At 37.0% G+C, this 72,089-nt stretch overlaps 1 protein-coding gene across 1 annotated transcript; it reads left to right on the forward strand.

The window, feature by feature from the left end:
• The first annotated feature begins 19,656 nt into the window (after nt 1-19,656).
• On the forward strand, nt 19,657-46,905 carry LOC131059863 (ankyrin repeat-containing protein At2g01680). Its single transcript, XM_057992922.2, has 3 exons — nt 19,657-20,651; nt 34,765-35,174; nt 45,794-46,905. The coding sequence occupies exons 1-3, from the start codon at nt 20,270-20,272 to the stop codon at nt 46,664-46,666; spliced, it is 1,665 nt and encodes a 554-aa protein (XP_057848905.2). The 5' UTR covers nt 19,657-20,269; the 3' UTR covers nt 46,667-46,905.
• Nucleotides 46,906-72,089: the final 25,184 nt, after the last annotated feature.

Genomic DNA, 72,089 nt, shown 5'->3' on the forward strand with positions numbered 1-72,089 from the left:
AGAGCAGGTTGCTGACATATTCACCAAATCTTTCTCCTAGAGTAAGTTCCAGCAGTAGCGAGCTCTCTTGAGGGTGCGGGATGTGTCATTAGGGGGGGTCAGTTGACTTCTCCTTCCTCTCTTATGGGGGGGACTTTTTCCTCTTTGAGGTTTTGTCCTTCTTCTTTGAGAGTCTTTTGTACATTCATCTCTCTTTTGGGGGGGAGTTTTTTCCCACTGGGTTTTCTCCCTTTCTCCGTTTGTGAGAGATTGCATTGCATAGTTTTGCTTGCATTTGCATATTGTACATGGGTACCTATCATGGCCTAGTAGCTGGGGCCCATCTTGCATTGTTGAATTGAGTCTTCATTCCCCTAAGTTGCACTTAAGGGGGGGTGTTGGTGTAAATAAATATTCATTTTGGATATTATTACACTTACTTAAGTTAACTTAGGATAATGCATCTCTTCGTAGTTTGGATTTGAGACACTTAGGGAAGTGTGCACATAGGGATAGAGCTTGTAGGAGAAATTCCACCTTTTGTGGTCTTATTTTGCTATTACACTCCACATTCGGTGGGTCATCCACCTCTTGTGGAATATTATATTATTTCTCCTACCTACCCCTAGTATTTCTTACCTACCCTTGTTTCTCATTGAGCCACATGTCATAATTGTGTGCTCGTACATCCATATGGCCTTGCCTATATAAGCAGGCCTATATTCATTGTATTGGTTAATCTAGTTGATCATTTTTGCATATTGATGAGAATACAAGTTGTTCTTGTCATTCTATTGTCTCTTTTTATGCTTTTCATTGTGCCCTTGATCTTGGCAAAATCCTACAGTAGTTTTTCAACATTTGGAAAAATACAAGGTTAGATTAAATCCCAAGAAGTGTGTCTTTGGGGTGACCTCCGGGAAACTCCTTGGATACATTGTTTTACTAAGGGGAATTGAAGCAATTCCACAAAAGTTGGGGCTATATTAGAGATGCCACCACCAAAGAATATTAGTCAACTTCGGTCTCTACAAGGAAGACTCTAATCAATACGCAAATTCATAGCACAACTTGCAGATAAATGTCATCCTTTTCAACATCTACTTCACAAAAACATCAAGTTCAAATGGGATGATAAGTGTCAACATGCTTTTCAAATTCTCAAAGATTATCTTTTGAATCCACTAGTATTGATGTCATCTATTCAAGGGGAAATCCTATTACTTTACATATCAACTATGCAAACAACATTGGGGAAACTTTTGGCGCAACAAGACAATGAAGGCAAAGAAAGAGTTGTATACTATATCAGTCGCACATTGGTTGGTTATGAGCTTAATTACACTTCGATTGAGCATGCATGTCTTTCTGTGGTTTTTGCTTCGCAAAAATTACATCATTACATGCTAACTCATAAAACAAAGCTCGTTGCAAGGATAGACCCACTCAAATACCTTCTCAATAAGGTGACACTTACTGACAGATTAGCTAAATAGGTTATGATCTTGAGCAAGTTTGACATTGAATATGTGGATAAAAAAACAATTAAAGGACAAGCTATTGCAGATCGGCTAGCAGATGCACCTATGATTGATGATGCTCCCATTGTCTCAAAATTCTCGGATGAATCCATTCTTCTGGTGACAAATTCAAAGCCTTGGCAACTATATTTTGATGGTTTATACATGTAGCATGGCGCAGGAGTTGGTATCCTCTTCATCACACCTCAAGGGGACTCTATTCCTAATTCATATCGATTGCCATTCCCTTGCACAAAAACATAGTAAAATATGAAGCATTAACAATAGGTCTACAAATTGCAGTTCAATGGAAGATCCAAGAACTTCATATTTTTGGGGGCTCTCAGCTCATGATTTGTCAAGCAAATGATGATTATCAGACTGAAAGATGAAAAGTTAATGCCATACAAGAAAATGGTGGATGATTTTAAGCAATATTTCACACAGATAATCATTGAACAGATTCCAAGGGATAATAATCGAGCTGCAGATGCCATGGCTACCATTGCTTCTTTGATTGACATGCCTCAAAATGAGACCCGCTACGAGTTCTTGGTGGATAATATTTTGGTTCCCTCATATAAGATCACTCCTGCATAAATGATATGTGTTGTTGGTCCTGATTCTCCTTGGTACAGTACCATTTTTACCTACCTTCGTGGTAATATCCTTCCACCTAACCTTTCGAATAATCAATGTCGTACCTTCATTCGCCAATCCTCTCGTTATGTTATTTTAGCCGATACCCTTTATCATCAGGGTCTAGATGGTACTCTCCTTAGATGTTTAGAAAGTGATGAAGCTCAGATTGTGTTACATGAGGTTCATGAAGGTATATGTGGTGCTCATTCTAGCGGTCCAACCTTAGTCAAGAACTTGATGAGGACTCGATACTATTGGCCTACTATGGAAACAAACTCATATTAGTTTGTCATAAAATATAGTGTCGGATTCATGGAGACCTTATTCACGCGCTAGCACATGAATTGCAGCCAATCGCCACTCCATAGCCCTTTTGTTAGTGGGAACTCAATCTCATAGGCAAGATTCACTCTCCTTCTTCCAATGGTCACAAATTCATTATCACGACCACAAAATATTTTTCAAAATGGATTGAAGTCATTCCTCTCACCCAAGTCACTGGAAAGAAAATTGTAACTATTATCCTTAATTATATCATTTGTCGATACAATGTTCCTCTTTCCATTATCATAAACAACAGACGTCCATTCAAGAATCAGGATGTTCGGGAGCTTTGTGATCGCTTCCATATCCACCATCACTTTTCCACCCCATATTATCCCCAAGGTAATGGTCAAGCTGAGGTGTCTAACAAAACTATCCTAAAAATCCTCAAAAAGACAATTGATGATGTTGGTCATAACTGGCATATCCAACTCAACCCTACACTTTGGGCCTATCACATAAGTGTTCGCACACCTACTGGAGCTACCCCTTATTCACTTGTCTATGGTGCCGAATCTATCTTGCCTATTGAGGTCGAGTTATCATCCCTACGGGTCTCTTTGTGCAATCTAACCAATGATGAAAATTACAGGGTCTCCCGCTTACAAGATTTGGAGTTATTGGATGAGCTTAGACAAACTGCTTTCAATCATCTCAAAGCATATCAACAAAGAATGAGTCGCAACTACAATCATAAGGTAAAGCCTCACACATTTGAGGTGGGTGACTTAGTGCTAAGAGAGAATGCTAAGAACTAGCAAGATAGAGAAAAGAAGGGAAAATTTTAACCAAATTGTCTTGGCCCTTACGTCATCACAACAGTATATGGATCAGGTGCATACAAGCTCTCAACACTAGATGGAGAACCTTTGGAGGATCCTATTAACAACATGCACCTTCATAGGTTTTATAAATAGTTTTTCATAGTATCCCAATATCAAAAATAAAAATTGGAAAAAGTAAAGAGAAATAAATTTGTCCAATGATGAAAACCACTTTGGTGGCGCTCTAGGAAAGTACCATGGTGAAAACCGGGTTACCGGCACCATGTGTAGAGACTTTGCTCCTCCCTCCTTCAGGATTCAATCTCATACTTTCACTTTGCACACACTCACAACCTACTGCCTTATAATAAATTTACCCATTCCCATCATGGTTTATTATTGATCTACCTAAGATTGTGTTAGGGTTTCAAGCAGTTCCGAAGCAAATATGAACTAACAATTATATGCAGATTTAAATACAAAAGATAAAGAAATAAAATAGGACACAGATAACACAAAGATTTAACATGGTTCACCCAGAATGGGTTACGTCCACCATACACAGTCGTCCAATCTTTCTTATTATGCAGCAAAAACAGTACATCAACCTTACAATGCCTTAAGCATCCCAACCGCTTATAACATGCATTTTTAGGGCAACAAACAAAGTCGGCCTTTTTAGGGTTTTATTACAATGTTGGTTTTCATCAACGAAAAATGGCAAAAAAAAAATTCTCGGGGGCGGCAGGGGCTACCGCCCCCAAACCCCTGCCCGGCCCCGGACCCCGGCGAGGATATGTGCTGAGTGTACAGTACTTTGCTGATCAGCCACCACATTTCAACAATCTCCCACTTGGAGACTGATCAGGCTCCACACTGAACAATCTCCCACTTGGACACTGATACTACACGACACCACTGTACATGCAACATCTGCTGAATAAAACACTAGGACTTGACTGGTATAAATTCCACAATTATCAATCAAGAAGACCAACAGAAACTGATGAAGAAATCAGCTTCTCCTGTGGAACTGCCTTTGTGAACATATCGGCAGGATTCTCACTTGTGTGAATCTTCTCAAGCCATAACTGACCCTCCTCCAAAAAAATTCAGATGAAGTGGTACCTGAGCTGAATGTGCTTTGTCCTTGAATGAAAAGAAGAGTTCTTTGCAAGATGAATGGCACTCTGTCTATCAGTATACAATGGGCTATCCTCTTGTGTCTGACCCAATTCCTTCAGAAAACATTGCAACCAAATCATCTCCTTGCTGGCTTCTGTAGCAGCAACATACTCAGCTTCAGTGGTTGAAAGTGCAACAACCTTTTGCAGCCTAGAAATCCAACTGACTGCAGTTCCCCCTATAGTAAAAACATACCCTGTAGTACTCCTCCGTGAATCAATATCACCCGCCAGATCAGAGTCAACAAATCCACTCAGAGCAGCATTAGATCCTTTGAAACATAATGTCTTCGTAGTAGTTCCTTTCAAATACCAAAGAATCCATTTCACATCATTCCAATGTTCCATACCCGGATTACTCATAAACCTGCTCACAACTCCCAATGCATGTGCAATATCTGGCCTTGTGCATACCATTGCATACATCAGACTACCAACAGTTGATGAATACGGGATGTTAGACATTTTATTAACCTCTTCCTGTGCCTTTGGGCACATCTCCTTAGTCAATTTGAAATGACTAGCCAAAGATGTACTAATTGCTTTTGCATCCTGCATGTTAAATCTTTTCAGCACCTTCTTTATATACTCACTTTGAGACAAATTTAAGGTTCTATTTTTCCTGTCCCATGTAATCCTCATACCGAGAATTTGCTTAGCTGCACCCAAATCCTTCATAGAAAATGACCTGACTAATTTTTGTTTAAGATCATTTATATGTTGCATGTTAGACCCAGCAACAAGCATGTCATCAACATAAAGCAATAGGATAATATAACTGCCATTATCAAATCTCTTAAAATATACACAATGATCAGAATGACATCTATGATAACCGTGTTCAGCCATGAAACTATCAAAATTTAAATACCATTGTCGGGGTGTTTGCTTTAGGCCATACAGACTTTTCTTCAACCTGCACACCAAGTTCTCCTTACCTTTGACCTCATATCCCTGTGGTTGCAACATGTAAATTTCCTCCTCCAAATCTCCATGGAGAAAAGCTGTTTTGACATCTAATTGTTCAAGATGTAAATCATCTGCAGCCACAAGACTAAGTACAGTTCTAATTGAAGTCATTTTTACAACTGGAGAAAATATTTCATCATAATCTATACCCTTTTTCTGTGCAAAACCTTTTACTACAAGTCTGACCTTATATCTTTTCTGACCTCCTTCCTCCTCCTTCAGCCGATAAACCCATTTGTTAGGCAAGGCTCTTTTTTCTGTAGGTAAAGGGATTAAGTCCCAAGTCTTATTTTTCATCAAAGAGTCCATCTTCTCTTTCATGCCTAGTTCCCACTGTTGTTTGACATCTACCTGCATTGCTTCTTCATATTCTTTTGGTTCACCAGAATCCGTTAATAAAATAGAATACAAAGAAGGAGAAAATCTTTCAGGGGCTCTACTTGTCCTCGTAGAACGTCTAACACTTGCAGGAGTTTGTGGGACAATCTGTTGTTGTTGAGCATCAGGTACCTGTGGCATTTCATTTTCAGGAATCTCATCCAACACCACATATTCTTTTTTGTCATGTTCATGCTTCTTTTCCTGCATCTGTTCTTTATACATAACCTTCTCATTGAATATAACATCTCTACTTCTAATTATTTTCTTATTTTCAAAATCCCATAATCGATAGCCATATTCATCTATCCCATATCCAATGAAGGTACATTTCTGAGATTTAGCATCAAGCTTGGTTTTGTTTTCTTTATCAACATGGACAAAAGCTTCGCAACCACAAGTTTTTAGAAAAGAATAATTTACCTTTTTACTAGTCCATGCCTCCTTTGGAATACCACCATCCAAAGGGGTTGAAGGTCCTCTATTTATCAAATAGACAGTAGTATGTACAACATCTGCCCAAAAATGTAAGGGCAATCCAGCATGCAATCTCATGCTCCTCGCACGTTCCATAATAGTCCTATTCATTCTCTCTGACACACCATTTTCCTATGGAGTTCCTGGAACTGTCTTCTGCTTTTGAATCCCATTTAAGGAACAGTAATCTTCAAATGCTTTGCTGCAATACTCACCTCCATTATCCGATCTGAGACACTTCAACTTTTTTCCTGTCTCATTCTCAACCAAAGCTTTCCATTTCTTAAAAGTTTCAAAAACATCTGATTTTTGTTTTAGGAAATATACCCATGTTTTTCTGGTTGAGTCATCAATAAAAATAACATGATAACAAGAGCCACCAAGAGATGATACCTGAGCCGGTCCCCATACATCTGAATTTACAAGCTCTAACTTCTCACTCTTCTTCTCTTTCCCAACCTTGAGAAATCTAACTCTTTTCTGTTTACCATAAACACAGTTTTCACAGAACTCTAAATCAATCTTCTTTAGTCCTGGCAATAGATTTTTGGAGTGAAGGATTTTCATCTCTTTCTCACTCATGTGCCCAAGCCTATGGTGCCACATTATCGAATATGTTCTTGCAACATTTATTGTTGTTGTCCCTGCAGTAACTTTATCTGTAGCAGCTAAGGTAGAGTAAGTGTTACCAGTACACAGATATAATGTGCCTACCTTCGCACCTTTAGCTACTACTAATGATCCTTTAGTGACCTTCCACATACTGTCTGAGAAGGTAATTATGCAACCTTCACTACCTAGTTGCCCTGCAGAAATTAAATTTCTTCTTAAATTAGGAACATGTCTTACCTCCTGCAGAAACCAATCATTACCATTCTGCAACTTGATCTTTATCTTTCCTTTTCCAACAATTTGACAGGGCTCATCATCACCCAAATATACCTGTCCAAAATCACCTTGAACATAATCTAGAAAATATTTTCTATGGGGTGTAGCATGAAATGAAGCCCCAAAATCTATTACCCAAGAATCATTAACATTATCCAAACATAAGATTAAAGCATCTTGTAAAGTATTACTTGCAATATTAGCTTCCTTACTATCATTTTCATTTTTGTCTCCTTTTTTGTTTTTCCGAGACCAACAGTCTTTCTTTAGATGACTAGGCTTTCCACAGTACCAGCAATCTTTCTTTCCTCTAGATTGAGAGCGTCCTTTCTTTGACTTCCCTCGTGACTTCTCATTCCCAGGGCCTTTTCCTCTTTCCTTTGATCTTCCTCTATTCTCCACATTCAAAACACTACCTGATGATGTTGAAGTCTCACCTGTGCTTTTCCTTCGCATTTCCTCGCTTAGGATAACACCAACAATATCATCAAATACCAAAGTATTTTTACCAGAGACAGAGTTACTTACAGCCATAACCAAGCTATTCCAGCTTTCTGGCAAAGAACATAAAATCAAGAGAGCCCTAACCTCTTCTGCAAATGTAATTTTTACCAAAGACAATTGACTGGTAATTGTATTAAATTCATTTAAGTGCTCCACTACAGATCCTCCCTCACTCATTTTCAAATTAAACAAACACTTCATAAAAAATACCTTATTCGAAGCTGAGGGTTTCTCATACAACTTAGCCAATGTTGCTATCAAATCTACAGTCGTTTTTGCTTCTGTTATATTGAATGCTACAGATGACGCAAGGCACAATCGAATGGATCCTAATGCCTTTCTATCGAAAATGTCCCACTCTTCATCTGATATTGTTGTCGGTTTCTTTGCCTTTCCTTCCAATGGCTGCCACAAATCCTTTTGATAGAGGTAATCCTCCATCTGCATTTTCCATAACTGATAATTCTGGTCGTTAAACTTTTCAACCTTGAATTTGGAATCCTCCATTGCTCCCATTCAAATTTGAAAGTCCTGCCAATTTATAGAAAACCTCACTTTGATACCAATTGTTAGGGTTTCAAGCAGTTTCGAAGCAAATATGAACTAACAATTATATGCAGATTTAAATACAAAAGATAAAGAAATAAAACAGGACACAGATAACACAAAGATTTAACGTGGTTCACCCAGAATGGGTTACGTCCACCATACATAGCCGTCCAATCTTTCTTATTATCCAGCAAAAATAGTACATCAACCTTACAATGCCTTAAGCATCCCAGCCGCTTATAACATGCATTTTTAGGGCAACAAACAAAGTCGGTCTTTTTAGGGTTTTATTACAATGTCGGTTTTCATCAACGAAAAACGGAAAAAAAAAATTTCTCGGGGGCTACCGCCCCCAAACCCCCGCTTTTCTCAGGGGCTGCTGCCCCCGAACCCCTGCCCAAGGCCCAGCCTGACCTCGGACCCCAACGAGGATACATGCTGAGTGTACAGTACTTTGCTGATTAGTTGCCACATTTCAACAGATTGGTTTGCCTTTCATAATAAACCCTTTTACATCCTTTCCTTCTATAATAAATCAGGTCCAATATGTAACTGGGGCAAAATCCTAAATCTAGTGATGGCAGTGGAACCCTAAGCATCTCATGTTTTTAGGAGCTTCGTCTTTTCATTCCTCCTTTTTGCACATAATCCACAATAAAAGGTCACTTGTATTGTCGATCCACAATAAAGTTTCGTTCTTCTCCGTAATAAAAGTATCGGTTTCATGGATTTAATCTGTTTCAGATGAGACACACTCAATAGTGGGCTTTCAACAAATCGAATCTCTCACTGGTAGACTTTGGCACCAACATGATTTTTCAACATTATCTGTCCTTTATCAAGAAAACAATATTGTGACCAGATCAAACATGTTAACATATATGGTAAGAGACACTAATAACTTGAGGATTTCACTGGATGTTGGTGTCAAGTCTTGGTTTTATTTTGATTTTATCTTTTGGTGACATGTATTTTAGCTTTTCCAAGATGTCTTTGACTAGAGATTCTATCTCCAGGATGCCTTTGACTAGAAAGGTGAGGATGCAGTATGTTCACCTATTTTGCTAGTTGTGGATTGTCTCTTAGTAATACCATGACTTGTCCAAGAAAGGGTACGAGGACACTGTGAGTTTAGTGTGAACTAGGGCATTCCTTGTTTGTGATTGTATGATCTCCATGCAAATAGGTACAATGAATATCTAGGTCGAACCTATACTTGGATGGTCATAACCTATTTGCCATAATAAAACACAATGATGATAAAACACAAGAAGCTCTTTCACCTCCATATCTTCTACCTTCCATCCCCTTTTTTTTCTTTTTTCCTCCATTGTCCCTTCCCGAGTCCATGTAGCTTGATATCACATGATTGAGTATAATGACACACCAAAAATATATGCATCAACATATGTTAGTCCATCTCATTACATGCATATAGAAATCATAATAATATCACAACCTGCACACACCACTTATTAGTACATAATATAAGAATTTTATTCATGCATCCATTGGCATTAGAAAATATACATTTGCATTATACATAATATTAACATAAAAAGTACAAAAAAAATAAGACATCGCATCATCCACATAGATTGTATTGCATGAAAGATTGCATCTCATAATCATCATAATTATAGAATATAAGCATTATAAAATCATAAATGCATCCATAGCATAAATCATCACATAGACACATTGACATATAAGCATCATGAACATCCCATGAATCATATAGAAAGCATACACTGCATCATCTCATCATAAAGCATATAGAAATATCACAATACAACACATGCATATAATCGCCTCAAGGATAGGTCATCTCATATATATATAAACAATATCAGTGTCATGATACAAGGATGTCAAAATATCATATATAGCTATATCATCGATGATGCGCTACCAGTACTCTAACTTCCCAATCCGTGGTTGGGAAGTGATCATGCTATATCAATGGACATATGCTTGCCCATGCCCTCTGAATTTGAAATGAATTGGCCTCATCATTGCAATATGCTCATAGGCCCATACTTGTAATAATGTCACACCACACCCTAACGCACAACCACCGAGATAAACAAACTGATGTAGCTCATGGTACAGATGGGCTAGAACACAGGGACCCCATGCAAATCTCCTCCTCTCAGTGAGTAGGATCTCTAGTGTCCTCCCCCATCCAATGGCTAATCCCTGTGTTACCCTGTTAGGACATAGATACCCGCTGATCATCCCCTCTACCACCACTGTCAATGTTCGTCCGCTGGAATACATGACATCCCAGCTCAAGTGTCCTGGTCTCAGCTTTATCTCTGGGTCTCCAAAGACTCATCGAAGTGCATCTCTATCCCCTCCCAATCATATACTACTAGATCTCTGTGGATCGGTATCTATAGTATCCTGTATACATCCTCTAACGTGAGTGATATCTCGCTAGTCAACAAATGAAATGTGCACATCTTAGAGTGCCACCTCTCGCCAAGAGCAGTCAATAGTCTTGTGTTTGTTTGAATCTCTAGCATGTACATCTCATGTCTCAGTCCCATAGCATCAATCGTGACATGATCATCACCAGTCAAATCTGTCCGTAGCTGTTGAGTCAGAGGAAATCTCTCTCATGACTCAAGTTGTGGTAATTCCTCCTACATCCAATCAAACCAATTGTGTCAATCCTAGTGGTACTCATGTTCATCACAGAGTGCTACATACCTTATCCTATCTTATCCTAATGTTTATGTTTATCACATTGCACTTGATCCTATCTTGCTAGAGAACTCACCAGATTTTATCAATTCAACGACTTATCTTATATTCAGCTTAGCAAACCTACTTGTTTTAGGGCACATGTTGAGTGAGTCCTTTCAACAACTTATCCATTTGGCAATGTATGTTTATCACATAATTGTCAATTCTAGCCTTGTTACCAGTTTATCTTCCCTAGGGCACCTGTTTGAGTGAGGTCTCTCAACAGTTTATTCAATTGACAGTGTATGTCTATCACAAAATTGTCAATTTTTGCATTTTTAGACATAGACGTGTTTCAACAATGCAAACACGGTTTAACCTATCCTATGTGCGATTTTGCAACACATACGTGCTTTTTTAGCATAGACGCTAAACTACTCTACCTAAACACACTTTCCTGCCACATACGTTTATTCATCACACACACACCCATATATTCACATAGACATGATTACATACACAAACATGCACAAAATCTACTCAAACATGTCTGTTTGTCACAAACGCGCTCAGACCTAACCTAGACGCGTTTTTTTACCTAAATACTGATTCCATGTTTTTGTAAAACTACTTCTAAAGTGCATTAAATGCGTAATAAATGCAAAAAATTACTAGGGTGCTTACCAGCTCACCCATGTCATTTGGTCGCTGGAACCGTCAGACGCGATCAAATCGATGGAACCTCTCAACCATCTCTCCTACACTGCTGACTGCTCTCTAGGTGCTCTACGTTGCTCTAATCTCCTAAGTGCTATGAAAGCAAATGAGGATGTTTTTCTTTTAGCTGACATATATAAAACGCTTAACCCTAGTTGTTGTTATCAAGAGATTTCTGGGTTCGATTGTGTCAAAGATTTTTGCATCAATGTTTCGGATCACACTCTGTGATCCATCATCAGGATGAAGAGAGTCAAATGCTTAACCCTAGTTGTTGTGTCAGTCTCCTATTTCCCGCGTCAGTCTTTTTCCTGCATGACCTTGTCACCCTATCTTATTAGTCCTTTCTAGCCTTTCTTTCTTATCGAGAAATTATCTGTGCTCTTTTTCAAAAAAAAAATTCATCCAATCTCTCGAGGGGGCATATCATTCTTGTCTTGGGGCAACTTTGTATCAGTTTATTTTATCTTTTGAGCCAAGACGACACGTTGCATTGTTTCAAAGAGGGGCAAAATGTAGACACCTACAATTGTCCTAGTTTAATTAAATAAATATTTTTATTTATTTAATTATTTTATCCTGTCTTTTATTAATTAAATAAATTCTTTTTATTTAATTAATTCATTTATCCTCTTCTAAGCCTTTCCTCATTTAAATAAATATTTTTATTTATTTAAATTATCTTTTCCCTAAATTAAATAAATATTTTATTTATTTAATTGGTCCCACTTCTTCTATTAATTAAATAAATCTTTATTTATTTAATTAATTCATTAGCTTTTTCTCTTCATGACACATGTCATTTATCTCTTAATTTTCGTCTACCTACCCTCTTCATATTTTATTATTTCTTTTACCTACCCTTAAATCCTAGCTGACCATTTATTTCTTTCACCTCTTAATCTTATCCCTCCATTTTCTAAAGTGTCTTCAATATAAGAGGATTATTTCATCCTTATCAAACCTACCTAATGCGTATATCAAACTCTCTTGCGATCAAGCGACTTCACAACCACAATCTGATCTTTGTTGAACTCTTGTGCATGTACAAAATCTAAGAGCAAATATATCAAATAAGGTCAATGGAGATAGGATACAATGGAGATCAAACCCTACTTGGCATGTGAATGGTATTATTGCTTCAATTTGTTGATTTGCATGTTCTTAGGTATCTTCATTGGTGTATGGTGAATGTTTTATTATAAGACTAGGGTTTGTTGTGGTTGGATCTTTGTGGTTTTAAAATAGTTTGTCATCATTTTTCACCTAACACTGTATAAATAAAGATTTTCTTTAGATAATTAAGGAGAATTGGAGGAAAATAAATAATTATGCAAATTTAGAGCAGAGTCAAGTAGCAGACATTAAGAATAGAAAATAGTTGAACTTATGAATTCTTTATACATAACATGATGGATATTATTTGCTCATTGATGATTAATAATATGTTGTTTCTTATGACTCTTTAATACATGACATAATATAGAATACTATATATATATTGTCTAATTATTCTAACTAACCATGGTAGAGGAACTAAGGTTTGCAAGAGGGGTGTAGTGATGGGGCACTCTCCTAGGTACACCACCTCAAGGTGGGTACTAGATAGTCCCATGAGGCCAAGGGGGTACAGAGGGCACTATCATTGGGCTTAGGAGAGATGGGCTTTTGGGGCACCTTGTTGTAACCTCATCCCCTTATCATTGTGAATCAACACAATAATTCCAATCATAGGGAGAGGAAAATGGTTGGCAAGATGATCTAGGGAACAAAAAGTGGACACCTCAATGGGTAGACAACCTTGTATGATGGCATGGGCCACATGAGGCCAAGAGGGATGATATATATGCTCTTGGGCCTAGAGTAGAGGATTTGAGACACCACATCAAAGTCAGTTTCTCCCATGCTCTCCCATGGTTGAGCCTTCCAAATATATTTAAATGCATTATGATTGAATTGATAATTCTACCATGAATTTAATAATGCTTAATTATGATCATTTGATTACTGAAATTATTGTTGCAAATTGTTTCTAATTTGTTTAAAGGGTTTCAATCAAGTGAAAGGTATTTACCAAAACAAAAGACTCATCCTTTTTATCCTTGTTCCTCCTCCTCACTAATGCCACTTGCATCCCCAACTTCATCCCTTGCATCCATTAGCAAGGAAAAAAAACCACCTTCCATCCCCAACCACAACTTCCTTAACACATCACTTCAAGAAATTGATATTAGGGCCAGATAATGCTCTTTTTTCTACAATGTTCATTCCAATCCCCACACCATGAATTGATCAAGAGGTTCATAATCATTTCTACCTAGTTTTGACCTCAAACGACCATAAGGAATTAGGCCACGTCCCAAAATTTGCATTTGAGGTAACCCTTTAGACCTCCACATCACTGCTTCCAAACTAGTTTTGCCATGAGGGCTACCACCAAACTCCCCACGTCCCGACATCCAAAAGCATGAAACAAAACATCAAGGCATATATGAATTAACCCTATACTTGTCATTCCCATTCAAGTAGTTATCTCCCAATACCATGTGCAGGGCATGGAGGACCACCCCTTGCCCTAGTTTTGAATATCTCCATCATCCTCTTCTAAAAAATGTCTCCATAAAAGATCATTTGGCTTTTCCTCGAAATTAGGCATATTGACGAGTCCATATTTGCTTTCATGGTTTGTTACGTAGTGACATATGTTACTTGATATGTCTATATAGCCCAAGCATATTGATAAATCTACAACTATCACACCCCTCCTTCAATTTTCTTATCATCTCATAATGCTAACTTTCCCTTCCAACATGCCTAATTGGTAATGCGATCTTGAAACTCTATGTTTGTGTTACAAAAAATGTTCTAGTCCGCAATTGGCATGGCCTCAACATCCTCTAGAATCATATCCACTACCACCTTTGTAGTGCCATCTGCCAACTCATTGCCCTCCCAATATACATGCAATACAATAAAATATTTGAATTTCTTAATTTCCCCCTTCACAAGTCTATGCCAATTTCCTAATTTCCAATTTGGAATTTGGCTAGTTCAGATAACATTAACAATAATTTGTGAGTCCCCCTCCAAGTGTATTTTATGATTTTTTCTCTCTACGATCAAACCCAAAAGGTCACCCTAAAACTTCACTTTATTATTCGTAGCCTAACCCATCCACTTTCCTACCATCAATAGGATGCGTCCTTCCACATTTTTGATCACGCCTCCTACCCTAGACATTCCCAAATTGCCCCAAGCTGCCCCATCAAAGTTGACCTTGATTCAACCTCCCTCTAGTGGATTCCACTCCACATCCTTCCCGATACTCTTAGATAGATTAACCTATCCAACCCTATAAATGAAGGGAATCACTCTTTTATGTTATTTGCAATTTGTTTTCTCACTATTCATTGTCCAATTTATGTTTTATAGAAAAATAATTATAACTATTTTAAGTTTACTTTAAAATAATTAATCCTTTCTTTCTTATATACAATTTTTTCCCTCAATATTCATTATATTATTGATGTCATATTGTTAATCTCAAATAAAAATAATATTTTATTATACAACTTATAATTTTTTTTGAAGAAACTGTTATAAATTATTGTTTAATATTTAGGATGGATAAACATTAGTGATGCAAGGCAAAAGGGGCACAAGGCACAAACAAATAAGTTAAAATGTTAGTAGATTAGTTACAACCAAAACGAAATACAAATGAACTTAAAAACCTTAAGATGCATATCAAGAGAGATATAAAGCACACACTAAAGAGCATACATAAATGAAAAAGGGAAAGAAAACCCCCCAAGATGCTCCCAAGAATGCCCATATATATTCCTCCCTTGTTCCTCTCCTCTCCAAGTCCCACATGAGTGTAGCTCTCAGCTTTTAGCACTATCCATGGATGTCATATGAAGATTCAAGATGGTTGTAAAAATGAAAACGAATGCTTATGCAAGTGTGAATGATTTACTATGAGAAAGCTCCTAATTAGTTTATGTGAATTTTAGTATAATAACAATGCAAATGCTTCTTAATTCTCTCTAAAATGACTATAAGTTTGATGCACAAAAGACTTCTGATCTGAAAATGAAGAATAAGAGCTTTATTTATAGGGGAAATAGGGCAATGGATGGTCAAGATTGAATAATCTCAACAAGGGCCAAGATTGAAAGTTAATTAATCCATGTGATGGCTTTCAACCCAATCCCATGATGACAAATGTCAACATGAGATGGCTTGAGAGGAGAGGGAAGAAGCTTTAAATGTTTGAGATAACATGAAGGTTACCCTAGGAGGGTTTGATTAGGCTTGAGTTAATGAATAAAGCTTTTATCCAATGGATAAACTCTTGTGCAAGAGTTAATGGGGATAACCATGGTCAAAGCAATGAATGCTTGAAGAGACCCATGAGTTAAATGAGGGTTGAGTTAGAGGGAAAGCCTCTAACCATGTGGGCAAGTTGACTTAACCATTAAGGGCTATGTAAGAGCCATAAATGGTTTAGAAGACTTTGGGGGTTAATTTGTTGAAGAATAAAAGCCTTTAATGCATTTCAAAGACTTTGGAGGCTTTGAGAAGTGACTTCTCTTTGCTTAGGAATGTGACAGTAATTAGGAGATGAATTAGGCTAAATTGAAATGGATTAGAAGAATCTAGAAGGGGTTTAGGAGGCAAGTGGGTTTGGTGGGTCAGAGAATAGGATTTTAATTAAAATAAAGATTCATTTATTTCAACTAAAATTGTGCAACTTGCATTTGTAGGAGAATGCAAGTGGGAGGGTTTTTAGAGGTTTAAATAAATATTTAAATGAAGAAAGGGGTTAATTTAAACAAATATGCTTTATTCATTTAATTAATTGTTAGAGTATGGTTTAATGAATTAATTTAAATAAATTGAATAATTTATTTAATTAATAGAAGAAGAGGTTTAAGATGAATTAATTAAATATTAATTTAATTAATTGTTGACTGATGGTTAAATAATCAAATGAATACTAAATATTCATTTAATTAAGTGGATAGATTTATGTGTCTACAATTATAATTATATCTCCCATCATCTTTTAAATGGATGCATTTAAAATTGTTTGATGACATAGAAGTATTTATTCCATCATTAAGTTTTTTTTTTATCGATAATAAGTAGTTTTTATTGCTAAAAAAGGGAATTACAATCCTGCCAAAAAGTGGTTTCCCCAACACACCAATCCAGAAATTGCAACCAAAATACCCTCCCCAAATCGCTCATGAACAACATTATACATATAGTATATAGGGCATGCAAAACAAAACCCACCCATACATTATCGAAAGCATCCATAGTCTTAAAGGAGATAACGAACAAAAACTAAAATAGGGAATCATCTCCCGAGCAACAAAACATCATAATTTAAAACTACCCGGCTAACTAGGGTTTGCACTTCTTTCATCTTCTTCTGTCTTGGCCTCAACCGCTGGCACATCAGTTCCCGCTCCTCCGCTTGGGCTTGTCGGATCACCTCCTCCAGCTCCATGATTTGCACAAACATTTTCACTGCGCCTCCTCCCTGTATCTTGCTTTTACATTATCCTATTCCCACCTTACAAAGGGAATATGTTTCACTCTTTGCACCTGATGAAAACCAATTACACCCTCACAAATGTCAAACCCAACACCCGACACTACCCATTCCAAAAGCGACTCCATGTTCTCAAGAACCTCCACGGGGACAATTATCTTCATCACCTTTCGAACCAGCTCTTTGGAAACTTCTAGGTCCAGTCCCCAAGCCATAATGAGCGAATACACATCCATTTTAGTCCGGTATCGATGCTCCACAACCCCTAAATCTTGGCCCAAAATCAACTGCACACACTTAATCAACAATTCATCCTTGGAGTCAAACATATGCTTCAATCTCCTCTCCAAAATTGGTCCTCAGAATGGGCATAAGAGAGTTGAAGTTGGCCTTCATTGCACTCTGAAAACCAACAAGCCACCCTCACACATTCACCACAAAAGCACATAATGTGCTATTCAAAAAAATTGCAGAAGACACTTGAAGTGTCACACAAAGATCGACACCTCCCATAAATGCAAGTCCCATCTAACATTGCCGGTAAATCAGGCTTGATCAACATTAATTGCCATCAACAGGTAGCACCAGCTGAACCAAGAGGAGAAGAGAGCAAGTACCCACATTAATAAAATCACATCCTCAGCGAAGGTACGTACAATTAAATGTCTGACTGAGTTGGCCATTGTACCTCCACGTCATCTCCACCCCACCATCTTGTCATAAAACTATCCAAATCACAGGCCACGTTGGACAAAAAGTTCACCACCCCATTTCCTGCTCTACGAATATGAGATATCCAAAAATCCTGGAAAAAACGAAGCCTTGAACAAATAATCGAAATGAATTTGTTTATTCGCCAACTTGGTGAAGCCCCTTTCGCTATTGCTTCCACCACAACTTTTGAATCCCCTTTTAGGTGTACCTTTGGGAATTTCATATTACTTGCTAATTCCACTGCAAGCAAAGTAACCTGCGCCTTAGCCTCATTATTCATGCCATCTTGCAGTCTCTGTGCCCCTTTGAGCAACACCTTACTTTTTTCATCCTGAGCCACACACCTTGCACCTACCCGGGTTTCCCCTTGAAGCTCCATCAAATTTGATCTTGATCCATCCTTGCCCTGGTTTTGTCCACACCTCATCATTAACTCTTCCACCCTTGGTAGAAGGATTAACCCTAGAGAACCCATGAACGAGATTCCATTCATTAAGAGTTACTTTATTTTATTTTAACGATATTTTATTTAGTACATGTTTAAATTTTTTGATGTCTTTATTTTATTTTACGATAAAACTATTTTATTTACTTTAAAGTTTGGTTTTTAATATTAAAAAAAATGTTTAACTCTAAATATTTTTTTCAACTATTATTTCATTGTCATGACATGATGCTTATTTGTGTTGACACTATTACTTACACTTATGAGCATAATAAAAGTAAAGTATTATTACTTCTTCATTAATATTTTTTTATTTATTTGATAAGGAATTATTATATATAATGAGTAATTTTTTTTTCTCTTGATGTCATCTCTGTCTTTATATAGCAAATATCAACAATTTGAGTAAGCATACATCTAAACTAAAAAATTGCCTTTGAATAAAAAACCATGTACACGAGATTCCAATTGTCAAAGATAAATAAATACTTTCAATAACTACTACCAAATCAAACATTTTATAAAACTAAAAATCATAAATAACTTTATTTTTTATCCACCAAATTAGACAATCTATGAAAACAAAAAAATAAAAAACAACTTTGCTTTCCACATAAACACTCTTTATAATATTTTTAATAACATCTTAGACCAAGTATAGAAATAACTCTACCTTACAAACACTCCTCAATACCTTTAATGACAACTATAAGATTGAAAAATGTATAAAGTAGAAAAATACAAATTTTACCCACATCAATATACCCTTGATCTATTACGAAAATGGAAGATGTTTTAGTCAAAAGTTGACTTCCATATCAAAGAGGGGAGAGGGGTGAATAGTGGTGCAAGCTTTTATTGTGGGAATAGGAGTTGATAGCTTAGTCCACTTGTTAAAAAAATAAAATTTGATACATGTGATCGAATTCAAAGTAACAAAAGACAATCTTATGAATTGTAGAAATCTATTAACATGGAGAATTTCTCAAATGTTTTTAGATAGAGGGATCCACAATACCACTCTTGACTTCTAGACTCGTCTATTCTGGTTCCAAAACGATAGTACGGATTGCCTAATACACATGTTAGTATTGCATTTTATACCATCGATTTTACAATAAACGATTGCGATTGACTAACACATCACTATAATGCTGTACCAAAGATCTGTTTTGGAACCAAACAAAATGATCTTATAAATAATATAATATCCTCCATTAAAAATTTTATAATGCTATTTCCTTGAAAACCACAAAGAAAGATTCAACTGTCAAACAAAAATTTACTTGAAAGGGTGAGTTGACTAAACTGTTCCGGGCCAGCCCACAACCACTGTAGATTTATGAGAAAGTTAAGTTGAGGTTTGGGAAGAAGATATATTAAAAATTTCCTCTCTCTGACGTAGTAAATCGATTTGTAGGCCATGGACGTATAAAGATCAATATGGAAGTAGGTCTAATGGCGATTATCTACGAAAAGTCGAAATATTACACAGCCAACGTATATGCGCATTAGTCCAGCGTCTTCTGTAGAGGAGGGATCTGTAATACTCCTTTTCTGTAAAACATTTTTTATTGATTTCTTGGAAGGAAAGATCTGAAGGCTCTGTATGGTGCTGCAGGAATAATTTATTATTTAAAACCGGGTGCTTTGGAATGTGGAATAATTTTATAATTTTGGCTGCACAGTGCACAGGCGGCGGCTTAATGGCAGTCATGTTACTCGACATGACATAACAAAATATTCTCATTGTGTTATGAGAAATGCCAGCTGCAGAATTCCTTATAATATTTTAATCCCGGCCTTTAATTTGCAAATTCGTCCTGTTTTCTGCAAATCTCGCTTGCCTGTAATGGAATTTGCTCGGCTTTATACCTACGGGGCGGGAAATCGGAGTGCTTTGTTTACTGGGCGGCCGCATTAAGGGAGGGGAAAGGTTTCGGTTTCGAGTCCCGGGAATGGAGCAGGAGGCACTTATTCCCACGAAGAGGTTGTTAAAGCAGGTCACATGGCAGCACAAGGACACGGAGTTGCACGCGGCCGCCAGGGCTGGGAATTTGGAACGAGTAAGGGGGATTTTGAGCGGGCGGTCTTTGGATTCGCCGGAGGCATGTGACCGTGAGGGTGAGGTGATCATGGAGATTGCAGACGGGAAGGCCCAGCGGGACTTGATTGCCGCGCAGAATGACTTGGGAGAGACGGCGCTTTATGTTGCGGCAGGGTGTGGTCATCTGGAGGTCGTCAAGGAGCTTGTCAACTATGTTGATTTGGAAGCCGCCAGTTTGAAGACGCGCAGCGGCTTTGATGCTCTGCATATAGCGGCCAAGCACGGTCATTTGGGTAATCCCACTTGACTCCCCGCTAGAATTTTGTTGTTTTGCAGCAGCTGCATTATGTCCACTGGAAAGATTTTATGGATGTTGAATCCGCTTTAGCGCCAAATAAAATTCAGTCTCTTTATTTCTCGTTTTTTCATTGTATCTCCCCCATATTTTGCCCACTTGTGTAAAATTATCTCGGAGTATAATGGTTTTGTCCTGGTTCGCAAGCCTTTCAGAGGTATCGAGTTCATTTTTTTGTTTTGAATGAAAGAAAAGTGTTTGTACTGATGAAACTTGCGGCCTATGGAATAAGTTCAGGCATGTTACCTTTTATGTTCGTTGGTGGAAGTTCCTGTCCATATTCTGCCCTTTTGCTTTTGCCACTGATGATAGTTTTGCTGGTTGAGTGCACAACTAGAACCTAGAATCATCCTCAGATTATCATCACCTTCCCTGTATTGGTAGCTCTAGACTTATCACTTTCAACTTTAAGACTGAATGGCCCAAATTACACAAAGATCAGCCTAAATTCGTCTCAACAACGCCAACAAATATCAATTCGAATCCTATCCCCAATTTCTTCTCTACCTAGAACATCGGGAAAGTAGCTGCCTGAGCTACTTTTTGGGTTTTGAATTGAACGGGAGAGGACTCCCTGCTCGACCAATCCAACACCCAGAAAGTAATTAGGTCTTGAGATTTCAGGGAAGGACTCTTCCCTCGATCAATCCAACACAAGAGGAGTCCTCGCTCGAGCAATCCAATTGGATAGGACTTCGTAAATCTATCAGCTCAAAGAACGATGACTACCCTGTTCAATCAACGTAAATGGGAGAAAACTCCCAGCTCAACCAACCCAACAGGAGAGAACTACTGCGCTTTATCAATGTCAACGGGAATGGAATCCCCTGATGTGGGGAAGAGAGAGGAGAGGAGCGGGAAAAGGGGTGAGGAGCAGGGAGCAGGAAGAGGGACTCGGATCTGTCAAGGAGGTTATTTATGCTCTTGACCGCTAGTTACCTACCAATGCAAATGACCAATTTGATGCCTGGAGTAGTTCCCAATCCCCACGGAATAATGCAGTTGGTTGGTGATTGGACTATCCACGCTGATTTAATAGTGTGGATGAAGGGTAAATGAATGTCAATTTAACGGAAGAGGACTGCACCGAGGAGATGAAGGACTTGACCATTTCAGCTTTGACATAAATAAAATTAAGTTAAATATAATGCAGCTGTAATGTTCATTTGCAAATTATTCTATTCTATTGAATCCCAGATGGCAGTGTACAAGATGGAGAAATCCAAGGAGGTGGATGGATCTTTTCTCTAGTGTTTTGGATTTGCCTAGCAGGCTAAAACTTAACTGATCCATCTTGTCATTCCCATTCAAATTTGTGGGGTTTGATAATTAGAATAGAATGGATTGTTGCTGTGTACCATGTAGATGGTTGATTTGGAATGCATATATTACAGGAAAAACTAGATTCCTTTTCTTACAAGCATACACGACCACAACAATCAATTTCACATTTTGAAGTAAGCTAGAGTAGTTCTTAAATTACAGTCAACTGTGATTATTACTATGCATAGCTAGTATTTGTGCTTTTGATCGAATATTCTCAATGCCATTTTTTTGCTTCATTTTCATTACCTGTTGTTAGTGTAGTGCTGCATTTTTTATTTGCTCTTGTTCTTCCAATTAGTTTATAAGAGGACTGGTGCAAGACACTGCCAACTTTAGAGACTGTAGTCAAGCAGGTTAGGCATGAAAATCTCCACATTTTTTCTTCCAGCCTAATACATTATTCTTGTACAACTCTGCTGGGCAACTTCTTGTTCACTTTTCAGTATACATCTTATGATATAAAGGGGAAGAAGGAGAGACTGTAAGGAGGGAAAAAGAAGTTTTGCAAAATAAACCATCTTTTTTGAAAGTACCACAGTTTCCCTCAAAGAAACAATTACTCAGCAATATATTTATGCAGAAGAGTTTCTAGGAATGATGATGAGAGATGGCATTGGAAAGAGAGCCTTTTTTGTTGTAGCCACATATCCCATCATTACATCGCAGGGGTATCAGATGATGAAGACTCAAGAAATTGTCCTTAATTAGCTTGCATGCTTGGTTTTCACTAACTAGGTAGACATAGAACAAGAATAGAACATTTCTTGTTCTCTCGATTGGGTAAGTGATAGAATAACTAAAAACATCTAGATAAAAAATGTGAATGCACTTGCCTTTCACACTACCAAAAATTAGCTTACCTATAGCCCAGAAGATCATAAATGGGCACCTACACAATAGATACTTAGGGTAGAATCTATATGATTGGAAAGTAGATTCTTGCATAATGAATATATGCTCAAGAGCAAAGGATAGTGTGTGTATATAATCCAAATATGTTGTTTCTTAAGACGAAAGGCAATGGTACCGGTATTGCACCGAGTTTTAGAAATGGGAATTGAGAAATGTAGAAGATAGTTTGCAGGAGAATAATGATCTTTCTCTGATCCAAAAAGTGGGGTTATTTCCAATGATATGATCATATAGGAAAACACCTAATGAAATGTCAAAATTACTTTCGAGAACATATATATTTGTTCGAACTTAATGAAAAAAATAATTAGATTTCAAGTTCTCACCTAGATGTAAACCCAGATTTGCTTATTCTCCAACATTTCTTGGGAGTGAGTGCGTAATTTGATTTGATCCCTAGGCAAATTTTATTTTCTGTATTAAGTAATATACATGATTATATAATGACACATGAAATGCTTCACATAAGACAACGAAAATGCAATTCATTACATCAATATCCTATATTAAGATGCATTACAACTACCATCAGGCATAAACATTAATCACCACAATGTCAAAATGCCTAATGCCATAGATTCAAAATTTAAATTCAGTCCAAAATAAGAACATGGGAATACAAAATTAAAGAAACAAGCACAAGCTATGTTCCACGGAGTTTCGGGGACGGGGACGGTAGGGGATGCTGGGACGTGTTTCCGGCATAGGGGTACTTTTGGGTCATTTTCAGGGGGACGGCTGTTAAAAAAATAGGGGTTTTTTTTACAAATATAGAGAATTTTCAAATATGCATATCATAACAATGGTAAAGCATTCATCATAGACATTAATACATTGCATTAGACTTGAATTGAGATTTCACAAGAGAATTGACAAACATTTTACCAAAATTCAAATGCTTTTATCAATCATTGCCAACAAACATATGTCATAAACATCCATAATAGACATAAAATGATAAATATTAAATATTAAACATCCATAACTATGAGATGACATAAATTGTAAATAGAAAAGTTAAAACATAGAAGTCCATAATCAGCTTGTCATATTCCCGTGTAGACAACAGGCAATGATTAGAAACATTAAACAATACATGTACATAAATATATATATATATATATTCAATACATAAATTATTTTTACCACTTAAAATACGTTTTATCTTAACTAGTAATAAAAGGATGCGTCCATTCCCAAGCCACCTCCGGAATAGACACCATGTTTCAAAGGGAATCGCGTGGTTTCAAAGAGGTATAAAACCGCACCCCAAGGAAACACAAGAGAGGGGGTGACAAGGAGAGAAGGACAAGGAGAAGCATCCAACAGGTAACTTCGTTACTCAGTAATAATATTTATTTCAATTTTCATAATTTATGATGCCTAGACAACCATGAGGATTGCCCTGGGAATGCATCAGTCAGCAGACGATGTAAAAGGGCTAGTCGCTGGTTCTTCCTAGCGATGAAGAACCAGCACCTAGTAAGCATTCCTTCCCATCACCAGTAGGCTGGTACGTCCCCAGGCCAATCCGCTCAAATGTCGAAATGTTGAAGTATGTTTTGTGCAAGTTGTATTAAATCTGTTTTCATTCCTCATATAACAGTAATTAATATAATTTAACTAGTGACCCAGATTAATTGCTAAATCGGTTCCATGCCTAAAAATGTCTTACCAAATGAACTAAGCACATCTATAATGTACAAAAGGGTAAAATGAACTTAATCTTTACGCTAGCTAGGTAACTTGCAATATCAGGTTTAGAATGCTGCATTAAAATACACTTTAGTGATAGATAAAAGAATAAAAATAATTCATTCATTCTCAGACACAACTAATATGTAGAGAAAAGGAATGCTAATTAATGATAGTCATGTTTTTGCAATTAGGCACAAATATAATGAATTAATCCCTACAAATTTATATATAATGGATAAATGTTAACCAACTAATATAGTCATGAATCTATGTTTTATGTATGCATTTGTTATCTTCCTGATATCCTCTGTTTGTTAGTACATTCAAGATAATGAGTGCAAGCCAGGGGTATGCTGGGCCCATCCTCAGGTGGCCCTATTAGCCCTAAGAGACGGGATGGGTTTGGATGGGTAGCCCAGGCAACCTGGAAAATCCTCAAAATCTAGAATGGGTCGTGTATGTATTTTGTGCTGCAATAATTATGCCACCGATCTAATATTATTGTTGACATATAAAATAAAATATCTAAATGTTGCAGGAAACCATAATTTCCTTTTGTGGCCCTAAATCCAACCTTCGGTGGATAGATCAGGCCCTAATTATCAGAAAGGCAAGGCAGGTACATCAAAGGTTCATTACACAGTTGTCTATCATAATGTCAAGATAAACTAAGAAAATTTATGGCTGTCCATAATCAGCACATGGTAGGTCTAAGACTAAGAGTCTAAATCAAGATCAGAGCTAGAGTCTCTGTCTGAGTCACTATCAGTATGAGGGGCTATCTCCTCAACCAATGGAACCCCAAGCAATCCTAGAGGTGTCTTGTCCTCCTCAACCTGCATAGCATCTTTAGGATTGACATCCCAACGTAAGGCTGGAGTTTGACGATACTCAGGAGTCTGGCGATCCTGTAGCCGCAATGCACTGTGAATAGCCACTAACTTCTCCGATCGTCTAGAGGTAAGGTGGTTCCTCTTGACTGATTGGATGAAGCTATATGTGGACCAATTCCTCTCTGCAGTAGAGGAACTGGCAACCTGTGAAAGAAGATGAACGATAAGTACTCTTAGATCTGGTGCATCTCTACCATGCCATGTCCACCATCCAATAGGGTCGGTTTGAGCTAATGTAGCTCTATCTGATCTCGCCTCAGGTTTGGCAAACGTTGGACCATGAAGATTAACAAAATTAAGCCACTGTGTGCGGAGTTTGGTAGATTCATCTTCATTATCCATTTTTGAAATTGCCTTAAAAGGGCTATCCTTCACCTCTTCATCACTAGATGGAGGCACTCCCCCAAGTCTCGGTGCATACCATTTGGGATTGAGAGCATAGGCTGCCATGTGAAGTGGGTTGTTCATAATGTTCCACCTGTTAGGGTTTCAAGCAGATCCGAAGCAAATATGAACTAACAATTATATGCAGATTTAAATACAAAAGATAAAGAAATAAAACAGGACACAGATAACACAGAGATTTAACGTGGTTCACCCAGAATGGGTTACGTGCACCATACACAGCTGTCCAATCTTTCTTATTATCCAGCAAAAAAACAGTACATCAACCTTACAATGCCTTAAGCATCCCAGCCGCTCCACACCAAACAATCTCCCACTTGGAGACTGATACTACACAACATCACTGTACATGCAACATCCGTTGGATAAAACACTAGGACTCGACTGGTATAAATTCCACAATTATCAATCAAGAAGACCAACAAAAACTGATGAAGAAATCAGCTTCTCCTGTGGAACTGCCTTCGTGAACATATCGGCAAGATTCTCACTTGTGTGAATCTTCTCAAGCCATAACTGACCCTCCTCCAAAACAGTCCGGATGAAGTGGTACATGAGCTGAATGTGCTTTGTCCTTGAATGAAAAACAGAGTTCTTCGCAAGATGAATGGCACTCTGGCTATCAGTATACAATGGACGATCCTCCTGTGTTTGACCCAATTCCTCCAGAAAACATTGTAACCAAATCATCTCCTTGCTGGCTTCTGTAGCAGCAACATACTCAGCTTCAGTGGTTGAAAGTGCAACAACCTTTTGCAGCCTAGAAATCCAACTGACTGCAGTTCCCCCTATAGTAAAAACATACCCTGTAGTACTTCTTTGTGAATCAATATCACCTGCCAGATCAGAGTCACAAATCCACTCAGAGCAACATTAGATCCTTTGAAACATAATGCCTTCGTAGTGGTTCCTTTCAAATACCAAAGGATCCATTTCACAGCATTCCAATGTTCTATATTTGGATTACTCATAAACCTGCTCACAACTCCCACTGCATGTGCAATATCTGACCTTGTGCATACCATTGCATACATCAGACTGCCAACAGCTGATGAATACGGGGTGTTAGACATTTTATTAACCTCTTCCTATGCCTTTGGGCACATCTCCTTAGTCAATTTGAAATGACTAGCCAAAGCTGTACTAACTGCTTTTGCATCCTGCATGTTAAATCTTTTCGACACCTTCTTTATATACTCACTTTGGGACAAATTCAAGGTTCTATTTTTTCTGTCCCGTGTAATCCTCATATCGAGAATTTGCTTAGCTGCACCCAAATCCTTCATAGCAAATGACTTGGCTAATTTCTGTTTAAGATTATTTATATGTTGCATGTTAGACCCAACAACACGCATGTCATCAACATAAAGCAACAAGGTAATATAATTGCCATTATCCAATCTCTTAAAATATACACAATGATCAGAATGACATCTATGATAACCGTGTTCAGCCATAAAACTATCAAATTTTAAATACCATTGTCGGGGTGCTTGCTTTAGGCCATACAAACTTTTCTTCAACCTGCACACCAAGTTCCCTCATATCCCTGTGGTTGCAACATGTAAATTTTCTCCTCCAAATCTCCATGGAGAAAAGCTGTTTTGACATCTAATTGTTTAAGATGTAAATCATCTGCAGCCACAAGACTAAGTACAGTTCTAATTGAAGTCATTTTTACAACTGGAGAAAATATTTCATCATAATCTATACCCTTTTTCTGTGCAAAACCTTTTACCACAAGTCTGGCTTTATATCTTTTCTGACCTCCTTCCTCCTCCTTCAGCCTATAAACCCATTTGTTAGGCAAAGCTCTTTTTTCTGCAGGTAAAGGGACTAAGCCCCAAGTCTTATTTTTCATCAAGGAGTTCATCTCCTCTTTCATGCCTAGCTCCCACTATTGTTTGGCATCCACCTGCATTGCTTCTTCATATTCTTCGGGTTCACCAGAATCAGTTAATAAAATGGAATACAAAGAAGGAGAAAATCTTTCAGGGGGTCTACTTGACCTCGTAGAACTTTTAACACTTGCAGGAGTTTGTGGGACAATCTGTTGTTGCTGAGCATCAGGTACCTGTGGCATTTCATTTTCAGGAATCTCATCCAACACCACATATTCTTGTTTGTCCTGTTCATGCTTCTTTTCCTGCATTTGTTCTTTATACGTAACCTTCTCATTGAATATAACATCTTTACTTCTAATTATTTTCTTATTTTCAAAATCCCATAACCGATAGCCATATTCATCTATCCCATATTCAATGAAGGTACATTTCTGAGATTTAGCATCAAGCTTGGTTCTGTTTTCTTTATCAATATGGACAAAAGCTTCACAACCAAAGGTTTTCAGAAAAGAATAATTTACCTTTTTTACCAGTCCATGTCTCCTCTGGAATACCACCATCTAAAGGGGTTGAAGGTCCTCTATTTATCAAATAGACAACAGTATGTACAACATCTGCCCAAAAATGTAAGGGCAATCCAGCATGCAATCTCGTGCTCCTCGCGCGTTCCATGATAGTCCTATTCATTCTCTCTGACACACCATTTTCCTGTGGAGTTCCTGGAACTGTCTTCTGCTTTCGAATCCCATTTAAGGAGTAGTAATATTCAAATTCTTTGCTGCAATGCTCACCTCCATTATCCGATCTGAGACACTTCAACTTTTTTCCTGTCTCATTCTCAACAAAGCTTTCCATTTCTTAAAAGTTTCAAAAACATTTGATTTTTGTTTTAGGAAATATACCGATGTTTTTTTGGTTGAGTCATCAATAAAAATAACATAATAACAAGAGCCACCAAGAGATGATACTTGAGCCGGTCCCCATACATCTGAATGCACAAGCTGTAACTTCTCACTCTTCTTCTCTTTCCCAACCTTGCGAAATCTGACTCTTTTCTGTTTACCATAAACAAAATTTTCACATAACTCTAAATCAATCTTCTTTAGTCCTGGCAATAGATTTTTGGAATCGAAGGATTTTCATCCCTTTCTCACTCATGCCCAAGCCTATGGTGCCACATTATCGAATCTGTTCTTGCAACATCTATTGTTGTTGTCCCTGTAGTAACTTTATCTGTAGCAGCTAGGGTAGAGTAAGTGTTACCAGTACATAGATATAATGTGCCTACCTTCGCACCTTTAGCTACTACTAATGATCCTTTAGTGACTTTCCACATACTGTCTGAGAAGGTAACTATGCAACCTTCACTACCTAGTTGCCTTGCAGAAATTAAATTTCTTCTTAAATTAGGAACATGTCTTACCTCCTACAGAAACCAGTCATTTCCATTCTGCAACTTGATCTTTATCTTTTCTTTTCCAACAATTTGATAGGGCTCATCATCACCCAAATATACCTATCCAAAATCACCTTGAACATAATCTAGAAAATATTTTCTATGGGGTGTAGCATGAAATGAAGCCCCAAAATCTATTACCCAAGAATCATTAACATTATCCAAACATAAGATTAAAGCATCTTGTAAAGTATTACTTGCAATATTAGCTTCTTTACTGTCATTTTCATTTTTGTCTCCTTTGTTTTTCCGAGACCAACAGTCTTTCTTTAGATGACCAGGCTTTCCGCAGTACTAGCAATTTTTCTTTCCTCTAGATTGAGAGCGTCCTTTCTTTGACTTCCCTTGTGACTTTTCATTCCCAGGGCCTTTTCCTCTTTCTTTTGATCTTCCTCTGTTCTCCACATTCAAAACACTACTCGATGATGTTGGAGTCTCACCTGTGCTTTTCCTTCGCATTTCCTCGCTTAGGATAACACCAACAATATCATCAAATACCAAAGTATTTTTACGAGAGACAGAGTTACTTACAACCATAACCAAGATATTCCAGCTTTCTGGCAAAGAACATAAAATCAAGAGAGCCCTAACCTCTTCTGCAAAGGTAATTTTTACTGAAGACAGTTGACTGGTAATTGTATTAAATTCATTTAAGTGCTCTGCTACAGATCCTCCCTCACTCATTTTCAAATTAAACAAACGCTTCATAAGAAATACCTTATTCGAAGCCGAGGGTTTCTCATACAACTTTGCCAATGTCGCCATCAAATCTACAGTCGTTTTTGCTTCTGTTATATTGAATGCTACAGACGGTGCAAGGCACAATCGAATGGATTCCAGTGCCTTTCTATCTAAAATGTCCCACTCTTCATCTGACATTGTGGTCGCTTTCTTTGCCTTTCCTTCCAATGGCCGCCACAAATCCTTTTGATATAGGTAATCCTCCATCTGCATTTTCCATAACTGATAGTTCTGGCCGTTAAACTTTTCGACCTTGAATTTGGAATCCTCCATTGCTCCCACTCAAATCTGAGAGTCCTGCCAATTTACAGAAAACCTCGCTCTGATACCAATTGTTAGGGTTTCAAGAAGATCCGAAGCAAATATGAACTAACAATTATATGCAGATTTAAATACAAAAGATAAAGAAATAAAACAGGACACAGATAACACAGAGATTTAATGTGGTTCACCCAGAATGGGTTACGTCCACCATACAGAGCCGTCCAATCTTTCTTATTATCCAGCAAAAAAACAGTACATCAACCTTACAATGCCATAAGCATCCCAGCCGCTTATAACATGCGTTTTTAGGACAAAAACAAAGTCGGCCTTTTTAGGGTTTTATTACAATGTCGGTTTTCATCAACAAAAAAAATACCCCAAATTTTTTTTTTTCGGTGGCTGTCGCCCCCGAACCCCTACCCGAGGCCCGGCCCGGCCCCGGACCCCAACAAGGATATGTGCTGAGTGTACAGTACTTTACTGATCAATCACTACATTTCAACACCACCACTACGTCACAATGGGCCTAAGATGCTCCTCATAAAATCCCAAAGTGGGGTCCCTGCTATAAATAGGTTGCTTGATCTGCCCAAGCATGCTATCAAAGGTCTCATATATCTCTCCAAGGTTAGGAGAGTTAGTATCAGCGTATCTAATCAGATGAACAATAGGCTCAATGAAGGAGCAAATGTATCTGCAAGTGCAAACAAGTTACAAGTTAGAAAATTATGACATATGAGGGGCCAACACATATGACAACTTTGAACATTTGTTTATAATATGATGATCGTGAGACATGGAATGGTATACCACGAGCAAAAAGAAATTTGGCAATAGAGGCTTCAACCTTATCTCGTGCTTGTATGTTAAACAAATCAGCAACATTAGTTTCTCTCTTAGTCTTCTTTGCCTTTCCTCTACTAGAAGTGGCACCCTCTCCCCCATGACAAGCGTCATCCATTGAATTTGACACACTAGGTTGCAAAGTGATACTCTCTATTGAAGTCCCTCTACTTAATGCTTCCCCCTCCATATGCAGTCTAGTTGCCTTAATTTTTTTGAGCTTGAGTTATTTTTTTGCAACCCCTCACCCCTTGACCACCTAACCACAAAAGATGGGAATAGACCCTAGTATAGCTGCCCCTATATTGTTTGTGGCACAAATGACACTCACATACTCTGCTACCCCCTGAATTTTTTTACATACTCTGCTACCCCCTGAATTTTTTTTCTTATCTTTGTCAACTCTTGTAGCAAATTGTAATAGAGGTTTTTTGGGGTTGAATGGGCCTTTTGCAAACTCTTTGAGGATTTGGGAAGTACATTCAAATGGGTATGGGGCTGTGGCTGAACTTGCCCCTGCTCCATTCATAGTTCACGAAGTCTCCCCAATGGCTGCCCCACTTCTAGTTCTATGTCTAGTTCTTTGAATTTCTTCAATTTCAACTTCTTCATTCTCACTATCACTACTCTTACTACCACTCCCATAGCTGCTCATGTTTTTGTTTGTATGAGAATGTCAAATAGAGCTGCAAGTTAAAAAATAAACAAAATAAACCCACAATGCCCTCCCTTATTGTTCAAAAAATTGAAAAACACTTGGAAAAAACTTGAAAAAATCTAAAACAAATTACAAAAACAAATGCAAAATGAAAAACATACCTCTAGTGGAGTAGATTTGATGGCCTAAGCTCCTCTTTCACCTGCTGTTCACTCCTTAACCAGCTGCTTCTTCTCTTCTTGCTGCTCTTTTCCTATTTTGCAAATGTCAAAATGAGTGTCTTTTTATTCCTTTAGTTTGTTTTATGCATTAGATTAGGGTTTGTTATATTTTAATATTTATTTGGGGTCTTGGTGGAGCCAGCCGAACTGTCATATTCCCATGTAGACAACAAGCAATGATTAGAAACATTAAACAATACATGTACATAAATATATATATTTTCAATACATAAATTATTTTTACCGCTTAAAATACGTTTTATTTTAACTAGTGGGAGTAATGAAAGGACGCATCCATTCCCAAGCCACCTCCGGAATAGACGCCATGTTTCAAGGGGAATCGCGTGGTTTCAAAGAGGTATAAACCCATACCCCAAGGAAACATGGAAGAGGAGGTGACAAGGAGAGAAGGGCAAGGAGAAGCATCCAGCAGGTAACTTCATTACTCAGTAATAATATTTATTTCAGTTTTCATAATTTATGATGCCTAGACAACCATGAGGACTGCCCTGGGAATGCATCAATCAACAGATGATGTGAAAGGGCTAGGTGCTGGTTCTTCCCAGCGATGAAGGACCAGTGCCTAGTAAGCATCCCTCCCCATCGCCAGTAGGCTGGTATGTCCCCAGGCCAATCCGCTGAAATGTCGAAATGATGAAGTATGTCTTTGTGCAAGTTGTATTAAATCTGCTTTCATTCCTCATATAACAATAATGAATATAATTTAACTAGTGGCCTAGATTAATTGCTAAATCGGTTCCATGCCTAAAAAATGTCTTGCCAAATGAACTAAGCACACTTGTAATGTACAGAAGGGTAAAATGAACTTAATCTTCACACCAGATAGGTGACCTGCAATATCAGGTTTAGTATGCTGCATTAAAATACACTTTAGTGACAGATAGAAGAATAAAAATAATTCATTCATTCTCAGACACAACTAATAAGTAAAGAAAAGGAATGCTAATTAATGATAGTCATGTTTCTGCAACTAGGCACAAATATAATGAATTAATCCCTACAAATTTATATATAATGGATAAATGTTAACCAAGTAATATAGTCATGAATCTATGTTTTCTGTATGCATTTGTTATCTTCCTGATATCCTCTGTTTGTTAGTACATTCAAGATAATGAGTGCAAGCCAGGGGTATGCCGGGCCCATCCTCAGGTGGCCCTATTAGCCCTAAGAGACGGGATGGGTCTGGATGGGTAGCCCAGCCAACCTGGAAAATCCTCGAAATCTAGAATGCGTCGTGTATGTGTTTTGTGCTGCAATAATTATGCCACTGATCTAATATTACTGCTGACATATAAAATAAAATATCTAAATGTTGTAGGAAACCGTAATTTCCTTTTGTGGCCCTAAATCCAACCTTTGGTGGATAGATCAGGCCCTAATTATCAGGAAGTCGAGGCAGGCACAACAAAGGTTCATCACACGAACCTCTTTTATAAATTAAAAATGTGTTTTTTATTTATTTTGGACTTCAAAATTTTCTGGGCCGTAGGGGACATCCAGCTGTCCCGGGGACAGTCGGGGGACGCCTAGGCGTCCCTTGGCTGTCCCGGGGACAGCTGGCCGTCCCCTGCTTCCCAACAGCCATCCCTGAAACGTACCTGGTGAATTTGCCAAAAAGGGGACTCCTAGGAAATGGCAACTTCCTGTCCCCGCATCCCTGTTTCGTCCCCAGTATTGGTACGAGGCAAAAAATGCAGGGGACGCGTCCCCGTGGAACATAGAGCACAGTGGTCACTCCTCTCCTAAGTCACTGCTTCCAACAGCATTACTATTATCATCTATATCAAAATCATCATCATCATCTAGAGCATAAACAATAAGCTGGAAAGTGATAAGTATTCTCCTTTCCTTGAAATTAACTTACTCTCCTTTACTACTCTCGTTCACTTGTTATTTTCTCTATTATTTGCTCTACCATTTGTTGATGTTGCTGTTCTTTTGTTTTACTGTAGTTGGAAATTTTCTGGCCTGGTTAGATGTTTCTGCAGCTTGTAGTTATGGCACAGGAGTTTCCTTGGCGCAATTTCCGTACCTGCTCTCTTTCTGGATGAGAAATGCTGGAAATAATATTCTAGGGTTTATAGGGAGATCTAGAAAAGTCACCACTCTATCCGTTTAATGACTAATTTGTGATTAACTAGGGGTCCTGTTAGTTAAGCCCATTTTAGGTATATATAAGGGAATTTAATCTAAAATGGAACTCACTACGAGGAATAAGCATTTACATAAGGGGTTATCAGGGCCCAATCAAGGTTCTAGGACACTTTTTGAGCCTTTTTACTTATATAGCTATTGGTTTCTATATCCAGATGACTTTCAAAGACCCTTTATATGAAAACCAGTTTTGATAATGACCTTTTTGACCCTAGTACAACTAATGTACTGAACTAAGGAACTTAAAGAGGACATAGTCAGCTAGTGGAGACATTTTAGTCCTTTGTTGTATCAGGAGAGGCTTATGCAGTAAAAACCAATGTAATTGTTTGGTATTTCTGGCAAATGTTCTTATCCGTTTATTTTAATGCAATGCTGATCCAGTAACTCCCCTTTAAATTTCTTGGATGGTTGTGGCCCTGTAGGAACCGTCAAGAAGATAATAAAAATAATGTTATCATTTTTAGTGCTTGATACTTTTCATCTGTGCACTCAACTTGTCTTGATCCAGTTCCTATTCATTTATGTACTGAACTGTTTCAAATTGATAAAATAGAAAGTGAATAGCACATATGCTACAATGTGGACTGCTTATTACTTGCTTATGTGCAGATATTGTTGTGGAGCTTTTGCGTTGCTGCCCTTCTCTTAGTATGACAACTGATTTATCAAATTCAACTCCACTCTATTCAGCTGCTATTCAAGGTCATCTGACTGTTGTTAATGCACTTTTGGAGGCTGATGTGAAATTGATAAAAATTGCAAGAAGCAATGGCAAGACTGCCTTGCATTCTGTTGCTAGGCTTGGCCATCTTGAAGTCATGAAAGTGCTTTTGAACAAGGATCCAGAGCTTGCCACTAGAAAGGATAATAAAGGGCAGACAGCCTTGCATATGGCTGTTAAGGGAAAGAGTGTTGATGTGGTTGAAGAACTAATAAGAGCTGATCATTCTGTTATTAACTTACAGGACAAGAAGGAGAATACAGCTTTGCACATAGCTACTAGAAAGTGGCGGGATCAGGTATTTATTTCATATTGTTTTGTAAGTTATTCAATTCTTTGATTGTAAAATTGATTATGCTTTCTCTATAAAAAATTGATTTGAACTCTAGCAGTAACAAAGGGTTTTACTTTAGCTCTTTTAAGTTTTAACATAATAGCCATAGTCTGCAAACTCAGACTCGACTTGGACTTGGCAGACCAAAACCTTCTGACTTGTATCAAATAAATCTATAAAACATGAAAGAAGTGTTATTAGATTTAAATACAAATAGATCACAAAAATCACAAAATTACATCATCATGCAAATGTATTAGCTAGCTGATAACTAGTATGAAGTCTTTGAAAATCATCATTAATTACATATCCAGGCAAATTACAAATTACAAGATTTTATGATTTTCTTTTTCCTATTTTGGTGAAAAATTAGGGATAGGTTGTAGTCTTATTCCTACTCCTTGCACTCGAGTGCCACTCCTGACTTGGCCTAGAAGGCTATACCTGTGACTCCACCCTAATACTAGATGGCATTGATTCCTCCTTTGCCTCATGTTGGACATTATTTACAATGATGTCCTTTAATCCAAATTCTCTTGCTTTTGTAGCACCTACACCCTCCATGGCTTGTCTCTAGAAATCAGTAATATCATCTTTTGTCAAAATGAGGTTCTCCTCATCTTGCCTATCACTATAGGGATCGATATGATTGAAGTCTATAAGCTCTTGTCCAAATGTGCTCACCTTTCTTATGTGAAACTAAAGGTTGTATTGCGGAAAAATTAAGACACTAAGATGTTGAGTCAACTTATTGCATTTCTTTGTGTAAATAGACTGAAACAAATTCCAAGTGCACTCATATCCAAAAGCCCTACAAGGTTGAGACAAAATTTAGAGGGTTGGCACATGAAGATTTGGGGTATTTCCACCCCAATCTTCCCACCACTAACTTGCAAATAAGATATGCAAAGGTTTGTAAGTTTAGAGGGCTGGCTTTTGCAAATTTGGCTTATTTCCACCCCATTCTTCCCACTACTAACATGCAAATAAGTAATTCAAAGGTTTGTAAGTAAGCAATAATACTAATTGTAAATCTATTCCTATTCCCCTTGTATAGTTTTGGATGGCTTCTTTGGCTCTATCCACGGCCTCAGAAATATTTCATTCAAGTGCAAAACCAAAAGCTTTGACACCTACAGGTACAAACAAATTAAAATATATGCCATTAAAAATTGAAAATAAAGGATTCAATTTGAAATAGTTGAAGTTTGAAGTTGCCTTGATGATCTTTGCAACTCTTTTTGTAAGGTATCATAAAAAAATGTCTTTGCCATTCTTTTTTGCCATCAATCTTTTTTGAATATGTTGAGTCTAGCCATGTTTGACTCACAACCATCCACTTCAATGTTGTTAAGAAACTAGTAGTGCTTTGCAATGTTAGGAAGTTAGTTTCAAACCTTGTGACACTCAGTTGTACAAGTTTTCCCCCCCTGGTGTGACTGTAAATGTATTCTATGATATTTTTGTCATTACCTATAATTAGTCTCACCCAATCAATTGTGCCTTTGTCCAAAAGAAGGTTAAGGAAGTAGGTGGCACACAGGGTCCAAAAGATTGATGAATGTCTCTGCTGAAGCAATCTTCCAACTACCATGTATACTATTGTACTGTCATTTTAACCTGCACCACTTTTTCTATGCTCACCTCTAAGACGACCTCCTCCAAGTTTCCAACATTAAGTTAAAAGTTTCTACTTCTTTTACTTTGTTAGATGCATCAACTGATCTCAAGAAAACCATGTCACTATTTGAAGCTGCTAAAAAATTGACGAGGGTGCAATTCCATCCGTTTATCTATTTGAAAGAATAGTACATCCAAAGTTTTGTCATTGCCTCTTTTGTTATTCTAGAATTGATTTTGCATTTACAACAACATTTTGGAGCAACTTTCTACTTAAGTCTCTTGGAGATGGTGCTTTGTATCCTTTCCCTATAAATATTAATGTTGTCACCGAATTCTCAAGTATGGTCTCTTCACCATGCTGAAGAGGTTGTAAAGCTAGATTTGCACATGCCTTATTTGTTTCTTGGTGCACCTCTTTGTTATATCTTGTACCTTGTTGAAGCAAAAGTTGTGCTCTAGGAACATTTCTAGTTAAAAAAAGCCTTGTGATTGGACTTTGCTTAAACTGGATGAGGTGAATGAACGCTTGTCATATCTACTTCTGTTTTTTGTGGAACATCAGTATTAATGGCTTCTTTTGTCCTCACTCTCTCTAATTTCTTCCCATCCAACAATGCAAGATTGGTTGCTCTCTTGTTTTATTACTTTCATGGATTTTTAATTCAACTTCATGTTGTGGCAATGAATACATGCAATATGATACTTTAGGCAGTTGATACCTCCATTAAGCTTCTTAGAGTGGAAAAGGCAAATTACATTCCTTGATATTGGTTCCACTGTGGCATATTTCAAAGCAGACTCTTGGCTTTCAATAGGATGGCTTCCCCTACCTGATTCTAAGCTTCATGCAAACTAGGATGCCATTGTATGCTATACTCCAACATATTTAAATACCCCCAAAATAGTAATTTGAACATGAAAAATAAAATGAAATTCATATACTATGTATTTCAAACAAAATATGATAATTGAATAGCAACGCCATTAATTAATTTAATGAAAATAACAATTTTTTGACCTTAAAGCATAAAATACTCTGTTAAAGGAAAACACTAGCAATTTCATTCAGAGAAAATAGCATAAATCAACAATAAAATTAATGTAAAATTGTAAATCATATTTACAAACCTAGTATTAACATTCTAGAAAGAATTTACATGCTTGGAAAATAAAAGAAAAAATCTAACTTGGAAACCTGAAATTCCTCAATTTTGCTCTTCAAATCCACTCTAAATTCACTCCAATTTGCTCAAGGATACAATGTTGTGTGAGAAAGATGTGCGCGATTGGGAATTTATAAAGAAGTAAGTACTGTGTTTTTTCTACATACAGGTTGCATCTTTGTGTTTTTTCTTCATCCACAAGTTTTGGTGTCAGACTTGCTCTGGACTCACAGCTACTCACGTGAGTTTGGTGGCAAAACTCCTCAAAAGGTTGTTGCTCAAACCCCTACAAATAAAAATGGTGAAAACTCATTGTGACAACTTTTCTGTGAGTACTTGATGACTCACTAAGGGCTCAATAAATCTATAAACTATGATAATTATAAGAGTATCAAAATGAGGTTTTTCTTTGTCAATTTTAAAACCTTATCCACCCGGCTTTTCCAATTTCTTTGTATCACACATTAATATGTCTTTCGAGCATTTGAACTCAAGTCTTTGCTATGAAAGTCCCATTGATTTGCCTCTTGAACTGCTTCCAAATGGAAGAGAAGTGTTATGGTAAAAACTAGGTTAGAGCTTGTAGAGAACATGGGGTGGGCTTGGGTCCTTACTATGGTTAAACTCAAATTCTAACTCTAGGTGTTCCCATGGGCCTTACCTTCTAGGGATGAGACTTGGGATTATATTGTGAAACTGATCGTTCCCTTTTGCTTGTCTCAAGTGCTTTGATCTTTATCTATCATGTTGCCTATAGATGATCATGTTGAGCTTTATCTCATGATTTGTTGCTTGGAGATAACTGTAAAAGCAAGGTGACTGTTGGTGGAGGAAGCATAAGGGGCCATTCCTGGGGATCAATTGAACCAAGTGCAAGATTCTTATCACGGTTGATCAAGGAATGGATGGAGGCCAATGTGTGGCTTATGACAACCCCAAAGAAGAAGAGTTGGCCAACTGAGTAGAGAAAAGGATCTTCAAGGGAATGATGAGTTGTCTGCACATGGACCAGATGGCAGAGCAACCGGAAGCTAGATCAAGAGGATCAATCCTAACTAAGCATTCTAAGGACAAATATCAGCTGTTGTTTCAAACTTTCAACTTTCAAGATTAAATATTGGCTGTGTAATCTGAGACCAACAGTCTATAAATGAAAGTTAGAACAAGAGAATTATTTTTTATTGATATTTAATTTAATATATTTCTAAATTATAATTATTTAGCTCCAAATGTTAATGTAATCAATTATTTCTTTTTTTAAATTAAAACAATAAATATTAATTGTTAAAATCAAGTGCGCATTTATAATTATCATATCTCGGTGTATCCATATTGGGGGTTTTGAAAAATAGCCATATCTGTATCCGTACCTGTATCTGTGTCCATGCAACCTTGCATTGTGTGGTCTGCACTGCAATGACATTGCTTTGGGGGATGATTTCTATATCTGAAATTGTTCTTGTATCAGAGGTAACTTTGAATTTGATTTTGAACCTCCTTCAATAAAGCAAGATAACTTTGGCTCGTTCACTTGAAGACTTGTTATCTATATCAAAGATTTGAAAATATAAGAAAAGACATCAAGGGTAGGATATAATTTGTTTCGTAGAAGAAGGCCAAGAAGAACATGACTCCCCAATACAATGAATAGACAAAAACCATAGAAATGTCCATTGTGTGGAAGTAGCAACAAGTGCATGTGTGTATGCATGTGCCGTATTTCTTACAAAGTATCTTTTATTCTTTGGTACTTAATTCATCTCAATATCTCATTAGAGATAATGCTTTTATACATCAGATAAATTCTTTGTTAAATAATTCAGACATCTATTTATGCCTTGCTAAAAGTGGCAAGAGACAAAGGAATAGAGTTCAAGAAATCTATAGCCTTCCTTGATGTTGGAGCAAGCATTAATTTTGCAAAAAGGAAACAGTTAAGGATTTTGGCTGCATAATCCCTAACCAAGGCAAATTGAAACCATGAACGGGAAAATCATGTTATATTATTTCATTACAGATATTCTAGTTCTTATAGGCAAGCATACTATATTTACCAATTTTGTTCAGATAAATACAGAAGGAAAAATAGATGTACCAGTCCATATACACTTCAGATGTACCAGTTCACCATTGAAGGCAAACCTTGTATAGTTCCAAGAATTAGCAATTTATTTATTAGAGATTTTGTTAAAGCAAGTTGGGTTGAGCCTAATTGTAATGTCCCTTTTTGGGATATTCTTGATTTTTGCCCTAAAACAATAATTCCAACCTAAGATGAGAATCGCATTATCTTTATAAATACAACTTTGTCAAAAATGATGAAATTTTATTATAATATTCAACTCATAGTTCTATGACTAATTCTGAAAATAGAACTTATCTTGGTTTTCTGTAATAATTCTCCTTCAAACTGTGATGATAATAGCTTTGCCAAATATCATATATCATAATATTTAGATCAATAAATCAGAGCGCGATTCTCAAAATCAATCATATTGTGAATTCTTCGGAAATACTTCAAAATCTGCTGAATTAGAGGCTTTTGTCCCTAACTCAACAGTGACAATACCAAGTGTTTTTGCCCTTAGTTTGCCAAAGAGTGTGAAAGGGTTTCCATCCTTCCAACTCTTAACCCACCTTGGAGGGTTTTTGTCATCCTTGACCCAGATTTGTGTTTTCGTCCAAACTTGACAAGAGCATGTAAGGGTTTTCCTCCTTCCAATTCTTGCGAGCTTGGAAGGGATTTCATCCTTCCTATGTGCAAGACACTTTCTCAAATTCAAAACTGATTGCTTGATGTATTTGCTAGATTATTGCTGATTGCTTGATTTCTATTATTTGATATTTCTTGTTGGATTGATGAGTGAATGTTTGAATGATCCCTTAAATGATTGATGATTGAATGAATTGATGCTTGAATAAATGATGTTTTAATGTTTGCTGTTTGAATAATGTGATGCTTGAGTGGCTGATGCTTGAATAGTTAATGTTTGAATAGTTGATGTTTGAATGATCGATTGATTTGCTTGATTGTTAAATTGTTTTCTTGATCTCAAGTTGAATTGATGATTGATGTGGATTTGATCATTGTTTGCTTGATCTTTTCAAGTCAATTGTTTGCTTAATCTTTTCTGGTTGATTGTTTGCTTGATTTATTGAGGGATTGATGATTGCTGATTGCTTGAATGATGCTTCTTTGATTGATCTCCCCTTGATGCTTTATTGGTGAAAGAGTCACCACCTTTCACAAGAATTGGGTCACCCCCCCTTTGTAAGAATTGAGTCACCACCCTACATTGCTGCCTTTTGAAATAATCATTTATTTCCAAATTGATTGATTGCTTCCTTCATGTCCTCTTCTCATAGAATGATCTCTCCTTTATACCTTAATCATTCAATAGAATTATTTTTTGGTATCCCAAAGGGGTATCTCCCAGCGACCGGTGGGCTTCTCTTAAGTTTCCATTCCGGGCGAGAACTAATCCCCTCTAGGCCACGCGAAGACCAGCATGGGACCCCCCATGTGCGCGGCTGGGTAAACTGGCTTGTTAGTCTGGACAAGGCTTGAACCTGCATTGATCGTCTGTCTATCCAACAGACCGACCAACTGGTCTACACCCCGGGGTCTATTTTAATTTATTATTAAATCCCATTTCAAAAACGGGACATTACACTAATTTGAAAGAACTTGTCAAGCATGAAGAAAGGTTTTATGAAAAAAGAACAAAGCATAAATTTGGCTGCGTCTATTCTGGCTCCAAAACGGACCTTTCGTACAGCGTGTTAGTGACAGGTTAGTCAATCGCAGCCGTTAATTGCAAAATCGACGGTGTAAAACGCGCGACTAACATGCGTGTTAGTAAATCCGTACTGTCGTTTTGGAGCCAGAATAGACTTGTCCCATAAATTCAATCATTACTAATGCAAGCTCCTCCTAGTGTGTAGGAATAAATGCAGCATTGCTAGACTTGATAGATGGAGCATGCATAGATCATCCGCTTGAAAAAAGGTCGCTAGATAGTCCAGAAGCTAACATTCCTATAATTAATAACAGGCCAATTCAAGTAAAATAGATTGAGTTAAATAAAGAATATTGTAAAGAAGTTCAAAATCAAGTTGATGAATTACAAGCAAAAGGTTTGATTAAAAACCTTCTTTTTAATATTCTTGTTATTGCTTAATTGTTAGAATTCACGTAGAAATTAAAAGAGGAAAGACAAGAATGGTAGCCAATAACATACCTTTGAATACTATTAGTGTGGATATCAAATGGCCTATCCCAAATAAAGAACAGTTGATACAAAGTGTGGCTGAAGGCAAACTATTTAACAAGTTCAACTACAAGTTTGGGTATCACAAAATCAAGATCAGAAAAGGAGAGTCACAAAACAACATTCACAACTCCAAAAGGGTTTTATGAATTGTTGGTCATGGTTTTTGGTCTGGAAAAATACTCCAACTCAGTTTCAGCGATGAATGGGTAAGTTTTTTCTTGATTTTATGAATTCATTGCTAACTATATAGGTGCTTTTCTGGTTTTCAAATTCTTTGATAACATAGAAGAACATTGCCAACATCTCCAACAATTTGCAAGACTGGTCCATTGGCATGGCATCAGATTCAGCATTGATTCTAAAAAGAAGCAAATCTTCCAAGATGAAATAGAATTTCTAGGAGTGATTATTGGAAGTGGCAAATAAAAATGCAGTCACAAGCTTCAGAAATTATTCATTTGTTTCTTGACACATTTTGTAGTCTTGAACAGTGTCAATGATTTTTAGGATGTATAAATTATGTACAAATGCTCTTTCCTAACATTTCAAAAGTTTATAAATCAATAAGGGATGTTATAAAAACAAAATCATTCAACTGGACATAAAGCATTTCAGCTGCATTGAAACTAACACCTTGTTTCGTCGGATTATTTATTGTTCAGATAAATGCTTTCCAAAATAATTTTTCTGCAATCTTGTTAAAGGATAATGGAGGTAAAAAATAACTCTTTATGTATAATTCAGTCCACTTCAAGAATCATGAGCTGAATTACTTTTCTTCAGAAAAAGAGATTCTTGCAATCGTTAGAGTAGTTGATAAATGGTGCGATCTTCTCTTGCCAGAATTTATTTTAGCAGGACATGATAATAGAAGTTTTAAGTTTTTTAAGAACAAGGCAATTGGAGCATAACTTTGTCGAGGACACTACTCTTGATGGCAAAGTCTTTTGATGCAATATAATTTTGAAGTCTATTTTATTCCAAGAAAACATTTTTTTCTGTCCGATGCTCTAACATGGGAAATGAAGCATATCAACATGCTTCAAGGAAGAAATCCAAAATAATATATTTCAGATAAAAAATGGGAAGAATTATTTAGCAATCCAATATATCTTCCTCAATGGGCCAATAAAGTACAATTAGTACAAGATCACAAGAGTTGGCTCAGAAATCATCCTTGTACTGACATCAATAATCTTGCATTAGATATTGTAGCTATAATTTTTGTATCCTTCCAAACACTCCCAAATGGAGTACATGAACCGTTGTAATAATAAATAATTAAATATATGTTAGACTATGAGTGGATGAAGCAATCCTCCCTCGGGGATTGTCTCGATCTACACCAACATTCTTCAAAGGCATCAGATGTATCATCGGGCCAGATATTTGGGTTCAAAGTGTATTGTAATTAAATTTCATAGTCAGTCTCTGGTCAGCCTTACTGATTAATGAAGTTGAAATTGATACAGGTTACCGACTTGAAGAAGAATGATCAAAATTCAAATGCAGAAATATTTTATGCACAGCTAATCTCACCCACAAGTCAAGAGATTGATGAAATCTTGAATAACTGTGAAAAAGGACATCCACCTACCAAGAGCATGACACATATTGGTACAAAATAAAAACAAACATCTAAGGGTACAACCCACAGGCAACTGTTGATCCTTGACAACATAGTTGGCTGTTCTGATTGTTATAATGACCTATGCGGAATAGGTAAAGTACACAGGTACTTTGGTAAATAAGTAGCACGTTATGGCATATTAGGAATCTATTGTACAACACTTGATATGTAGATACCAACACCTGGTAAGTAGTAGGACCTATATCATTGTTGGATTAGTCAAATACTGTTTTCTAGAAGCTTCCTTGTGCCTACATAAGGAGCCATTCAGAATAGTGTAAGGGCATCCAAATTTTTGAAAGTAATCTGTATTTTGCAATTAATAGAGAAGCCTCAGACCACCTGTCCTCAGCAGCAATTCTCTGTTTTTTGAAGTTGAGTTTTGTGTAAGTGTTGTCTTGCAGGCGAGTCAGTATTTAAGCGAAGCTTTCCATTGTGCATAGTTACCTCTAAATATGACTTTGTTTGTTAAGTATCCTCTACAATAGTTACAAAGGCACCTGTTACACAAGAACACCAAGCTTCTGGAATTCATATCCCTCCATTTGGTATCCATGTGTGTTCACATATGCTGTGTTTCTCACAATGAATCTTTTTTTTTTTTGGTACTCAATTTGAGCTCCAACTTCTGCATTTTCATTGTTAATGTCCTGCAAAAAAATTCTCTACGTTTAGAAGTTGAGTTTTGGGAAGTGTTTCTTGCAGGAGTGAGTGCTTAAGCAAAGATTTCCCTTATGCATAGGTGCCTCGTAATATGAGTTTGTTAAGTATTCTCTAAAACAGTCACACAGGCAACTGTTACATAAGATCACCAAGCTTCTTGTATTTGGATCCCTCCATTTGGTATCCATGTGTGTGTGCACACATGTTGTATTTATCACAACGAATATTTTCTTTGGTACTCAATTTGATCCAACTTGTGCTGTTTTCATTGTTAATGTCCTGCAACAATTCTCTATATTTTGAAGTGGAGTTTTATGAAGTGTTTTCTTGCAGGCTAGTCAGTACTTCACCAAAACTTTCCATTGAGTGAGTATTTATTATTAATTATTAAATATGACTTTGTTAAGTATCCTCTATAACAGTGACACAGGCACACGTGACACAATAACACCATGCTTCTTGTGTCCGAATCCCTCTATTCAGTATCCATGCGTGTTCACACATGCTGTATTTCTCACAATGAATCTTCTTTTCTTTGCTACTCAATTTGATTTCTAACTTCTGCAGTTTTCATTTTTAATGTCCTCGCAGGCAATTGTTAGGAATAGTAACTTGAGTGTGGAACAGGCAGGCTAGCCAGCACCTATGTTGTGGCACAAACATTTTGTCGTTTTCCCATTGTTCGAGATCACTTTATCATTTTGTATTTTGTTGATATCATGTATCATTGATGCAAGGTTAAATGTCGAAGCTAGTTTCAACTTGGATTACTTAAAGCTGGCCTAAAACTGCTGTTTATTTAACGAGTCCAACTAAGATAGCTGATCTCTTTTTGAGTTGAGGAATCGAAATTTAGATTGCCAGTTTCACCTATATCAATTTTCGGCTAATATGGATGGTCCAAGTCTTGCAAGACAGGTCTCGTTTTTTTTTTAGCATGTCGACAAAGGAACTCTCTGAGTCTCTGTTGATTTAATTAAGCAGCAGAAGGAACAGGATAAGGCAAAATCTCGTTCTCTATGAGATGCTAATTTGTCTTTCTTTTTATAATAAATGTGTATGAACTTAAAATTATTTGAAATTATCTAACTAGGATCATATCCAACTAGATTTCCATTTTTTCTCCTTGACTGAAACTACTGTCTTGAGTCTTGCTTTTATTACATGAACCTTAATTTATATGCAGCATACATACAGGTGTACTGAGAATATACCTTTTCTTTGGTGCAGATTGTAAAAGAGCTATTGTCATGCCCTGGCATCAACGTTAATACTTTGAACAAGTCAAAACAAACGGCTCTTGATATTGCAGAAAAATTGCCATGTACTGAACATGCATCAGAAATAAAAGATGCATTGCGAGAAGCTGGAGCTGAGAGTGCCAGAAATATAAACCAACCAATAGACAGAAGAGAACTAAGGAAATCTGTTAGTGATATAAAGCATGATATGCATACTCAACTAATACAGACTGTGAAAACAGATAAACGAGTCACTGGAATTGCAAAGGAGTTGAAGAAATTGCATAGAAAGGGGCTAAATAATGCCACTAACTCTGTGACAGTTGTTGCTCTTCTTATTGCTGCAATTGCTTTTGCAGCTATATTTGCTGTGCCTGGCCAGTACATGGGTCAGGGCCCTCATGCTGGGGAAGCTATGGTAGTCCGTAAGCTAGCATTCCAAGTATTCTTTGTCTTCGACTCACTGGGCTTGTTTATATCCCTAGCTGTTGTGGTAGTTCAAATAACACTAGTTGCATGGGAAACCAAGGCACAAAGGAAGGTGGTTCTTGTAATTAACAAACTCATGTGGTTGGCATGCGTTTGCATTTCTGTCTCTTTTATTGCATTAGCACATATTGTTGTTGGTCACAAGGCAAGGTGGGCTGCATTCGCTGTAACAGCAATAGGTGCATCATTTATGATAGCAACTTTGGCAACCATGTGCTACTTTGTCTTTAGGCATCAGATTAGAAAGTACAGAGAGCATTCTCAGAGGAAGATCAGGAAATCCACTCAAAGTAGGTCATACTCATGGTCAGTTTACTCATTATCAGACTCTGATATGTGTAAGTCTGAATATGAAAAAATGTATGCATTATAGAAATCTTCTCAACAGTCTCATCATATTCTATATAGAGAATGATGCCAGACTTAATATAAATATGTATAGGCAAGTAAATTGCATTATGAAGGTTAGGCATCAGTGTTCGCTTGTATTTTAAAGGGTTATAATTCAGAAGAGATATAGATTTATTCTGAGCTAGAATATCAAAGTTAATGTATTGGACTCAATGTTCGACTCGTTTTATTAAGATCGTTTACAGAGCCTCATTTACTGTATCTGATTTCTAGGCAATGTAGTTTTCAAAGATTTATTCATTCAAGTAACTGGTTTACTGGCTGATAAGTTTTTTAAAGAAAATTATAGTTATAATGCATGGTTAGAAATATCTGGTGCACATATTTCCACTCCTCCATTTGATCGATTAAATATTAGACATCAGAATTACAATTTAGGCATCTTCAACAAGTCAGGAAATATATAAACTTCGATAATGCATCTACGAATCTCTGTTTGAAACTTGATGGATGATAGGCAGGAGAACATGCAAACGGAAGGGGAATTTGATCATCTTAAGAACAATTTCAAGGCACCAATATAAAGGATTAAGTAATAGAAGGCGATTGAGATCATGTATAAATTTATCACACAAGGTTTATGTAAAAATCACTTTTATGATAAAAATATTTATGCACTCAAAGGTACATCACTGCTTTCTATTTTTGTGGGTAGTTGTCTCGGTATTTAGGTATGTATTGCTAAAATTAGCAATAGCCATGCCATTTCCTATTTACTTTTGGTTTCATTTTGATGGGAGTGTCTTAATTAGTATATATTGGGAAGTGACACTGTTTGGTTCATGGTTCAATACTCATCCATCTCTATTTACTCCTTGTTGGTGTAAATAAATATTCATTTTGGATATTATTACACTTACTTAAGTTAACCTAGGATAATGCATCTCTTCGTAGTTTGGATTTGAGACACTTAGGGAAGTGTGCACATAGGGATAGAGTTTGTAAGAGAAATTCCACCTTTTGTGGTCTTATTTTGCTGTTACACTCCACATTCGGTGGGTCATCCACCTCTTGTGGAATATTATATTATTTCCACTACCTACCCCTAGTATTTTTTACCTACCCTTGTTTCTCATTGAGCCACATGTCATATTTGTGTGCTCATACATCCATATGACCTTGCCTATATATGCAGGCCTATATTCATTGTATTGGTTAATTCAGTTGATCACTTGTATATTGATGAGAATACAGTTTGTTTTTGTCATTCTATTGTCTCTTTTATGCTTTTCATTGTGCCCTTGATTTTGGCAAAATCCTACATGGTATCAGAGCTATTGGGGCTTCATTGATCGGTTTTTGGAGACATCGTGGAAGACTTCTATTTTCGGACAGTCACCTGTCCAGTCAGCAGTCCGTACAGTACGGATGCCCAGTCAGAAGGGAGGCGAAGTTTTTGTGACGGTCATGCAGCCGTCAAATTTAACACAGTGACTTGCTGATGTCAATGCCATATCAGCATTTTTTTGAAATTTTTTTGACCCCTCTCCATTGGGCTTTTCAGTTTTGCAGTCCAACTTTGAAAGGCCATATCTTGCTCATTTTTGCTCCTTTTTTGGTGCAATTTTTTTTGAAATGGGCTAAAATTTCGTGATCTTCGCAGTGGTGTGGTTATTTTCTGATTTTGGTGCACAGGTTTTTCGGAATTTTCGGATTCTCTCAGCTGTACCTGTCCAATCCTCAATTCTGCAACTTCAAAGGCCTCGTTTGAGCTCATACGACCTCCTTTTCAGGTGCCGTCTTTTTTGAAAGTGTTTATTTTTTCGTCTACTTTCATAATCTATGATCAGATTTCAGAGATTTTGAGTGGAAATTGTACTTTCAAATATTGGTCTTATTTGGCCTATTAGGTACTTGTAAATTGCTTGGATCTTAGTTAGATCTCTTGCATTATTAGTTTGAGTCTCTTTTGGCCTTATTGAGGTAGTTGTAAAATTGTAAATCAGAAGTCCACTTTGCCATTTTTTGCAAGTGGCCTATTGTATACGCACTACTTATAAAGTGTCAAATCATCACATTTGGGGGGGGTTCTTTGATTGAGTGAATTTGGGGGGGTGTCTTGTGTGATTGTGCCTCTTTTTGTGCTCTTTCCATTTTTGTTGCAATGAGTCCTAATAAATTTCCACCTTTAACTCCACATAATTATGCATCATGGAAAATTAAAGTATGGAGTAAATTAATGGAAAAGGGTCTCACACACTACATAGATGGAACAATAACAGCACCACCTGATCCTAAGGCTGATCCAATTGTTCAATTAGAATGGCTCACAAAGAATTGCATGGCTCTTGAAACTTTACGCAAGTATGTATCAGATGACCTCATTTTTCACATTGAGAAGTGTAAAACAATCAAAGAGGCTTGGGATATGTTTCAGAAATTGTATGGACAAGTTGATGAAATCAGAGGCTATCAGATTGACAATAAGCTCACCAACTTAGATCCCAAGAGTTTTGATACAATCCAAGATTATGTCACCAAAGCAAATGAGCTAAGAGCAAAGCTTAAGGATTGTGGAATTGACAAAAAGGATGTTCAGTTGATATTCAACTTGTTGGACAAGCTTGCACCAGAATATGCAGCATTTGTGTCTAGCTTCCAAACTCATCGTTTGACAGTGGGAAGTTCTTATGTTATGCCTTCATTTGATGCTTTCAAAGAAATGTTGATATTGGAACAATCTAAGTTGTTGAACATGGGATTTCTCAAGTCTTCAAAGTACAAGGCTTTGGTGGCTAATCAAGGGAATCAAGGAAGTCAAGGCAAAGATTCCAACAAGAAGAAGAAGCAATCTAAGTCTAAGCCACACCAGAAAAAAGGGCAATCATCCTCTCCATCACAAGGCGATTTTTCATCCTCTTTCAAGAAGGGGACACCACCTAAGAAGGATAAACCAACTTGTGCATATTGCAAGAAGTATGGTCATGATGAGCATCGATGCCACGCAAAGCAAGTTGATGAGTTAACCAATCTTCTTAAGAAAAACAACATCAACTTGCCATCTGCCTACACAAAGAAGGATTCATCTCCTTTCTCTTCCTCACAGTCTAAGGGAAAAGGGCAAGCATTTGTGGCTTCAACAGGTTCTTCACAGCAATGGATACTTGACTCGGGTGCCTCATATCACATGGGTTCTACAAAGGAGCAGTTTTCTTCATTGGAGCCATCTAAGGTACCTCACATTTACATAGGTGATGACACACAAGTAGAGGTTGAAGGGAAAGGTTTAGTTGACATGGATGATGGAACATTTGAAAATGTTCTCTATGTTCCTAACTTGTCTACCAACCTTCTCTCCATCTACCAAATCACTCACTATGGGAATGGGAAAAAGGTTGAGTTTACACCAGATTCAGTTGTGGTAAAGGAACTTGATGATGATGCCTTGGTAGCAGTGGGGCAAGTCAATGACAACTCAAGGCTTTATTCATTTTCCCACTTTGTGCCAAGTTCACCTTCTAGGGCCTTGCTTACTCATTCAAATTCAGAAAGTAAGCTATGGCATGAGCGGTTTGGTCACCTCAACTACCGCTATCTTCAGCAGCTAAGCACTAAAGACATGGTCACAGGTCTACCTCGAATCCGTTTTTCAGAGGGTGTATGTTCAGGTTGTTCCATGGGCAAGCATCCCGAAGAGAAGTTTGATAAAGGGAAAACTTGGAGAGCTTTGGAAGTTCTTCAACTTGTTCACAGCGATGTAGCAGGTCCATTTCCAGCACCTTCATTTAGTAAGGCCCGCTATGTTCTTACCTTCATTGATGACTACTCCCGCTTCACTTGGGTCTACTTTCTCATTCATAAGAGTGAAGTATTTGACAGATTTCAAGACTTAAAGACTCGTGTGGAAAAGCAATCAGGGAAAGTGGTCAAGATTCTTCGCACAGATAATGGAAGGGAATATGTGAACAAAAGACTTGAGGATTTTTGTACATTTGAGGGGATTGATCTTCAGCATTCTGTTGCATACACTCCACAGCAGAACGGGCTTGCAGAACGCAAGAATAGAACTCTCAAAGAAATGGCTAGCTGTATGATACATGCACGTTCTCTTGATCCCGCCTTTTGGGCAGAGGCTATCAGTTGTGCCACACACATCCAGAATCGGGTTCCTCCAAAGCTTTGCAAGGTGTTACTCCTTTTGAGGCTTGGGCTGGTAGGAAACCGATTGTGAGACATTTCAGAGTCTTTGGGTGTCCAGCATGGGCTCGCATACCTCTGCAGAAACACAAGGCATTGGAACCTCAGAGTCGGCCTTGCATATTTGTTGGATATCCTGAGGGTGTTAAGGCATACAGATTGATGGATCCAGAGACACATGAGGTGTTCATTGAGAGGAGTGTTCACTTTAAGGAAAGCTCTCCTAGCTTAGCCTCTCTACCTCCTCCACCTTCCTCCATTGTGGATAGTGATGTTAGTGATTCAGATGATGAGACTCCTACAACTCCGACTCGCAGGGTTACACCTCCGCAGGGTCCACTTGCAATTGAGGAGGCTCGTTCTCCACCTCCACCTAGACCTCGATGGGCTCGACAGACACTTGAGTCCGCGGGTTCTCTAGTTGGGGATCCTTCAGATACACGGAGAACTCGATCACAACATCAGGATCTTCCACATGCATTCATTGCTACCGCTTCCGATCCACAGACATTTAGGGAAGCATCAGGGGTTCTTGAATGGGACCAAGCTATGGAGGAAGAGTATAGTTCCTTGATGAGGAACAACACATGGGATCTAGTCCATCTCCCTAAGGGGAGAAAGATGGTTCGATGTAAGTGGATCTATCGGACCAAGTTTGCAGCGGATGGTAGTGTGGATAAGTATAAGGCTCGACTTGTTGCAAAAGGTTTTTCTCAGGTTGCAGGTGTTGACTATACTGAGACCTTTGCACCCGTAGCCAAGATGAATTCCATTCGTTTGACACTTGCTATTGCTGCAGCTCATGGTTCGGCTGCACATCAGATGGATGTAAAGAGTGATTTTCTTCATGGTGATCTTGATGAGGAGATTTATATGGAGCAGCCACAGGGTTTCATCCAGGATACTTTCTTGGTTTGCAGACTAAGGAAATCTCTCTATGGCCTTAAGCAGGCCCCCAGGGCTTGGTACGCCAAGATGGATTCCTTTCTTCTTTCCGCAGGGTTCACCAGGTGTCATTCCAATCCGAATGTCTACATTTTGCGACAAGATGACTCTCACTTGATACTTGTGCTCTATGTTGATGACTTGATCATTACAGGGAGTACTTCATCCATCATTAGCAGGGTCAAATCTGCTTTGCATGACAGATTTGCTATGACTGACTTGGGTCTTTTGCACTACTTTCTTGGGATAGAGATTTCACAGTCACCTTCCGGGATTACACTATCGCAGCCCAAGTATGCTCTTGATCTACTTGCATGCTTTCATATGGCTGATTGTAAGCCTGCCTCGACTCCCTTTCTTTCAGGAGTCAAGCTTGAGGCTCAGTGTTCTTCTCCACCAGTTGATGCCACTTTGTATCGTCAGCTTGTGGGTAGTCTCATCTACTTAACTCATACACGCCTTGATATTTCATTTGCAGTTGGCATGGTTTCCCGCTTCATGCAGGAACCACATGAGCTTCATTGGAAAGATGCCAAACGCATCCTTCATTACATCTAGGGTACACTTCACTATGGGATTCACTATGCAGCAGGCACAGGACTTCGCTTGGTTGGTTACACAGACTCCGATTGGGCTGGCGATTTAGTTGATCATAAGTCTACTTCTGGTTACGGTTTTCACCTTGGTTCAGGCCCCATTTGTTGGCAGAGCAAGAAGCAACATGCTATTGCTCTCTCTTCGACTGAGGCTGAGTATCGAGGCGCTGTTAACGCAGCGACTGAGACCATTTGGCTCCAGCAGATTCTCACAGAGTTTGGATTCACCACTCCATGGCCGACAATTCTACATTGCGACAATCAGAGTGCTATTGCGATCTTGAAGAACCCGGTCCAGCACCAGTGGACCAAACACATCGAGATTCATATGCACTATATCCGAGAGCTCATCCAGGAGCGGGTCATTGATTTGCAGTATTGTCTTACAACAGAGCAGGTTGCTGACATATTCACCAAACCTTTCACCGAGAGTAAGTTCTAGCAATTGTGAGCTCTCTTGGGGGTACGGGATGTGTCATTAGGGGGGGTCAGCTGACTTCTCCTTCCTCTCTTATGGGGGGGACTTTTTCCTCTTTGAGGTTTTGTCCTTCTTCTTTGAGAGTCTTTTGTACATTCATCTCTTTTTTGGGGGGGAGTTTTTTTTCCCACTGGGTTTTCTCCCTTTCTCCGTTTGTGAGAGATTGCATTGCATAGTTTTGCTTGCATTTGCATATTGTACATGAGTACCTATCATGGCCTAGTAGCCGGGACCCATCTTGCATTGTTGACTTGAGTATTCATTCCCCTAAGTTGCACTTAAGGGGGGGTGTTGGTGTAAATAAATATTCATTTTGGATATTATTACACTTACTTAAGTTAACTTAGGATAATGCATCTCTTCGTAGTTTGGATTTGAGACACTTAGGGGAGTATGCACATAGGGATAGAGCTTGTAGGAGAAATTCCACCTTTTGTGGTCTTATTTTGCTGTTACACTCCACATTCGGTGGGTCATCCACCTCTTGTGGAATATTATATTATTTCTCCTACCTACCCCTAATATTTTTTACCTACCCTTGTTTCTCATTGAGCCACATGTCATATTTGTGTGCTCATACATCCATATGGCCTTTCGTATATATGCAGGCCTATATTCATTGTATTGGTTAATCCAGTTGATCACTTGTATATTGATGAGAATACAGTTTGTTTTTGTCATTCTATTGTCTCTTTTATGCTTTTCATTGTGCCCTTGATCTTGGCAAAATCCTACACTCCTATTTACATTTGTTCTTATACATTTGTCATTTCACCTTTCAATAGTGCTTTGCTTCTTCATTTGCACTTACCTCCATAAATTTGCCCCTTCCTTGAGGTTAACACTTAGCGTTGTGTTTTATTTTTATGTTACTTGAGATTGGTCTCAAGGCACATGAGATTGACCTTAGAATTTAAATTTTCAAATTCAAATTTCAAAGTCCCCACCACTTTTCTACTAGCTATAATGAGCCAACTCAATACATGTTTGTCTAATATTTTATTTTTGATATTTAAACACATTTAATATGTAATTTAATCATCATCCAAAAATTAAGAGAAAATAGAAACATTTATAAGGAGAATTGTTATAGTACACTTTATTTTTTTTAAAGGATAAAAGAACTATATTTGGATATAGGCCCTCTATGTGTTGCTGAATGTTGTCTTTGATATTTCTCATTGCTATTAGTTTGGCCTACCAAGGGGATTGACTTATGCAAACATAATTATCTATTGCAGTCTCCTAAAGAGTGTCCCTTGAGACTACCTTGATACATTTGACTATTGGGAAAGAGAAGGTGAGCAAGTTTTGTGAATTACATTATATCATATCAGTTGTATGTGGAACATATCAATCTTATGCATCAAACCAAGTTTGTGTTTTTCGAGATTAACTTCACCACACTTGAGATTTTACCTCGCGACATTTGAGATTAAATCACAAGAAACTTTAAGATTGCACACACTTTAATGCATCCATGAGATAGGGGGCATTAATTTTTTGATAGTGTTGAATGCATTTAGCATGGCATAATAGTTTTTAATATCATTAAGAGATAAGTATCCTAACTCCTCACATTTAATTTTATAATACTTATTGCAACTATTGATTGAACTTTTATTTCTAGGTTAATAATTTGCTTATTTATTGCATCTATTTAACTATCCTAGATTTATTTATACAATTTGATTAGCTTTATTACCTCCTCATAGGGTTTTACCTTATACATATTGGTTATTAGATTTGATTTTTTAAGTATTTTATTTCTAGTTCTAATTAGAATATGGTTTTGTTTTTGTGTGATCATTCATTGCTCTATCTCTTTTAGGGTTCCACTTACAACTACTTGATGTTATTTCCTACTAATAATTGTGTTGGCAATAAAGTTACAATTGATACTGATTTTATAGGTGATTATTGATTGATGCTCCTATTTTCTATCAACATCTAGAACATTCAAATCCATCTAGGTATTACTTGCATGCCAAAGTCTCTTCCATCTCATCCCCTTTTGCTAATGAATTCTTGGTTAAGTCCTCACATTGTATTAATGGTTTACCCAACATAAATATATTGTTCCTTCAATGGATGAACATGAAAATGAAGATTATGATCATGACAAACATGTGGTTTAACAAGAATTTGCACAAGACCTAACTCCAATTTCAATGCCCAATGCCAACGACCAGTCCTCCACAAGAATAGGGGCCCCGATTTCAATGCCTAATGCCATTGGCTAGTCATCCATAAGAATAGGGGCTAACTTTCATTTGCTCCCTATTTTCTTTCTTAAGCCATATTGGACATTTTTATTGTGAAATCAGCTACATCTTGGGCATCTAGACTCCAATTTTCATAAATCATATATTGTTGGAAAGATAGTTTTAGTTTTGATCTAGTTGTCTAGGTTAGTTTTCTACTTTTTGCTCCAAGAAAATTTATAGGCCTTTAAAGTTAGATCAAATTCTTTGCACTTCTAGGGCCATAACTTGCACATTTAGACTTTATTATTATTATTCTTGTGGCAATGGAAAGCTAATTGAGTTCTCTACATAGATTTCAAGACTATTTTTCTAGAAAATTTACCAAGTTCCTATTATTTTTGTTATATCTCAAGTTTTTCTTTTTTGGTTCTTTTCTTGGAAAATGTGTAAATCAGGGCAATTTTGTGCGATCCAAGGGATTTTTTTTGTATTTTTTGGATCTATACTACTTTATTGTTGATATTAATTAGGGAAGGGCGGATTCATATTGCCTTGGGCAACATTGGAATCCGCCCATAAAGGGGCTGGCCCCTTTTCCCTCAAACATGGCTCTATCCCTCACGCTACATCAACCAAACATTCAACGTGCTGTCCAATAGGGCTGACCCTATTAACAAAGGCAATTAAAGAGGAAATAATTAAAAGATTAATTATTTGGGAAGCCGACCTAGCTAAGGGGTTCGCTCCATATAAATAAAGATTAAGATTCATTGTTATTCAATCAAGCAAACATAAGCTCTCTCATCCTATGCAAAAATTCTTATTTCTACATAGTGCGAACTTCAGTCAACTTCAAGCAGCAACCTCATTCACCATTTGAAGATGCAAAATTCACCTTAGGGTACTTGGCAACATTTAGGGTATGCACAACAAACTGATTGGAGGTCTACCAACCATACATATCCAACGAAGTACTAATTGAAGGACTGTCAACTTGAGGTCATACACAACATAATTCTTAGAAGCCTACAATCTGGAGAAGGGAGCAACAGTATCTATTCTTCATATGACAACAAGTGAATGTTGAAGGCACCTCTTGGACAACAACATTTGAATATGCAAATATAAGAGATAAGTGTTGTAATGATTACATAACTATAATCCATAATCAGATCTAAGGATCTTTTCTGGCTGGGTTTTTCCTCCTAGGAGGTTTTCCCAGGGTAACAGTGTCTTGCTCTCAATTTGTTCATTTCTATATTGTCATTTTCTTTCAGTTAAACTAATTAATTAGAAACTAAGTCTAAATTTTAAGTTATGTCAATCTGAAAGTGTTAAAATTAACATGGTATCAGAGCCATAGGCTAGATCAACTTTTAGATTTCAGAATTCAGTGCTCCTTTATTTCCAGATTGGTGTCTCATTTTCAGGTTAGGTCAATGGGGCTGGAAGTTGAAGATAGGCTTGATGGGAATCTCAATTTTACTGCATGGAAAGTTCGAATCAAATTGGCTCTAGAGGAAGAAGATCTTCTCCAATTCATGGAAGCAAAAGAGCTAACTGAACCTACGGATGCAGTTGAGCTAAAACAATTCAAAAAGGATGTTGTCAAGGCCAGGGAGATTCTCATTGATTCAGTCAAAGACCACCTAGTCACCTCTATTGCCTCATTTACCACTGCAAGGGAAATGTTCAGCCATTTACAAGGTACATATGAAGTTAACAATCTTAGTAGGGCAATTACTTTAAGACAACAACTACTTAATATCAAAATGGCAAAAGAAGATTATGTTATTTCCTATTTTATGAGAATTTCAGAACTAAAGAATCCGTTAGGTTTAATTGGCCATAACATGGAAGACAAAGACCTTGTCATGATTGCCCTAAATGGTCTACCTCACTCATGGGAGTCATTTATCCAAACCATAAGTGGCAGGGCTGAGTTACCTACCCTTGATCGCCTTAAAAATGATTGTATCCAAGAAGAGTCTCGCTTCATCACAAGAGGGCAAACCAAAAGTTCCCATATAGATGATCATCATATGCTTGCAGCTCAGTGCAAGAAAGGGGGAAATTGGAAGAAACCTTATCCAAAAAGAAATAGGGAATTCAAACCATTTAGTTCCCAACACCCTTGGAAGAAACCAAGAGATACCTCGCGTGTACGATGCTTTAGATGTGACAAATTTGGTCACTATGCTAAAGAATGTCAGTATAACCCTAACCAAAGTGAAGCCAACCTAAATGAAGTATCAGAGCAAAATGATGACTTCTTATTCATCTCCGCTCTATCTAGCAGTGTTCTTTCATATAGCAATACTTGGTTGATTGATAGTGGTGCCTCCAGACACATCACAGGCTACTATGATCACCTTTCAGACTTAGTAGAAAAGGATACCAGCCTTCACGTAGTAATTGGTGATGACACTCGTTATTCGGTAAGAGGTTCTGGCTCTATTTCTCTAAATTTAGATTCTGGTATTTCCTTGCACCTCAATGATATCTTGTTTGTTCTTGGAATTAAAAGAAACCTAATTTCCATTTCTGCTCTAGAAGATAAAGGTTATCAAATTGCATTTTCTGAGGGAAAAGTTCTTGCATGGCCTAAGAAATCTAGTTTTAAATATGCTTGTATAATTGGTCATAGATATGATAGTCTTTATAAGCTCTCTACTAACCCTATCCAAGCACTCATTAATGAGGTTCCTGAATTCTGTGAGTTATGGCATAGAAGACTTGGACACTTGCATTATCAAGCTCTTCCATCCCTTGAGAAGTTAGTCAAAGGTATGCCTAAACTCAATCAAATCCATGATAACACTTGTAAAGGTTGTGCTATAGTTAAAAATGTTGAAAGTCCATTTCATAAAAGTGAAAATAGAGCTAAAGACAAACTAGAACTTGTTCACTCTGTTTTATGTGGTCCTATGTCTATAGCATCTCCTAGTGGATTTCTTTATTATGTAATCTTCATAGATGATTTCTCTAGGAAAACTTGGATCTACTTCTTGAAATCTAAAGAATCTGATGAAGTCTTAAGTAAATTCAAAGAGTTTAAAGCATTAACTGAAAACTCCTCTGGTAAAAGAATTAAATGTTTAAGATCTGACAATGGAGGTGAGTACACCTCCGATAGCTTTTATGATTTTTGTGTTGAGTCAGGAATTAGAGAGGGAGTTTTGTGTTCCATACAATCCTCAACAAAATGGTGTTGCTGAAAGAAAGAATAAGACTATTATGGAGGCTGCAAAGGCTATGATTCACGATCAAGACTTGCAGACCTCCCTATGGGCAAAGGCCTCCAGAACAACAATATATATCTAGAATAGATGCCCTCACCGTATTCTAAAGAACATGACCCTTGAAGAAGCCTTCACAGGATCCAAACCAGACATCAGTCACCTCAGAATCTTTGGATGTCTTGTTTATGTTCATGTGCCCAAAGAAAAGCGAACCAAGTTGGAACCCTCCGGAAAGAAAGGCATGCTAGTCAGTTATAGTGCATTCTCCAATGCATTCAGGATATACATCCCAGGTCAAAGGTATGTTGAGGTCAGTAGGGATGTTACATTTGAAGAAGATATTACTTTTAAGAAATCAAAAGGTTCTTGTGGTATCAATGAAACTAATGACAATCAAGATATGAATGTTGATACTAACCCTGAGATTCAGAGGGAGCCTGCTGATCCTCCTCCTCAAGATGATCTTCATGATTCACTAGAGCCCATGAATCCCACTGATATTCCTAGCGACATTGTCGTTACCAAAAAGAGGCCTCTTTGGGTAAGAAACACCATTCAAGAAGCCGAAAGATTTGCAGCCCCCAGTGGCACCTTCCATGAAACTAAGAGACCTCAAGTTTTCTCCAACTACATTGCATTTATGTGCAATCTCATCGAAACTGAACCTTGCAATGTTGAAGAAGCCTTGATTCATCATGCCTGGAAGCTTGCTATGGATGAAGAGTATCAATCAATCATCAAGAATGATGTGTGGGATATTGTGCCCAGAGCCAAAGGTAAATCTGTTGTTTCCTCTAAATGGTTATTTAAAATTAAGTATAATGCTGATGGTAGTATTGAAATATATAAGGCTAGATTTGTAGCTTGTGGTTTTTCTCAAAAGGAAGGCATAGACTATGAAGAAACATTTGCTCCTATTGTTAGATATACTTCTATTAGAACGATAATTGCTATTGCTGCTACTAGGGGTTGGAAACTACATCAGATGGATGTTAAGACTGCCTTCTTTAATGGTGTCATTGAGAAAGAAGTCTATATTGAGCAACCCGAGGGTTATGAGATTCAAGATAAATTAACTCATGTGTGCAGGTTGAAGAAAGCTTTGTATGGCCTTAAACAAGCTCCTCATGCTTGGTATGAAAAAATTGATAAATACTTGCTAAGTTTAGGTTTTTGTAAAAATGATGCTGACTCTAACATATACTTTAAGGTAGCCAATGATGAAATGCTAATTCTAATTCTATATGTGGATGACCTATTCCTTACTGGTAAAGATGAACTTATTATTAGATGCAAGAAAGAACTAGCTTCATAATTTGAAATGAAAGATTTAGGTCTAATGCATTATTTTCTAGGTCTTGAAGTATGACAAAGATCTAACAAAAATTTTCTATGTCAAGGAAAGTATACTATTGACATTTTGAAAAGATTTAGAATGATGGATTGTAAACCCATGTCTACTCCTATGGAATCTAACTTAAAGAAGTTAAGTGTTTCTACAGCTAACTTTGATTTTGCAGATCCATCAGAGTACTGATAGTTGATTGGATCACTGATGTATCTTGTTAACACTAGACCAGACATATGTTTTGCTGTGAATGCTCTCAGCCAGTTTATGAGCATACCCAAACATGTTCATCTTGTTGCGGCCAAGCACATCCTAAGATATTTGTGAGGCATAGTTGGTTTTGGGCTGAAGTATCCACTTAACACTCCAATAACCTTGGAAGGTTATTCAGATGCAGACTGGGCTAGAAGCGTCAAAGACAGGAAAAGCACCTCCGGTATTTGTTTTAGCTTGGGATCCATAGTGATCTCTTGGGCTTGCAGAAAAAAATCCTCAGTGGCATTGAGTACTGCTGAAGCTGAGTATATTGCAACAATTTAGCTTTTAGAGAAACAGTGTGGCTTCGCAAGCTTCTTGCAGGGCTGTTTGGTCAGGCTTGGGATCCTACAGTTATTCACTGTGATAACCAGAGTTGTATTAAAATGTCCATCAATCCAGTGTTTCATGACAGGTCAAAACATGTGGAAACCCACTATTATTTCATTTGGGCTATGGTGCAAAGAGGAGCTATTCAGCTGAAGTATGTCAACACTGATGAGCAGGTTGCAGATATTCTTACCAAGCTTCTATCCAAAGTGAAGTTTGCGTACTTCAAGGACAAACTTGGTATTATGGAAAATGAAACCCTAATTGAGAGGGAGTCTCAATCTCAGTGATACGTTGTGTTGTATCAAACCACCCTCTGTGGACAATGTAAGGTGGTATTATAAACTTCTCAGGGAGAAGTATAATTATTAACCATCCTCTACGGGCAATGTAAGATGGTATTGTAAATGTTAACCACCCTCTGCGGGAAATGTAAGGTGGTATTATAAACTTCTAAGGGAGAAGTGTAATTAGTAACCATCCTCTGCGGGCAATGTAAGATGGTATTGTAAATGTTAAACCATCCTCTGCGGACAATGTAAGATGGTATTGTAAAAACTTCTCAAGGAGAAGTGTAATTATTAAACCATCCTCTGCGGACAATGTAAGATGGTATTAGTGTAATTGTTGACCATCCTCTGCGGGCAATGTAAGATGGTCGAAAAGATCCTCTCCACCATCTGCGGGTAATGTAAGGTGGATCTATGCTTGTGTGCAAGCTGGAAGATTGTATTATGTAATTCCATTCCTTGCTTGTGTATGTAAGATGGAAGATTATAGTTATGTTTTCCTCCCTAATTAAGAGGGAGTGTTGATATTAATTATGGAAGGGCGAATTCATATTGCCTTGGGCAACATTGGAATCCACCCAAAAAGGGGCTGACCCCTTTTCCCTTAAACGTGGCCCTATCCCTCATGCTACATCAACCAAACATTCAACGTGCTGTCCAATAGGGCCGACCCTATTAACAAAGGCAGTTAAAGAGGAAATAATTAAAAGATTAAATATTTGGGAAGCCGACCTAGCTAAGGGGTTCGCTCCATATAAATAAAGATTAAGATTCATTGTTATTCAATCAAGCAAACATAAGCTCTCTCATCCTATGCGAAAATTCTTAGTCTACATAGTGCGAACTTCAGTCAAATTCAAGCAGCAACCTCATTCACCATTTGAAGATGCGAAATTCACCTTAGGGTACTTGGCAACATTCAGGGTATGCACAACAAACTGATTGGATGTCTACCAGCCATACATATCCAATGAAGTACTAATTGAAGGACTGTCAACTTAAGGTCATACACAACATAATTCTTAGAAGCCTACAATCTGGAGAAGGGAGCAATAGTATCTATTCTTCATATGACAACAAGTGAATGTTGAAGGCACCTCTTGGATAACAACATCTGAATCTGCAAATACAAGAGATAAGTGTTGTAATGATTACATAACTATAATCCATAATCAGATCTAAGGATCTTTTCTGGCTGGTTTTTCCTCCTAGGAGGTTTTCCCAGGGTAACTGTGTCTTGCTCTCAATTTGTTCATTTCTATATTATCATTCTCTTTCAGTTAAACTAACTAATTAGAAACTAAGTCTAAATTCTAAGTTATGTCAATCTGGAAGTGTTAAAATTAACATTTATCACTTCATTTAGATACCTTTTTCATCAAATCATCATGGATCCAAACCACATTACTCCCCTCATTCCATTCAACTACAATGGTTGGAAAAAATAAATAGAGATTAATTTGAAGAAATAGGGGTTGTATAAAGTGACCATGGGTATAGAACTTGAGCCTATAGGTATTGAAAAGAAGAGAAAGTAATATAGTAGGTGCAGTGAGGCCTTTGGGACATTATGCATGTCTACATCTCTTGATCTTCTTCATGTTGAATCTTACACCACACCTAATCAAATTTAGTCTTAGTTGGAGTCCTTGTTTGGGAAGCAAGATACTTTGAGAGGATTTTAGTTGGAGAACAAGATTATTGGCTTGAATTTTATAGATTGTGATAGCATCCAAGATTTCTTAACCAAACCCAAGTATCTCAAATTATAGTTACAACACGTGGAATTCAAAAGGAGGACTCTTAAGCGATTCTCTCCATCCTTGCCGAGCTTGGTCTTGATTATTTAGTTTTTGTGTCTACCTTTTATGCCACTAGAGATGCACTTGGTGCCAAATTCACTATTCCTTCACTTGATTTTTTTGTTTCATCTCTCACTAAGGAGTAGGAAAAGTTGGTATAGATGGATAGATTGTTGTCTTTCCAATCATAGGCTCTTCTTGCTTCACAAGGCTCTTGAGGTCTAAAGGCCTCCAATGGAAAAGGAAAGAAATAGAAATACAAGGATTCCAAGTCATTGAGATCCAAATAATCACATTCATAAGATACTTTAGACTCTTGTTCCTCTTCTAAGAGGGATTTATCCAAGAAGGACATATCAAAGTATGCATATTGTAAAAGGATAGGACATGCTGAGCATTAGTGTGATACAAACTAGTTTGATGAGCTAAATAACCTTCTACATAAGAATCATATTCATTTGCCTTCATCTAGTTTATCCTCTTTTTCCACTTAAAAACTTGCACAAGTCGAGTCAACTACTACATCACATGGAGAAGACAAGATGAAATTATACACTCTCTTTGCATCCACACATTTTTAGTCTACTTGATGGCTTCTTGATTCAATATCCTCTCATCATATGGCTTCACCTCTGGGTATGTTCTCTTCATATAACCCTCACACTTTACCAAATATTTTGATGGAGAATAACACATATAGGAGTGTTACTCAGAAAGGATCTATAGATGTTGATGATGGCATATTTCATGATGTACTATGTGTCTTCTCATCATATTATTATCTCCTTTCCATCTACCAAATTACACATAGTGGGGTAGATAAGATAGTAGAGTTCATTCTTGATATAGTGCTTATCAAATACCTCCATAGTAGAGAGATTATTGTAGCTGGGACTATTAATCATGCCTCTTGATTGTAAGGATTCTTAGTTTTTTCTCTTGATGAGCTTGTGATTTCATTGATTGGTCTACACTCTCATGAATCCATAGTTGATCATATATCTAAGGAGAAGTTTGGTCACTTGAACCTATGTGTGATTTCATCATCCAACTTGGTTCCTAAGACTTTTATTGAGCTTCCACCCCCTCTACCTCTTGCTTCTTTAGAGACTAGTTCAATTTAATATGATGATAATTTCCTGCTAGTTTCATCTTCATGGGATTGCCTCTTACCAGACATTATAGAGTTATTTGTTGAGTCATTGTTCAATATTGGGAACATGCTTGAAGATATTCAGTTCCTCTTTAATGGAAGTTACAACCCACCTATCATCTCTTCATCAATTCTTTTAAGTTTGTTCTATAGGTATCTTCACACTTGTTTGGATTTTCATCATTTCATTTGGCATTGTAGACACCTAAATTCATCTATATCTAACCATACTTGACCTTATCCCATTCTATCTAATTAAATAAATATTATTATTTATTTACTTAATCCTTTATCTTTACCCCTCATCCTTAATTAAATAAATTTTTATTTATTTAATTAATTCTAACCTTCACCTTAATCCACCAACTTTAATTAAATAAATTCATTTACTTAATTATGTCTAACCATATTCCTAAAATCCTCTAACTAAATCAATTGATTAATATCTACTTGATTGATTGATTGATTTAGTCTAGTTAACCCTCATTACTATTTTCCCTAATATTTAATCCCACCTCATCCTCAATCCTTGTCCACTCAATCCTATCCCTTAAACCCATCTACATGGATCGAGATCTAAACTTGCCATCATGTGACAAGTGTCCCTAGCCCCCTCTTTTTTACACGTGTGAACATGAAAGGTCACCTCATAGCCACCCTATCTCTTACACATGCTGTAGACTTGTCACTTTCCAAGACACCATATCTATTACACATGTCATAGACATGTCTCTTTCATGTTCTTCCTAATGTGTTCTCACACATGTGTGAGCATGCCTAACTCTTACACCTCCATCCTCCTTGTGACACTTCTCACGAGGCTAAGCCCTCAATCCTAGCCATCCATTAATAATAGAATCTTAGGAAATGATTCTTCTCATAAAAAATCTATAAATTGAGGCATTTGGTCTCATTTTATCATCTACCTTCTTCATATCCTTATGTTTCCATTTTTTCTATCAATACTTATCCTAACATCATGTTGCTAGTTTGAGCAACCATATTCCACCCAAGAACAACATCAAAGGAGCAAATCAAGTGTAGAAGGGTGTGTCTACTTTGTTGAACGCACCTTAGGACTGAGAGAAGGGGGGAGGGGGGGTTGAATCAGTATAGATCTTAAAACATTTAACCTTAAAATTTATCTTTCCACAACACAATCAACTTATCTTTCACTCTATCAACAACAATGAAGAATAAAGAAAAACACAATGCACAAGAGAACACCAGATTTATGTGGAAAACCCAAATAGGGAAAAACCATAGTGAGAGTCAACTCACAATATATGAAATGATTACAAAACTGCTTTAGGCTCACTGCCACCTAAAAGACTTATAGGCTAATATGCACTATCCCAATGAAATATACACAAGGACTTGTAGGTTGAAGCTCACTACTCCAAGGCAAAATACAAAAGGACTTGCATGTTGAAGTTCTTTGCTCTAGGGCAAGATACAAAGACTTGCCGACTGAAGATCACTTCTCCAAGGAAAGATATAGTATCACAACATTTGAATCAGTAAGATAAAGTCTTCTCCAAATATGAAGCTACACTTAAACCACTATCACTAGTAACCAACTCCAACAACAATCACCACCACACTGTCACTGTCTTCACATCAAACAACTCTACAAGTGATATGGTCATGAAATTACATTTGCACATATTTTGATTTACTTGCTCACATCATACCACCCCCACATTAAAACTCCAAATTTATCTTCTATACACAAACATCAATTAGGTCAACCAAAATAAAGGATAAGCATAGGTTCTATTAAGATAGCCACCAAACATAATTGTGGTGAATGCAGTCCAATCCAAGAGATAAACATGACCTAAAACATCATGTTACAGTTCTCTAAGTAGCTCCAAATAATATACATGTTGGTGCACATCATCCAAGGATGACAATTAGGTAACATATAGATAAATAATATAACACATAACCAATAAGCCCAAAAACATAGCATCCAAATGAATATATGCAATGCAGATCCTCACATGCCAAAGGTAGTACCCAAATACATAATTGGTGTACTCTCCAAGGTCAAAAAATACGATTAAAATCATATCACAAGATGGAAAACACAACTTTGTTAGCCAAACCAAAGCAATTACCCAAAAGACAAACATCACACACAATGTAGCACAAACTAGAACATTCAACACCATGCATAGAACATAAGGATATTACCAAAACATTCAACATAATTCCCAAATACTTCTTTCTTACTATCACATCTATACATGCTGGCACAACACAAATAACCACAAAACACTTTATTGCCAGAATGCCAAGAAACACAATCCTAAATAGAACATCCATAAATCTTCTTGCAGAATGCTTCAACACCTAAAACTAGAATTGGGACAATGCACAAAGATCACAAGCATGTCCTCAAAGTTGCAACACCTAGCATTAATGCAAAGAAATGCATATCATTTTTTGGACCAATCAAATCCATTTATGACAAACAACCAGACTGTCAACAAACCACAATCACTAGCCACATCAACTCCAACAATAGTTTTCTGAAAAGATAGTAGTGCAATATCCATGGAGCATATACATTATGTCCAAATCTACAAGCCTAAATTGTCAAATGTGGAGAAATGTGAAGCATTTTCTAGACCAATCAAATCCATTTCTGATAAACAACTAGACTGTCAGCGAACCACAATCACTAGCCACATCAACTGCAACATCAGGAACTTGAAAAGATAGAAGTGCAATGTCCACAAAGCATAAATATTATGTCCAAATTTGCAAGACCAAATTCCCAAATGCAGTGTAATGTAGAGTATTACTCCAGTTAGACTTTAAATACTCTTTTCTGCATACCACATCTCATGTTGGAAAAATATTCTAGAGATAACACATCCAAGTAATCATCATCATGCTACAAATCCACAATACATCAATAGCTGATAATGAATGTAGACATCAAACACCAAGAAGGTGGACATCCATAACCCAAAGCAACTATAATCAGTAACAACTATTTACTCATATTTTATGAAAACATATTTCACATCCACAACAAACTTGTAGGTCGACAACATTTCCAACACTCTCAATTGACATCAACAACATTAATGACCACATAACAAATTCTAATCATCAAGAACACATCATCAAGGGCAACACATATTATCAGACATCAGGTTGATATTAATGACAATAAATATTGTCAATAATCTCCCCCTTTGTCATTGATGGCAAAACCATATATAAAATTGCATAAATTTGCCTTATCAGCAGTAACTCTTCTTCTCAGCAAGTATCTCCCCCGCTTTGACATCAAGGACAAAGGGTGCACAAATAGACTCCATCATCATTCCAACACCAATACTAGATAACTTTCCCTTTAACTGAAATCTCTCTCCCTTTAATTATGTATCCAAATCATTTTACCTCTACAACAACAACAACCAACCACTTATTCCCCCTAAGAGAAGCACTAAACATCAATCCATGAAAATATCTTGAAATTCTCCTCTTGTACAGATGCACCATTATATGCATGTTAGTTGGAAGGAGGTGCAATAACCCTTAGCTTTTGTTGGAGATACTCAAAGGTATCCTTTGGGAGTTCCTTAGTACATATGTCCGCAATCTGATCCTTAGTGGGCACATACTCTAATTAGACTTCCTTCTCTTTTTCCCTTAAGAAGTGATGTCGGATAAAGATATGCTTGGTTCTTGAATGATTCTCATGATTCCTTGAAACATTTATTGCACTAGTATTGTCACAAATAATGGGAATGAGCTCATCATAAACCACCTTGATATCTTTCAAACTTAGCTTCATCCACTACACCTGAGTGAAACAAGATGCTGCATCAATATATTATACTTCTGTAATGGATAGGGAAACTGAATCTTGCTTCTTGTTGAACCAGGAGACCAACCTAGCTCTTGAAAAAAGTGCACTACCACTAGTACTTCTTTTGTCATCAATATAGCTAGCCCAATCAACATCTGTGTAAGTGATGAGAGATAAATCATTGTCCTTTTTGTACCATAGGTCATAATTCTAAGTGTCTTTCACATATCTAAATATCCTTTTGATCGCCACTGTAGCATTCTAAATTGTACTCCCTTATAATTTAGTCCACATTTTGAGTCCTCACCTTAGTGTGCATCTCCTGATGCCTAATTAAGGCCTAATTATGCTTATACCATGCAGATTTGGCCTTGTCTTCACTTTATCCACTGCATTGCCCCTTGTCCTGGCTCCAAAATAGGGTAGGACCAGGCCGTGGCGCTCTGGTCCTCATTGGGACCAAGGCGCCATGCTTTGGTCTCCCTTAATTGGGCCCTTCCTTGACCTCCTCTTGCATCATAAAAAGTGAGCAAGAAATCTCTCTTTGTGTCAGCCGATGTCGAGAAATTAGCATGATTTTCCATGGACACGTATATAAGGAGGCTTTCCCCTCTCATTTGCATATACACAAATCATAAGAAGAGGGTGAAATTATCATAAAGCATTCAAGCATTGAAGAATTCATCATCAATCATCTCTAGAGGTCTTCAAGGTTGCATTCTTCATTCATTAATTGTGGAGCAACATTACATCTTTCATTTGCAAGAATTTGTGTGTGATTAGGGTTTTGTCATGTTCATGCCATTTTATATAACATATGTGACTACATTCAATGAAGTAAAGCATCATTATCAGTCATTGCATATCTGAGGTATATCCTTCCATTACTCATTTAAGTATTTGGAATATTTAATCAAGGTTAATTCCTAAACCGGGGTTTAACTTAGGAAATCCCCCATTCCCAACCTATTTCTCTTTCTTTCTGTGTGTAGGAAATAGGTATGGAGTTGCGATCTTCAAAATAGGCATTATTTCTAGAGACGAATCAACCCTTTTTGGTATATGAAAAGTTAGGATGATAGAGCGACGGACGCTCTAGTTCTGACATTTTTGGAGCTTTTTCGAGGATTTGGTCTGAATTTGCATATACTGCTCAGATCCAGGTGCGTGCCTCAATTTGACGATTGTAGCTCACTATTTCTGCATTTTTACCTTTATTTTCAACACTTCAACTAGATTTTAGCAATTCAACTCACAAAAGAGGGCAAACAAATTCACACCCCCTTTGAATCCAATTAGTATTTAGTCGTTATCATTACTAGTTTGTGATTGAACCTATTGGATTCACTCCTCTTTTGAATGTAATGGTAAATTAGTGGCTTTCATCTCTCACATGGTGGCAACCCTAATTTTTCACTCATTACATTTTGGTGAACCCGACTCCTTACACCATAATTTTTTATTTATGTTCTCATATCTGAATTCTTTAGGCATTTAGAATTCAAATTTTCATTTACAAGTTCGATCTCCCATTAAATTTAAAAAATTAAGAGGTTAATTTCACAAAAAAACCTATTTTTTAAATTTAAAATTGAGCTTGTGCGTTGCTTAATTTGGATTAATTATTTTAGATCTGGGTGTTTTCAAATTTCAAATTCAAATTTTCATTTACAAGTTTAATTTCCAATTAAATTTTAAAAATTTAGAGGTTTCACAAAAAAACCCTAATTTTTTAAATTTAAAATTAAGCTTGTGGGTTGCTTAATTTGGATTAATTATTTTAGATTTGGGTGTTTTCAAATTTTAAATTCAAATTTTCATTTACAAGTTTAATTTTCAATTAAATTTTAAAAATTTAGAGGTTTTACAAAAACCTCTAATTTTTAAATTTAAAATTGAGCTTGTGGGTTACTTAATTTGGATTGATTATTTTTGATCTAGGTGTTTTCAAATTTCAAATTCAAATTTTTATTTACAAGTTTAATTTTCAATTAAATTTTAAAAATTTAGAGGTTAAAAAAAAACCCTAATTTTAAAATTTGAAATTGAATTTGTGGGTTGTCAAAATTTGGATCAATAATTTTAAAGATCTGATTTGGGAACTTTTTAATTATCAAATTTGACACTCATAGATCTTATTTTAATTAAATTACATAAATTAAGAGGTTTAATTCATAAAAACCCTAATTTATAAATTTGATTTTTGGGTTGCATAAATTTTTACAATTTCATAAATAAAACTGCTTAATCAATTGGTTAATCAATCATTTTCACAAAATTTTGCATTGTTTAATCACAATTTTCAAATTTGAAATTCAAAATTTCCCTCCTTTATTCAATGCATGTATTGAGTGAGTTTCTTGAAGATGGAGTTTTTATCTTATTTTGCTAGTTTAATTTCAAGTTATATTAAAGATGTTCATGATGTTTTCTTTCATGACTATGATGATAGCTTAGTTCTTCCTTTCATTCATAGCTATGATCTACCCTCTCCTAAAATTGATCTCATTAATGAGGGCACATTGGTGCAAAAAGAGAATATGGACACTTCTTTCAAAGATCTCCCCTAAAGATGAATATTTAGAGAATGATGTTCATCCTTCTCCTAAAATGTACCTCCCCTGTAAGGATTATTTGGTGCAAGAGGATGATATTGTGGCTACTTATCCTAGCAATACCAAACCTCCTTTTCATGTTCTCCCCCCTAGAGATGAAGCATTAATGACATATGATAGTCCCTTTCCTAATGTTTTTCTTAATCACAAGATACCTTAGAGAAAGAGGACAATCCTATTTCCTATCATTATAATGTTTCCAATGCTCTCTCTCCCAAAAACAAAGAACTTAACAAAGATCAAACCAATGAAATTCATATTGCTGAGAACCCTAAGGTTGTTGTCCACCTTGATCAAGATATATCTCAACCTCGACAAAAACCAAAAATTGTTCCTGATTATCATGCATTGCCTTACACATATAATAATGAAGTGTTTACTTTGGAAACTGATGAAAACATACGAATTGAAGCACAATATGCTTTGTTAGTTCCTACAATCCTCTCTCCAATTCAAACAAATACACCATCTCCTACTAAAGAAGTTCCTAAAGAAGAACTCTTGGAGGATGATTGGGGTCCTTAGATTTCACACCTTGTTTTTCCCAAAAATCTAAGATGCTTGAATTTGACACTCAAAACTTTTCTCCCAACACATGTCTAGAAATTGATTTGGCATCTTTAAACTTCAATCCAATTCCACCTAAGAATGAACCCTCTCTTGATCCTACACATGGATACAATGGACAAGTTTTAGGATGTGTGCAACAAAGTCTTGAAAGTCTTGAGAAATCACACTTTTCTAATGAAAAGCTAGGTTTCCAACCTCTTCCTTTGTCAACATCTCCTCCTCCATTGTCTAGTGAATCCACATCTTCTCATTCCAATATGATATTACAACAAGATAATGTTTTGTCCGATCTTCTACATGCTAATTTAATCTCTCTTCTTTGGCCCAAAAGAAGAAGAAAATGTAGACAACATCTTGAAATTTCTTCATTTTGCAAGTATCATCAAATTCATGGTCATTCTACTAATGAGTGTCAAGCTTTGAAAACAAAATTACAACATTATATTGATTCAGGGATCATAAAAGTAACATGTGACAATGAATGACATATTTCTCATAATCATTCCAAATAAATTTCAAGTTCCTATTATGTTGCTCCTCACTACGTGACATTGTTAGCCTACCTATTGGGGGTTCATTGTCATTCATGGTGGTACAATTTCAGGTGCAATCATACTTAGCGAGCAATGTAATAGTCTATTTATTCTTGTCTATTTATAATAGTGAGCAACATAATAGTCTATTTATAAGGTTTCACTATTTCCTTTATGGATTGTATTTTTCATAACATGATGTCCTTTCTTGCATAGAATTATCCTTCATGTGAGTACATGTATGTCCCTTGTTAGGACATATTATTTCTTTGAAATGATACGTCTTTTATGAATAATCTCTCCTTAGAGGAGTTTGTGATCCTTATTTTCACTTTTTCTCTTTGAAGATTACCTCTTCTTTTTTATTGCATTCTTCATAACATGATATCCTTTCTTGCATAGAATTATCCTTCATGTGAGTACATGTTTGTCCCTTCGTTAGGACCAATTCTTTGTTTGAAATGGTATGTATCTTATGAATAATCTCTCTTTGGAAGTTGTGTAATTCTTCTCATTGTCCTTACACTTGGGGGGAAATGATCTCTCTCTCTCTCTCTCTCCTAAGGATCTACTTTTCCTTTGTGAGTGGTGTTTTCTTATGATTTGACGTGATTCCTTGTGTGAAGTTGTTATTTTCTCAAGGATTCTCTCTTATACAAGAGGTGTAAGTCCTTGGCTACAACCTCTTCTTTACTTGACAATGTATATCTATTATAAAATTACCCCCTCTCATTGGGTTAAAATCTAAGATGCTATATTTTTTCAAGGAATTCCTCTTGGAGGTAGATGCCTTTTTGAGCAAAGATCTCTTCTCCTCCAAGGATATCCTTTACACTTGTTGCAAGATATCTCTTTTTCAACCATCTTATCCTTGTTTGAAGAGTATTCCCTCTTTAGCTTGGATTTATGATATTGTTGCCCAGTGTTGACATGTGGCGACTGATCATGCAAGTTTTGTACACTTGTTATGTATCCTCGCTTGAGTGTTTCCCTAAAAACCCTAAAAATAATCGGCTTTGAGTGTTTCCCTTAAAATTGCTTGTTATAAGCGG

This window comes from Cryptomeria japonica, chromosome 10 (assembly GCF_030272615.1).
Source record: "Cryptomeria japonica chromosome 10, Sugi_1.0, whole genome shotgun sequence".
NCBI classification, from domain to species: domain Eukaryota; kingdom Viridiplantae; phylum Streptophyta; class Pinopsida; order Cupressales; family Cupressaceae; genus Cryptomeria; species Cryptomeria japonica.

Coding starts and splice junctions, on each gene's coding strand:
- LOC131059863 (XM_057992922.2), top strand. CDS start 20,270: ATGGAGCAGGAGGCACTTATTCCCACGAAGAGGTTGTTAAAGCAGGTC. Junction 20,652..34,764: donor GGCCAAGCACGGTCATTTGG/GTAATCCCACTT, acceptor GCTTATGTGCAG/ATATTGTTGTGGAGCTTTTG. Junction 35,175..45,793: donor CTAGAAAGTGGCGGGATCAG/GTATTTATTTCA, acceptor TCTTTGGTGCAG/ATTGTAAAAGAGCTATTGTC.